Genomic DNA, 72,089 nt, shown 5'->3' with positions numbered 1-72,089 from the left:
ACACTTTTTTTCCTGTATGGGTCACTCCACAAACTATAATCATAAAATTCAGTGCTTTAACCCCATAAAGTGAGATGCAGAACCAGACGAAAAATTGTGACACTGTCCAGTTACTTGCCCAGTTTGACTGGACATGCATGGAAAAGTAACAAAAAAGACCCAAATCTCAATCAGTCTGCCCATTCATCTGCCCTTCTGTTCTGTTTTTTTTTTTTTTTTTACATTTAATCATTAAGTCACATCAGTCAATAGCTTTATTATCTGGTAGCCTGGGAGCCTCTATCTTGCTATCGTCCTGTAGAGTAATTGCATTGTGACAGCGGATGACGGGGCCTGAAGAGCCTTTCATTTGCAGGTTAGCGTTTATCAGTGTGAGCCATCACGCAGGGCTGTCACTCCGCCATCGGCTTGCTTGGCCTGTCTACCTCATGTCCTTCATGTAACTTTGCACTGCAGCAATTTTCCATCTTGGCCACCTTATCCTAGTGTATACATCAGTGATCAGGGGTTCTGAATGAGAAGATCCTTGCAAGAGCACAAAAATGGAAAAGGATGAACACCAATTGCTTTATCACAATTAGGTTTTATATATATGCACATTTTCCCCATTTTTTATTTCAGTGTATTTAAGATCAATTTGTCAGTGTAGCAGATTCCCACACGTCAGTAGCACTACTCTAAAAAGATGGGAACAGCACGGCCTCCGAGGAGCAGGAAGTGGCCTGCGTTCCACCAAGTGGGAATTTCCTAGTCTTTGACCCTCGTGGACACAGAAGGTATCTGGGATCCTTGATGGTGGAGTATGTGTCTGATCTGAGATGCATCACACAAAGGTGCTTCAATATATTGTTAGACTTTCACATTTTAAATAAATTGACAAAATGTATAATTGTTAAAAATCCAATAATGTCCTGATCTAAACTGACCTTAAAAACAGCCTGATTAATATTTCTGTTTATGATAAATCTTAACTCTTAAATGAGCTGACATCCTATCTTTTTCCATGTCTGTGTACAGGGGATTGATTGGAGCCTAATGTACAGTCACAAGCAAAATATAACTCAATAGCTTTGATTTTGTGCTTTTTACCCCCCCCCCCATTGTGCTGTACTTTACTAACAGTTTTGCCTGGTGCCTTTGAATATAAATGACTGATTTACAGACCTCCACCTTTGTGTCTCTGTATCCTCTGTGAATCCCTTCAACATTGTACACTTTCCTTTGTATTTGTGCCCTTTAACTGTGCCAGGGTTCAAAAGAATTAACCTTGATTGGGATAATTGAGCCTAGGCCAGAGTGGATTGATTATGTTTTATAAACCTATTCTCTTCCTCTCAGCACCCTCCACCCTTGCCCATCCTCAGCTTTTCTCTTCATCCCACCCCCACTGCCAATTTGCCACCCCCCCCCCCCCCACCCCAAACGTTCTTGCCCTTCCATTTTTTCCTCTGAATACAGTTACAGCAGATCAGTGCAAACACCAGCCCTTGTGGAACAAAACATTTTGGAGAAGACATTTAGAACAAATGCTAGGTGACAGATGTGTGTTTGATTTAACTGTTAAGGATAAACATATCAAACAGAGAACAAGTCATTCTCTCTCTTTTTAACAGGCCAAATTACCTCAGTACTCTGCTGTCTGTCAGCTGATAGCATTAACCAATAGCCAGTGTGGTCCACTTAAACAACATAGGAGAAGGGAGCAAGCGTTGACAGCCCTCTTCACTTCGTGCTCCACTCTGCTCATGGGGAGGTGGGTGGGGGGCAACAGAGATTGCCTCATGAGGGAGGTTTTAGGGTAGAGTGTGTGTGTGTGGTTTGTGTACCTCTGGGCAGCTGAGCTGTGCTGAAAAGGAGAGGAGGCAAGCAGTCAATATCATAAGCGGCTTACAAGCGGACGTCCACTGCCTCTCATAACAGATAGAGACTGTCTTGTATAGCAGCCCTCTCTGTCAGCTCAAGATTAGCTGCAGCGAGAGGGATTTCATCACCTTTATTCAGAGCGGAAAAAGGAAGGGAAGATTGCCACTCTGGAAATGTGCATGCACAAGCTACTGTAACTCTCGAGAAAAACTCCCAGCTTTTCAATGCTCTGCCCCTATCCTTCCTCTACAGAAGCCTATGATTGCTCCACACTCCACTGGACTCGGGGGTAAAGCCGCAGGCACAATAACCTCCGGCAGATACATTAAAGGCCCTCTAACACTGCACAGGTGACTGGCGGATGAGTCTCTGATAGCAGAGAGAGGAAACAGGTGAAGGCCACTTTACTGCACATATGTGATTACAGCACTCCCCGCCTACTGCAGGGATACTCACAAAGGTCTGAGAGGCCTGTAGTGATTCTGATTATAGATGACCTTGTGGCAGAGCAATACACACTGTCTTGCACACAACACATTCAAATCAAGGACAACAAAAAAGAGTGGGTGGTCAGCTGTAAAAAAAAAAAATATATATATATATAAGTAATGCTAAAATGTAAATTTTGTGTTTGGGAGGAAAAAAAATGTAGAGGTGTTGGAGGTGGGGAGGGTAAGCCTTTTAAAACTTCATCCAGTCTGCTTGCCAAAGCACATCCTCAAACAGTGGTGGGGTAAAATCATTTCAGCTTCGATAAGCTAACCCCCCCCCCACTCGCACGCGTGTCCCCTCAAGGGACCCAGGAGGATCATTCACATCAGCTCAGGTCAAAGTTTTCAAAGCAGTGTTTTTGAGTATGTAGGGGCCTTGAGCTCTGGGACCTAACCACAGGCATGTACCCCTCCACGGCTCCACTCTAGGGCTAACTGCCATCATATGCCCTCCTCTGCCTGTCAGCTGCTGGGCAGCCAGGGCTGTCTCACACGCCTCATGATTCAAAATGGACTCTAATCTGAAATGAGCTCTTCAGCCCTGCAGGTTAGAGTCACGCACAGCACTCTTTGACCACTCATTTTATAACAGTGCTAATCTTCTTAAAAGGTCAAATGGGGGAATCATTTTAGAGTGCGTTATTGAATCACACAGTACACATTCTCTGGCTGCCAGAAGGAAGGAAAAGAACTGAACAAATCATACACTGTTATAGCTGTTCCAACCTCTTCAAACGGCACAGAAAATACTTTCTTGATCTTCTCTGATCTGACCTTGTCCTGGCATTCTGAGCACCATTGACTTCTTTTGTGATCTAAAGCTCTCCATTTGTTTGACAAAGTCTGGACCTTTGTTGACAGGGGAGCAAAGTTCAGCATATTAAAATGGGATATGTTAGAGTAGTAAAACTCATCATGTCCTGTCTCTTCTTCCATTCTATTTGTCTCTTCCATTCTCTTTCTTTCCTTTCAGGTTAATTGCCTGTTAACCCTCCACTTACCATAATTACTGGCCCCAATTACCATCTGACAACAGTGCAGGACAATTGGGAAAGAACATCTTTTCTTTTTATTCTCTACCTTTGACAACTTCTATCTGCTATACATGTCCACAAAACTTATACACTCAGTGAACCAATCATTTAGTTTCTTGTTAAAATTGTTCATGAAAATGTCATACTTAAAAGCCAATTCACAGCTGAACATTTTTTTTTCTAACAAGAAGTAAAGTTGTTCTCCCCTTACATTAATTCCTATTTTATTACTTATTTATTTTTTGAAAAACCACCTTACACCCAAGTCAAGAATGCTTGTTTCCTTGTCAGTCTGATGATGATAATCTACTTCATGTCTTCAAAGGATGTGTCCAACAACTTGCTGGCTTGGTGTATTGTGCAATAATCACTACCTTTTGTTAAAGACAATAAAAAACTATAGACTACAAGATAAATAAAAAATTTATCAACAACTTACAGTCACATTGGTCTGTATGACAAAGAGCTGATAGGCTATAAAGTCCACTTAAACCTCTTAGATCTACTCTATCGGTGTGTCCTGCATGCATTACTTGGCTCTTTTATTCATATCTGTGGCAATTATACACAACCTGTTCCATGATGTTTTGCCCTTCATGTTTATCCATGTAAGCAAAGAACAGACTAGAATGTAGAACAGAATAGGGATTGACAGACTGAGAAACTGCAGTCAGAAACAAGGTGTGTGAACAAATGGGAAATTTAAAAAAATATATATTTTGTTGGTCAATTGTGGAAAAGCAGCAACAATGCTGAAGATAATAGTGAACTAAAGCTGAATAGTGGTATGCACACATAAAACAAATAAATAAATAAATCCAAGATAAACCCCATTTCCGTAATGTGACATTAAAAAGAACTTACAGAGAACATTAGGGTGTAACTGAAAACAGCTTTAAAAAAAACTTTTATCTGCAGAAATGATTTTGAGAGTGCTCAAATGGCTCCCAGGAAGCCCCGAGCACTTCACTCTCGACTGCTTTATCTCCACTGCCATTCCCCGTAGACCCACTCCACTAGCACCTGACAGGCCCAACATTGTGAATCTTCTACTGCCCTTATTCCTAATTACTGAAGACAAATGGCACACAAACTATAGCTAAAGACTGACTGAGGCTTTTAAAAGCATCACCAAACATTTTCCTCATCCAGATCTGTCTGCTGTGCCTAATGTCCGAATCTGAACGAGATGCTGTTTTACTAATCAGTGTTCAATGAACTCCTTCTGAAGGTAGATTTGAGTGTAGTTAATAATTCTGTATGCTCAAATGTCTTAAAACCCATAGGCAATTGAAGTTGTTTATTTTTCTGTTTTACTGAGTCAGTTATTTTTGTTAATCCATATTTAATTGGATTTGTATTTTCTAAAGGTATTCCCCATCATCATGGATTGTAGGCTTGTTCTGCTTATAGCAAGACATTATGTGTGTTGGGTAAACTGTGAAGAAAAGAAAGGCTACACTACATTACATTAAAAAAAAAAAAAAAAAAAAAAAAAAAAGGTTTTCTGAAACTCCAAGAAAAAAACAACAACTCTACTGAGGTCACACTGTACCATAATGGGCTCACCTGATGTCAGGTTTAATGCTTAGCTGTCTTCAAGATCACAGGAGAATACACCAGCAACGCATGTTCCATCTCCAGCTGACATTCTCACCCATTCTCTCCCAGAATCACTTGGCTCTGGATCCATAGCCAAAACAGCTTTTCCATTTACCACGTTTAATGGCGTTGCAACAGTCTGCCCCTTTAACCACAGGGCATAAACATGACCCTTCCATTACAATCAAAATACCTACTTCCATTGTGCAGGGTTTACCTATTCGGGTCTCTGTGAAGCAGCTGGCATTCACCCTTTGCCCTCCTATGACATACAACTGCTTTGAATTGATTGCATCTTTATCCATATGCATTTTTGTATTGCTGGCAATGAAATGCTGTAGTTCTGCATCAAACAGTGGCCTCCTTTTGCCCCCAGGGCAGAATGTTTTTGATTTTCAAAACCTTTTGTAAAAAAGAAAAAAAAAAATTCTTTCATTCGTGTAGCTGTTATGTACAGGTTAGTTTTCCAGACAGAGTTCTCAGTCCCCAAATACCTTCTCTTTTTCTGCAATGGTTTAGAGAGAGAAGTAACATTTGTTAAAGATGATACGAAGGTCTTTTAGTACAAAGGCCTGTGACAGAGAGGAAAAAAAAAAAGCTTCAGGCTGGTGCATGAACATATACACATGTAATAATGTGTCCATGCATGCAATGAGACACACATGCCAGAGACACACCACGTTATAGTACATGCGTGCACAAACATTTCTTGCAATCAGCATCCAGCAGTGCGGTGCTCCTCTCCAAGGCAATTGCTCATGCAGCAGTGAATATGAAAAACAAACAAAACGGTCAAATCACTTCCAGCAGTAGATTACCTGTGCCCTGATTGCATCTGACCCTTCACCTCACCTGTCAGCACCCAATTACCAATCCTCTCAATGCTATGGGCCTTCCCCTGAGATTGGCTAGTCAAAGACAGTTCCCTGAATTCATGAAGTGTAAGAGCTTTGCTTGTGCAATTTAGTCACTGCTAACCTCGTCTTTCATCTTGTGATCAACGGAAATTTTCAGATTGAGGCCGTTTCAGTATTTGTATATATGCTGACAACCGCTGAATTTTCATAAAGGCTTTATGTTGCCACATTCAGTCACATTGCAATGTTACTATCTCACATCTCTCACTTTATACAGCTGTTATCAGTAAAACAAAACAATTAACCTCCTCAACATCTTTATTCCCCCTCCCTTCTCTCTCTCCGGTGCTAAAGTGCTGCATTAATCATCTTAAGTCTCTGGTCAATATGCAGGAGGAAAGGAAAGCAGCTCAGCACTCTGCTTATTTAACGGCTCACTGCTTTCGCACCTCTGTGGATTAGAAGAACGGCCTGCATTTACGCATTTATTCACTCCACAGAGACCTGCTCATCCTCTACTCTCCACTATCAGAGAGAGAGAGAGAGAGAGAGAGAGACTAACAGATTGAAGGAGAGAGAGATATGAGGGAGTGACCTCACAGGTCTTCTGTCTCCAATAGAAAACAGTGTTCTCCTGCTTCAATGCACATGTGCATGTTTGTATATACTTCACTGATACTGTTCAAGAAGTTAGTGGCTTGAAACCACACAGAATATTAAAGTACTCCGTTATGAAATTGCTATAAAACTGATAAGATTAACAGACACAGGGCACTACCTAGAGACATAATAGGAGCTTGATGGACAGCACAGCTCTTAAAACTTAAGAGGCACTTAAGAAAAATAAGTGAGTAATGTCTTCACCGAGTCTTTTTGATGAGCTGCAATTGGCACATTACTAACAATGTAAGGAACTTTTTGTATGACAGCTTCATTGTTTTATCAGATGTCACTTTAGCACATTATTGTCCATGTTGAAGCAATTTGCAATGATTACTCCAATTTAGAAGATGCCTTGATTTGATTGCCGCACCCCAAATGAAATTACAGGATGGACATGTTACATTTTCTCACTACGCATGCTATATTTGAAACATTAAGGTCTAGCTCTCAAGAAAGTGACAGAATGGTGCCTTGAACTAAGATGGACTTCACATTAACAACCTTTTTCTGTTCAGGACTAGGTTTAATCTGCCTGAAAAACAAGCCATATGCCACTGGAAAGACAAATGGTCACAACTGCTGACTGCCACATTGAGGTCAGCACTGTGGCAGCAGGCCATTACAGTATGTGAAAGTAACAGTAAGCCCAATGCAACAAGCAAGAACTGGGGTCACCTGCAAGGCCGGTGCGCTACCTCCAGGGCCCAGTGCAATTCCAGTTTGGAGAATGGGCCATCTCAAGCAGTGAAGGCTGCAGGAGATAAAAGATGGTGGGGACAGACTGGGCAGAGCAAAGGGCTCTAGCCTGAATGGAGGGGTGAACAGTGAGGGGGCAAAACACAGCATGCAAAGCAGACAAGGTACAATCTACATCAAGCAATGACCGTATGGCTCTGTCAAAGGGTATTTCAGCTGACGCCCTCTCAGTGTTTACAATTTTCCAAGCTTTCACATGCTGTGTAGAAATAGGAATGGACTAGCTTTATTCCGTTCACAAGAGGTCAAGACTTCAGCACAGTCTCATCTGTTTCCCACTATTCCATAGAGTGCCTTGACAAAACAGAGCCTCAATCTGTAACGCTAAACAGGCTGATGAATAAATGAACAGAACTGAATATCTCCAAATTAAAACACCATTACACACATGTAAAATTCAAAGGCTTTAGACCAGGCTTTTAGCACCTGGCTGGAAGGCTGTCTGTGTTTGCAGAGCACCTCAGAGCAAGAGTAGTCTGTCCAGAGAAGATAGAGAGTACCCGTTTAAACTGTCCAAGGTCTACAAATGCATGTCTGGTATGGTGTGTATGTGGTACTACACTATATGCAGTGATGAGTGGTGACTTCACTTTCTATTCTCACTCATCAGGCTTTTTATTGAATCTGAGTCATTCAGGTGGCAGGCATCTCCAAGGACACTGGCGTACTGCAATCTAACATATGCTCATTTACCAGGATGACCTGTATTAACTGCACACATATAACAGTAAGGCCTGAAGACTGAATTCTTCCTGTAATGAGAAGCTTTGCACTGCTGGTGAGGAGTTGAGAAAGCTTTGTTAAATCCTGCCGCATTACAATATGAAATTAATCACAAAAATGGAAGCAATTATATCAATATGCTCTTTTTGTTATTAGAGAGGTCACACCTGCCAGAAGCCTATTCAGGGTGACCTGGGTAATAGTCCATGGAAATGGACCAGTCCCCCATCACCAAATTACACTGGGCTGCCTATCATAATGGGCAGCAAGAACATGAGCATAATCTCTTAATCCACAATACTGATTGAGAACACCTTTCAGTTATGATTGCATTATGATGGACAGGCTTGCAGTAATCTTACAGAGAAAGAAAGGGCTCAGAAGTCAAAATAGCAGAATAGGGGCATCGTTTGCATGATCCACATATCCCAATGGGCTTCCACCACCTACCGCAAATGATTAGAGAATTATTGACATCCTGCCTCCTGTCCATGCTGTATCAGTGTTCAGAGCCTGACTCCACTTTGATCGGTTAGCCAACATCTCCATCTTGAATTAGACATTTCCCACTGCAATTTTGAGCTGCCTCTGATCATCAGTGCTTAGTTATAATCCAATAAACCCATACCTGTCCAGCCCTACCTTAGGGAACACTGTGAAGGTGCTCTCTGGGGAGGTGGATGACAAAAGAGCCAGAGATGTTTATGGGTGACAACGTAGTGGGATTACACTGAGAGAAAGGTAAAAGCATGAAAACGTGTGTGTGTGTAAATAAGTGAACAGGTGCATAAGTCAGAAAGAGAGACTAGCTCATGCCCTCTTTTTAATATCTGAAAGGCAGTGTAAGTAAATCTGCCCAGGTTCCTGAGAGTCTGTCTCAGAAGAGGGAAGCAGAACCCGGTCCTATGTTAGCATGCTATCTGTACTAGAGTCTTTAGCAGGTATACATGAACAGTGAAACCAGTGATAGAAGATTCGCATAAATGGTAATATACATGAATTAATCACATTTCATGGTTGCAGTGTACCCACTTTCTATCACTTCCCCCTTTGTGTTTTGTCACTTGAATAACTCCAATGCAAGCGATGCCTCTCCTTTTCATTACACAGACTGTTTCTGCAGTGAGAAATACCCTCCCAGTCTATTGCAACAAGGTTGAGAAAGCCACTCAGTATTGAATATTTATATAAGACTACAATATTTAGATCAGGGGTCACCACACCATTCTTGGAGAGCTTGGAGAGGTGTGTTATGACAGGGACAAATACTTCTGGACTACAGTGCTCTTATGGACCAGAGTTGAGCACCCCTGCTGAGTTTCTTATATGAGTCAAAAGACACACAGGAATACCTCAGGCAAAATGTGGAGACTGCTGCCACCCACTGGTAGACAGCTCTCTGGTAAGCTCGGTATCTGTCTGTATGTCTCTCTCTCTCTGTCTCTCTCACATTAGGACAGAAGGCAAAGCCCTTCACATTCAGCTGCACAGGACATCTCAGATTGTGATTTCTTTCTAAAATATAACATTATATTTCCCTTTTCATTCTAGTCAATATTATAAAGCCTAATTGACAATTTTAAAATGGGCCTAAATATGAAGGCAAATGCAGTGCAGTAACATTTAAATGTGCACCCTTATTTTAGAAGAAAGGTGGACCTCCTCCCTAACCTGCTGTATAAGAATTGGTTGAAGATACCCCTATCAGAAACTGAGCTTTTGTTTAAAAGAATTACACCTTAATGTCACTACTGGCATGCAATGGAATCAAAATCGTTAATATTACAGACACTCCCAATGATACCAAGTCCTACTGATTCCTGTCTACCATCCCTCCACTGCTTTATATAAGATAAATGGCCTTCTCTTAATACTCAACTGTCGTTGTCTAAATTCATACAGCTCAGAGAAGATAGGACACACTGAGTTTCACAATGACTACCCAAAGGGGCACACACTGAGTCCAGATAATGAACATACACAATTGGGCAATGTGCATTATAGCAGTGGATTAAGAACATTCACAGAAGATGCCTGAGGGCAGCTCTAGAATTAAATGCTTCGCTTGGTCTGAATCAAAACTACTCTTCTACCTCTGACCTTGTGTGTCTTCTCTCTCTGGCAGGGTGCAGGACACAGGGTTAAATGACTTCAATGTTTCTGAAGTTAACGGGTGAATCGCTGTTCAGTCATAGCAGCAGCAGTTTGGATAAATCTTAATGCACTTTTGAACATGAATCAGACACACTGACGATTCAGAAAGATGGATCTTAAAAACCTAAATGTTACCTAATGTGTTCCAAAAGATGAACAATCTTTTCCAAAATTTCTGTAACAGATGTAATTTGGGCCAAAATGCCAGAGTATATCTAAATACCTTTTTCCTATGAAAATGTGTACGTGTATGTGAATATGTCCACACCAGTACCTACACACCCGATGAAAAACACTGCATGGAAGACGTGTGTGTTGACCCGGCCCCCACATTGATCCGCTGGTAATCTGCTCCACTCACAAGAGGGAGAGAGACAGGGAGAGAGACAAGGGGAGAGGGAAAGGTGGCCCCAAGCTGTGATTACTCCATTTAATTCAACATGGTTTCTGAGGCATGAAACATGCTCAGTCCACAAATGACTTCCTCTCCTATCGTCTCCTCCACTGTGCTACTCAGTCTGCAGACCCAGGTCCTGCTCCTGATCGTATCTGGCCCTCTCTTCATCACTTACAAAAGAGGAGCCATAATCTGGAGAGAGGTATTAAGAGTTTACTGGTCAGCCTCCTCAGGACTGCACACTTTGTTAATGTGAATTAGAATCCATTAATGCACAAACTCAGATTCCTCCTGATTCTGCATTTAACACAATGACATTCAGTCTCAGGCTGCAGGCTCGAAAATATTAAAAACAATAACAACAACAACATTATATCCTTTGCAAAATGTAGACCTTTTTTTAAAAAAAAAAAAAAAAACCAAGGCTGAAATTAGTTGCAGTATTTGAAATTAATGTATACCAGTGCATCGTTTGTTCCATACAGCACCACTAAACAAAGAGTTACAAAACAAATTGCTGAGAAACCAGAAGAACCATGCTGAGGTGCAAAGCTGCATGTTAATGGGCAGGGCTGTAATTGGAGGCTGCTATACATGAAGAGCTTATCCTGCTGTCCAAACCCATAGCCCAGCCATGGCCTCTCAGGGGCTCAGAGGTGTCATGTTCTGGGCTGCTCGCACCAGCATTCCTGCTCTTTTCACTTGACTTGACAGTGTTTTGTAGTGAATCGCATAATTAACACAAGGATCTCCAGAATTCAGTGACTAAACATAATTACTTCTCCCCTCCTCTCCTCTCTTAATTCCTTCCTGCGGCCAGGGCTTTCGGCCTGGCTACACAAACACAAAGAGCAGTCATGTCAGAACAGAGCCGGTTGGTGGGCCAGTGGCTAAGAGGGAGGGACATTCAACTCCACTGGACACTGCCTGCTGAGACTCAGATATCTACTAACACGAATATGATGTCTCGCTCACACACACACACACACACACACAGTGTAAGCGACAGAATTTTACACTTGCAATTTTATTAAAATAATTTTAATAAGTGTTCATTCACAGCTCCTTAAGACTGCAGATATATCATTACTGTGGACAACTGATAAAACAAACACTGCATTCAAAGATACCTTAAGTTCACACAAAAACTAGTAATAAGGGGCTGATATGTTGGGAGACAACAGGAAGAATAGAGAGACAGCAGGAACAAGTCAACCTACAGACCTGGCCACCAAATCTGTTACAAACAAATAGGAACAATGGGATTTCAGAATGCATAAAATAGCAGCATCTCAACAGGCAGAAGCAAATCCAGAGTGAAAGAGAGAAAGCATGCAGGTTGGTCACTGTGTTTAATTAGAGCTGAATTACCTGACTCTGGGTCCCCTGCTCAGTCCTCTCATTTCCTCTGTAATCCTGCCACTCCAGCTCTGCTTAAGCTCTGGCCCCAGGACGCATGGTTGTGCCACCCCTGGGTGCATTCTTTCAGCAGCTCATTTAATTCTGTAGTGTAACCAAGGTTTTGGAAAGAGGGGTAATCCCTACCCCGCCTGCTCAGTCTACCTGCCATTCAAACCATCACTGCCCACTCCACACACTGCACAAGACAGATATTTTCTTAGTGCATTAAAGTTATTGAGGGCTTAAAATAGCAAATGTCACAATGCAACACACTATTTACAAATAGAAGGGCTTACTGGCTTGTCAAGTTTTATAAAACAGGAAGGCTTTACTCTCATTCATGCCATCAAAGTTTCTATGTCCCAAAAAAACAAATCAGCCCTCAACCACACAATAAGAATATACTTTGTCTAGTTGTGGCATGTCAAAATGGCTGGATGTGTTATATAATCTTGAAGATGTCTTCAAATATTTCCATGGTCTTCATTTCTGATGAAGATGAACTGATAAAGCCCCTGAGAGTGGAAAAACAGCTTCAAACAATCTCCAAATTAGTCAACATGATTTGCTACTAGTATACAACTCAATTACTTGTATGACTTAAAACCTTCATAGACAAAATTGTCTTATTTGTAAACAATTAGTATCGCAAAACATCTGCAGCACAGCAGTAAACTGCTTATCTATTAAGAACCTGTTAAAAAAAATAATAATATGAAAACAAGAAGTACAGACAATAGTGAGCTGATGGTATGATCAAGTCCAACACCTGCTCTACAGAAAACCAAGACAACTTGCCTAACGAAAGTACTTAAAATCCGAAGTTTAAAAAAGATTAACTGTGGCATGCACATTATGTGGAATCTGGAAGACACTATGAAACATTTTCATCCCTTTACTATCCCTACCCATTCATTTATCTTTCTACTTTTCAAACCATTTTCCAATGTACACTCAGTCTGCTTTGCTTAACCTCTGAATCCACAAACCTCAGGATGTCTACAATTTAGTCAAGTGCTGACCCCACCCCCTCGCCGATCCCACCCCCCTTCTGATTCAACCCGACGAGAGTGGATTACTCTAATCCACACGTTTGGCATCCTGATCTAAGGAAAACAACTGCCAGGAGAAGAGAGTTTTAGGGGATACAGCAAGGTGGGGGCTAGGCTTGACCATTACTGGGACCTGGCCACTACTGGGACAAAGGCTCTGTAATTAGGAGCAGAAGACCCAGCTCTAAGAAAGGATGGGTCAGCTCACTGAGGTAGCTGATTAGAAGAAAGGGTGAGGTGATGACCTAGACAGTATGCTGTCAGGTGAGTGTGACAATTTAGCAGACACCCCATGGCGTTACCCCAATTTTTCACATCAGTAACCTTTTACCAGATTATACTAGCATAACTCCAACAATGCCTATAAAATGAGAGCATTGGAACAAATATTCTGAGTAAGGGTGAGATCCTTTCAGAAACACTGGACACAACTAAGTATTTTCTCTCATTACCATCTCCACATGATATTCTAAACCTCTTGTAGATCTACAAAGTCTATAGAATGTCTGGTGCCATTCAATTATTTTAGAGTGAAGGTGGGGGGGGGGGTTCTATTAATTTTTGTCAATATTCCTCCAAGCCTTGCTCCCAGTATTTACTACATTTCATCAAAACATAGCCATAATCTGGAGGACAACAAAAGTGCAGTGAGCCACCAAACAGATATGTTCCTAGTGGTTTTAAACCTTCTGTGTGAAATTAAGGTTCTGAAGCATTCTGTGCAGTTACCATGCCCTCTTGTGTCTCAGTGTTGACACCACAGTCTTAAACATGCAGCATCATCAAATCCTATTGTAGCACAATAGTAAAGCTTTAGTATTTTCCTGGAAGATTTTGTATACAAGATTTTGATGGGTAAAAAGTGAAGGAAAAAAAAAGGTTAAAAATAAACCCCCCCCCCCCCCAAAAAAAAGCAAAATGCTGAAGAAAACAAATGCAGCTAGAACAATTTTGAACAAAACATATATAAACAAGGCAGTAGTATTAACATCAACCTTTATCAGTCCTTTATTGATGATAACAGATCATGTTCACTGTATGCTAATGAAATACCACAACATCATACTAGGGACTTTCATTACATGGATGTTACAAAGTGGATAGAGAGGATCAGACAGTTAGTGAGGGAGAAAAAATGGGATAGAGCAAAATCTTGAGATTCATAGTGAAACAGTGTGAGCAAAAAAGCCCTCCATCATGATCTCAAAACTGTATCGGGCCAGCATTCTCCGCCTCCCAACTCTCAACAGATGCCCCTCCACATCTTACAGCACTTCTCAAAGCCAAATATTTTGAATAAATAACACCCACCCCAATGGTGATTCTATTAATAATTGTAGATATACAAAATGGGGGGGGGGGGGGGGGGGGGTGCATTTCTTTGGCCAACATTTTAATTAGAAATCATTTAGTAAGTTTACTTTCTACTTCTGTCCATCATAAAATTAAGCTTTCCAGCATATGCCTACAATTTAAGTGAACCAGTGGGAAAAGAAACTGCAAAAATATATATACATACATAAACAAATAATCTCATTTAATTCAATTAACACACATTTTAAAGCTACACACCTGATCAGGTAAGGTCAATGAATGCTCAAAAGCAATATCGAGGGGTGCGGGGTGGTGGTGTGTTAGAGGATGAATTCCAGAAAGCCTTCCACAGCATAGCACATTTGACTATATAAATGTTTCTGTAGAGAGAGATGAAACGGAAGTGAGAGAAAGGAGAAGAAGGTGGAGCGAAGATGCACCTCAAACAAAAATGAAAATAAGTACATGTGAATATGTAAAAGCATGTGCGTCAGTATATACTGAGAATATGAAAAACATACATATGAGACACATTCATGCTATTTAATGTTTGTGTATGTACATATGTACATACAAGTATGTAAACGAGGTTTATTCACCCAAATCTAACAGTGCTGAAAGCATACTCTTACTACTATTGATCTCCCATCAGGACTCAAAACCTACAACAAATATTACTGTTTTTTAAAGAGGGGGGTGGAAAAAGAAAACCTAGATTACACAAAAGGAAGAATTAATTTAAGAACCTACTGCACAGAAAACAGTGCACAATCTTTCATTTGCTGGATGATAGCAAGATCAGGGTGCATATATTTCTTTAGAAATACTCTAAACAGCCTTAACCTTCTTAAATATTTTATTTAAATTCATGTTTTTTCTTGTAATCAAATATGACTGCAAACAATCAATTACATCATAAAACTGCAAAAACTGTTTTAATAATAAGCTTTAAAATGAGAGAAGTTAAAAAAAATTAAAATTGTAGCTATATTTCTGTTAGAGGAATTGCGCAAATAACAAAAAACAACAAAAACAAACAAAAACAAAACAAAACAAAAAAACAACCCACACAAGAACCCAGAAAGCAAGTTGATGAAAAAAAATTAAAATATATGAGAAGTGCTAGGGAAAAGACAATAATAGTGAGAGAAAAAAGATCGGATAAACAATGAAGAGGGGTAAAGGACCTGGAAGTTTTAACTGGGTGGGGGGTTAAATCCAGTTCTTTAGAATCCCCAACTGGTTTACATCTTTGTTCTACTGCTTTAATAGCAGATCCCTCCTGAGCAGAACACATCCCTCCATTAAGAGCAGGACCCTCCTGAGGTTCCCATGTTCCCAGCAGGAATTGAATAAAAATGTGACCTTAGTTTTGGGTCCTCAAGGACTGGCTGAGAAATCTCTACATTGTATTGACTGCTTCAGAAACGGATGGTCATTGCACAAGTCCAGCAGCCCTACAAAATGTAAAAGTTAAGCATAATGACATTCCCTCCAGTAGTTTGTTTTCTTGAGCTGCGGGGTGAACACAAGAATGTCTTTTTTTTTTCCTTCTTGTTCTAATGAATGCTCTATAATTGTTTTTAATCAAACAAGCACCAGGAGTAGTATCTGACACAGTAAGCATACCCCCAAACAAAACAAAAAAGGATACTTAAAACTCACAAGCAGCAGGACCAGGAACAAGAGACAATCTGAGATCCAGGGTTTAAGCAGAGTTGGGATGCTTGGTGGAAGGAGGAACTAAAAGTGGTGAATGAGGTTCTGCCCATCACCCAAGTCTCTGAAAAGCTGCACATGCGTGGGGTGGGGATGAAAACCACGTCCAAGATTCTGGTGAGGACAGTGCAGAGTAAGCTCCTTAGGCTCGAGCATCCTGCAATATCAAAAGAGGTCCAAACACCTCCGTTCTGTCTCAAAGCTCCCTGGCCTGCCATGTCCATCTGCAATGCCCAAAGTTCTCGCCTACACTTCAGGAACAAGCCACAAATCCTCACAACAGTTTCATCACTCAGTTAAATTATAGCAGGAAGGGAAAAAAATAATGGAGAAAAAGGAGAAAATTAATTACTCTCTCATCAACAATGCTGCAGCTCTAAAAATCTTGCCATTTCTGTTGATTTCTGTATATAACTTTCCAGACTTAACATTTCCTATGAATCTCTTGGAATCAAAACCAAAAAGTGTGAGTAAAGGATTTCTTCTGTGTACATTGACGACATTCTCATGTGGAGACTGTAGTCATGGTGTCTCTGGCTACCACGGGTCATCCAGGTCACCTCCACTCTGCGACAGGGAGAAAACAAAGAGAGGGAAAGAAATGAGCAATCAAAGGAAAAAATAAACATGGAGGAGAAAGAGCTGACGAGCAAGAACTGAGGAGACAGGAGAAAAGGCAAAGCATGTAAAGAGAAAAAAACACAACAACAACAAAAAAAACCACTGATACTCAGTGTGTAACATTCAAAATGGGGGTTATGCAGCTTAACCAATGGTTATATAGTTGTCTGAATATTCTGGTGCCAGAACACTTGTGAAGGCAGGTCTGTTTTTAAAGAACATCCCAGGCCACTCTGAATATGACAGTCACCAAAGCCACGGTGAATATCAGATTATACTGATATTATATCAGATCATATGAACAAGAACAAATGTTTACAGTGAAAGCAAACCCATAACAGTAAAATTCAACTATACTGCAGTAACCACATGTAAGGTTCCCGAAAAAGACCTTAACCACACTTACCTGAGATCATACAGTGAAAATGTATTATATGTTCATGGATCACTAAGACAATGAAAATTGGATTTTGAAACTGTTGTTTACAAGGCCAGATGTCCAGATGTTTCTCATGCTTGTATTTTCAGCCAACATACCTACCTGCCAAACCAAACATTTGGGTGGAAAACCTATGACAACAAAGGAGGTAGCATTCAAATTTCTGACATGTTAACTGTTGACTGTTAAGAATGTACAGCCTGTGGGCTTTAGCCAGCTGATCAACAGAATTCTTCAGGTTCTATGAATGTCAAACAACAGCAATGACAACAGTTCACTGTTCAATGAGATTTATTTGGTCCAAAAAAATTATAAGAATAATAATGAAAACAATTTTTTAAAAAAAACCTGCAGAATCAACACACTGAACTCACACACTAGTCAGGATGGACATCTAACGTCTTCCAAGAGTTTTGCTAAAGCTCTAACCCAAACCATGAAAATAACTACGGGTTAGTGCTGATATGATGACATCAACAGGAAAACATTGTCCCCCAGTCCTTCTTAGAATCAGGAGAGTGCTAGAAATATTTCTGATTCAATATTTGAGATCTTTAAACATGCAGTTATGCTCACTGTTAGTAGTATTACAGTATGCAATATTCAATCAGCCCAAACTCAATTAACCAAAAATGTCAAAACACTAACTTAACAATTATAATCCCCACATCGCTTTAACCTGCGAGGAAAACAAAACCCCCATAAAAAAAAAAAATGAATAAATGCTTTTCTATCTTTGGAGTATGACACTCATCCCATGTGGACAGGATCACATATCCATTTCACATACTGATGGTGTTTCTGTGCAAACTGTGCATGAGTACAGACATTTGAGCAATCGTGTGGCAGTGGCCTGTGAACTAACTTGAGGATTAAGAAGAGAGACACAAAGATTAAATTCTCCTAAATATCTTGTCATCTTCCAAAGCAAGCAAAGAGGAATAGCTCACCAGCATGGGAATTCATGTTGGTTAGCAGTAACATGTGGCCGTGTATCTTGGTTATGAGGAAAATGATAATATAAATACTATTCCATTGCCAGGTCATTTATTACTTTTTTAGCTACTATTGATGTTGCATTGACATTGTTGTGCTTTTTAGAAGCAACTGTTGGTCAAGTACCACCTCCCCTGTCCTCCTAACAGTCAAAGTGGTGAGAGCAAACATGTGACTTCAATCATATAGCCATGTAGGGTAATAAAGGGACAGAAATACTGCCTATAACCACAGCCTCGGATAGTATGCACAAATGTCTTATTTGTTTCTTCCACATATATTTGGTTATTCACATATATGAATCAAATTTCAGCCTCACAACAGTGACATACATATGTCTACCACACTGATTCTCTCTCTCACACACACACACACACACACACACACACACACACACACACACACACACACACACACACACACACACACACACACACACACACACACACACACGCCCATGCGTAAACACTCGCACCGAGAAAGTGATCAAAAAATTAATCCAAAATGTAAAGTACACATGCATTGCATAGCAACGAGCATGTGCCGGTATATACAAGAGCAAGAAGTTAGTGATGCCCTTGGCAAGCCCCAGATTGTCTGATCTATGTAAGTGATTTTGCTTTTAAATGTTTAGTTAGTAAAAATACCACACCTAAAAGGGGACTGATATTTTTGTTTACTTATCGGAAACTACTGTTACCAAGTCTCCTCTTGAATTCCACATTCAAATGTACCCTCATGGATGAATAAAGCTTCCACAGGGACTAGATTAGATCAATGCTAAGTGCTGCACATCAGGAAAGTGCTGACTATAGACAGTGCTGGAATATGCCAAGGATAACATCATTTACAGTCACAGGGCAGGCTTTAAGTTACGAGAATAGTGCTTTAAACTTGTCCTTTGTTGACTTTGCTATAAGGAAGTTTAACCAGACCAGAATCAAGATACACTGTTCACCATTTTCAGTAACATCTACACATGACCGAATGGTTAACCAAAAACCTGCACCAAAACTGTTCACTGGTATGAGAGGGAGCCGTGCCTCAAGTTGTTCAGGGATCTGACTAGTGCTCAGAGCCAGGGAGGAAAGAGGAAAAGCTGTGGGGAGCAGGGCAAGAGAGAGAGGAGGATTTTGAGGTTATTGTATTGGACATCAAGGGTCATGCAACAGAAGAATCAGAGAGCTCGTCGAGAGGTGGCGGCTTGGTGGCTTCCTCTGTTTCCTCTCCAGAGCTCAGGGGCTCTGTTGCAGCAGCCGGTGGGGGTGAGGAAACTTCTTCCTGAGGATTAGGTCGCGAGGCTCCGCCTGTCTCGTAGGACAGCCGATAGGTGGAGAGTGCCTGCTCCAACACGTGGCGATACTCGCCTCGGTGACTGAGGCGGAACTGGCGCAGTGCCTCCAGCAGGTGGGCAGCGGCGCTACTCTCTTCCTCCTCACCCGCCGTGGCCTGGTGCAAGACGCCAGTGTCAGTGGGCAGAGCAGGTTAAGAGACTGGACCTGAATAGGACAGGCCATCTGCCCAAGATCTCACACATCCTGGCTCACATTAAGAACAACTGAGAATAGATTGGTGGGACAAGGATGGCAGCCCCAACTCAGAGAAGCTGATGAATGTGCAAGTGTAAGAGTCAAGGTAAGCACTGAAGTGAAGACAAAATGTACAAGCACCTTTTTAGCAATGAAAACCACACTCCCAAACCCTCCTCAGGCAATACAAATTCACTGGCACTCAGAGATTAAATCAAGTATCTGACTGAAACCCCACAGACATGAAATGAACACAAAATGTTTTCAAGCAACGCAAACACAAAACTGAAACAAAGCCAAAAGATATGAAAATCACTATAAAGAAGCTGTCAATATGACTTCATTACTAAAGATCACATCACCAAAACACTGAATGATTGTGATGGATTTAAAATCCTGCTAATCCCATCTGGCTACCATATCAGCATTAGGACATGATTACACCAATTCTGAAGAGCCTATACACTATAATGACCTCCTAGTTTGCTTTGAGCATGTTTTCCATTAAAACTAGAAAGACCAACTCACCCCATCATCATCTCTGTGTGGATTAAGTCTGTTGTACACAGCCTCTATTACACTGCGTCTAAAGAAGAAAGATAAGATCTAAGATGTTGGAGGAGCACTGTGACGATAGATAAAAGGTGTCACACAGGGAAAAAAAATACATTACAAAAGCCTTACTAACGGAAATAAGGAGTAGTGGGTAGCCTAGCTGGCTGATAAGAACATTTAGGATGCCAAAGATAATATTCTTAATCTGTGGATATGGATGGTGGTTAGTATTTAGCATATGAAGGTGGACATTAGTAAATTATAGGCTGAGTTTCTCTCACTTGCTAGCAATTCCACCTCCCGGTGGCAAGTTCTGGATGTTTTCAGCAGAGAGGCTGCGCATGACATAGGCCATATCTGGTATGCCTTCTTCCCCTGATTTCTCCATGATCTCTGCAAGGTAAGAGAAACAACAACAACATTACACAAATGCAATACACTAAGCACTGCCAAAGGGCCAATTAAGTAGAACATCTGATACATCACGAAAGGAAGCACACCCGGATGCAAATGTGGATCAATCTCACCATTCCTGCAGATACACCACTTAAAACATATCCAAAGAGCTAAGGATATCAATATTAGCACTAAAAGGAGAGGTTGATTAGGATTATTCATCACTGATCCCTTGCGAATATCTCTAGCATATAGACAACACCTCAGAATTAGCAAAAACACTGAGGGCTCTGCCAACCATTCACATTGAGGAAAATGAGTCACAGCATAAGTCAAAACTTGCCTGGCCGTGCCAGAAATTAAAGAGGATAAAGGCAGAGGGAAAGAAGGGATCTACAGATTAGTGGCATTTAAATATACTATACACAGAGCAGAACAGCAGAGGAATATAAATCAAAAATATTTATAATTGTAATAATACAAATCCAGTTGTAATGGGAGGCTATAGGACTCATTTTTCACCATACCAGTTTCTTATATTTAGATTAGATCTAGTGCTAGACTGAAGACATTTGAATGCAGACTCCCTGCTATGGCCAGGGATGTTTATCGTGGTTTCCCAAAAATCAACCAAACTTTCATCCAAAATACCATAAACAACAATCATATTATCTAGTGACACATATGGTGGCATCAACAAACAGTATTGGCAGATAAAACAAAATGCCAAAACAAATTTGATTTTTTATATTTTATATATATATATATATATATATATATATATATATATATATATATATATATATATATATATATATATATATATATATATATAAAAATGAACCATAATCAGCACTGTTTACTCCCTTAAAGACAAACAAAAAGCAAACAACCAAAGGCAGGCTAAACCTGTGCAATGAGGGGGAAAAAACCTAACTACAGAAGGATTAGCACTGATTAATTGATGAAAAACAAAAAGAAGCTGGTTTATGAGGCTAAACATTCACAGAAAAGTATCACACACACACTCTGAAACTAATTTAATGTGTGAGAAAATTATAGCAATTATAGCATATTTGCTAGATGTAGGCTGTGTTCTGTTAAATTCACATGGTGGCTATGCTATTAAAAAGAAAATACAAAAACAACTTTGTGAGTCATTTGAAAATAAATGTGTCAAAGAACATGAGGACATAAGACATAACCAATATCACCGTAAACCTAAAGGGTCAAGTTTCATTGTCTAAAGTTAAAGCTACTCCAACTGAGGCACTTAAGTTCATGAATTCTAAAGATATAATTCAGAACAAGATGAATTATAAGAATTTATTTGTGGCCAAGTATATACTGATTTATACTGAACATATTACAAAATGTGAACATCAGTACTGTACTTTACTGTCCATATTTTAAATATATAGTTTTTAGTAAGAGAAGTGCACTTGTTAAATTGAACTGATGGAAAAAAAAAAAATCAAATAAATAAAAATCTTTAATCTTGTGTAAACCTTCATATATTTTTTAACATTTGAGTCTCAACCAGCTCCATTCATTCATTTAGGTTACATATGTTTTATATATTAACAGCAGCAGGTCTAAAGGCCTACATTTTATGCAATACCAAAAACTAAATTGAGATTTAAATACCAATGCAATAAATTATTAAACAAACAAACAAACAAACAAATAAATGAATCGTTAAGACTTGCCCCACAAATTTCCTTTTAGAGTTAGGCTTTCTGGAGTATATGAAACAAGTAGTTTGCAATTTTCACATTTATAGTGTCGATCATAAAAGTGTGGCAGCTCTCACTTACCTTCAACACGAGATTCTAGAAATTTCTCCAGCTCTGACTCCTTCTTCACTGCCTCCTCCAACACCTTGGGTGCATTGGGAAAACACACCAATACAACACTCATGTTGTCACGGCTGCCCTGGATGGAAAAAAGAGGGTACAGTGAAGAAAAAAAAACTTTATTTAAATTCAGTCAGTTCAGCGTGTGTTTACAGTACCAGTGCTATTGTAAACGATCACAAATCTGTGCTGCTTCTTTTCTTGGCAATATTTACTTTGCATAGAAATGTATAACTTCTAGTCATACTGAGACTGGAACCAGAACACTACTGAAAGCATCCAAGGTGGGCAACGAGAATGGAAATGGTACTACACAGTAACAAAATTCAGGGATGGAAAAACCTCAATTTAAGATCGACATTCCATGGTCATACTCTATGAATAGAGCAACAGACACTTAAAATATGAAAGATAAACAAAAATACATTTAAATGCACAGATAAAACTCTTTCAATGAGTGTTGGACATAGCTCATTAAATTATTTGTTTGCTGTAAAACACCTTTTAGCTAAAAGGACAAAAACACACATATTCTTACATCACAGAGAAGTTCTAATAACATAGTTCTAATAACACCGTGGTGGGGGTGGGGCACACACCAAAACACTCTCCACCCAACACACACACACACACACACACACACACACACACAGCCCCACTTTTACCTTGTGTAGACATGTGTCCACTACAGAGTTGCAGACTTTCTCTAGGTCATCCCACACCTCCAGCCGCGAGCGCACAAACTCACAAAGCTCCTCATTGCTCATCACATCCCAGATGCCATCACAGGCCAACACCACAAACTCATCTTCCTCTGTAACCCTGGGGATCTCAAAAACCTCTGGTTCGGGAGACACCAGTTGCTCTGTGGGTCCCTTCCCATCCACGCATTTGTAGTCATAGTCCCCCAAGGCACGCGACACAGCAAGAGATCCATTAACACGCTGGATCATTACAGAACCTCCGGCATTTTGGATACGCTCTTTCTCACGTGGGTTACAGGGCTTGTGGTCCTGCGTGGAGAAGTGCACCTGTCCGGAGCGACACAACACGGCCCGTGAGTCTCCGCAGTTGATGAAGTACAGGTGCTCTGGCGAAAGAAGCACGCCCACGGCCGTTGAGCCACTGCGGTCCATGCCGTTACGGAGGTCAGAGAAGTTGCGCATGTACTCATCGATTTTCAGGAAGCCTGAGCGGATGCCACTTTTCACCCCCTCCACAGAGTCGGCACCAGGCCGGAAGTCCTCGCTGTTGGTGATGATGTGCTCCAGCAGGTGTTTTGAGCAGTAGTTGGCTACCCTTGAGCCAGCATGGCCATCGTACACAGCAAAAAAGGACCAGTCATCAAGGCCATGGGGCAGGCCCACCACCGCTGTGTGTGCATCCTCCATCTCCACCCGCCAGCCTTGCATGCTGCTCAGACCAAAGCGCAGGCCATTACCTGCACCGTGGGCGTTATGTTTCTCAGTCTTCGGTTTGTCCAGAAATGCCCCCATAGCTCAGGACACTGAGAGACAGATTGACAAACAGGAAGAGACAAGAGATCAATTTTACAAATCTAACTATTTATTAATTCAACTTCTGTGCAAATCATTGTGAACACCTTACCAGTAATTTAATCCCCATTATTACTGAATACTTGGAAATATATTACATTTATAGTGGACATTAAAACTGTACAAACCCTATTTTAATTGATTGTAAAGTCCTGAAGTTTGGAAATTTTGTTTTCTAGAAATGAAAAAATATTTCATGTGGAACAGTTTCTCATTAAAAAGATTCATGACTGGGGTATTTTACAATAGAAAAAACAAAGAAAGGCAGCAATGATGTGTATAGGTTAATTCCTGTTGCTACTATAGTGCAAACGTGTAAATTCCAATATTTTATTTGACAATGTGGTCCTCAGACATGTGAACTTGAAAATGGTCCACAAATAGCACTTGCACTCTCTTAATTCTCTGATTACTTAAGGTAGTAATCAAATGTTAGAATGTTAGAAAAACAAATGTTAGAAAAATTTGTAATTAAATGTGAAAATCATAGTAAACCTGAAAGTGTGTATTATTGCATCATGGTATTTTTCCTAAAGCTTCTTGAAATGCTGCTATGCTGTAGAAAATCTTTTTCAGTGCTAATAAAGCATGCAGCATGTTGCCAAGACAGTAAAAATGAAAACTTTTTATTTAAAACAAAGCATGTTATTTGGCATCATCTGCTTTTGTTTCTCAAACAATTAAGTGTATTTCAAAAGACGCTCTCTGATGGGTGTGGGACTGGGTGTTGCATAGCTGACGTCATAAAACATATAGGCCTAGACAGGTATAACAATGTTCATTAAAAAGTCATACCAGTTTATCTCCAAGCAAATACAATTGACCCAGGACTTGTACCAACGGTTACTTGAAGCAACACTGAGAATCAAAATTGGAAGAATGCAGATAAATTTAATCATTATACCAATTAAAGCATTTGCAAAAAAAAAAAAAAAAAAAAAGAAAAAGATAAGGATTAACCTACATTAACAATCAATCAAGACTTGAACTGTGGAGAGAAAAAAGATCATATTTCACAGATTAAATATTAAACTGTGGTAATATGCAACTAACCCAGCAGTAGCATTAGCCTACATGCTTGGTAAAACCATGTTTTTCTAATTCTGTATGCACAGACTTTAAAAAAAAAAATAATTATGGTCCATGCATGCAAGCATAATCTTGAATTCCACTGTCTAGTCTAACTAATTCAGGGCAGTGTGCTGTTGTACATTTTAATTGCTTTTGATATGATTTTTAATGCATTATTCTAAGGTGTAACGGAATAAAATGTTTTCCCACTTAGACAGAGGCCTTAAACTGAGCAACTCCAAATGTGCTAATTTCAGAAATTATTGCTAACAAACAGTTACATGTTGGTTTATTGGTTTTGAAAACCTCTATGCCTTCATTAAGTGGACAGATTACTATATTCCTAAATTAAAAAGTGCCATGTAGCCAATAACAGAAATGTTGAGCACTAACTTTTATTATGCACATTTATCATGACACTATTTTTATAAAATGCATTAAAGCCTTTCCAATTTAACATATTGATATCTAAATGTTAATTAGGGCAATGACTATGCATCATTCATCATCAGTGACCAAACTAAGGGGAAAAAACAAATGAGATGATTATGTAAAAATATTTTTCTGTTAACTGCGCAGTGTTAAACATTATTACTGGTGGTTTAGTCTGGGGTCTTCACAATCCTTATTTGAGCACAGCAAAAACAAGAATCCTACATTACCCAAAAATTCCAGAAATTATTCTAAATCTACAATTAATTCACTAGGTAGCATGTTGTTTTTATCCCTGAGTTCAGTTCCCCACATGAACTAAAGCATTAAAGCTTTAAGCTGCTTTGAGCAATCCTCAAACCTATGATCATTACATGCAGAAATAGTCTGTGAAATATATTACAACCTCTAAATAAGTTATTAGATAAATATGACTGAGCCAAGAGTATAAATGAGCATGTATGATCACTACTCTGGGCCTTCATGCCAACACCAAAACACAGCATCCACGCCAAGTTTTAAAACTGATCTTACTAGAGATTTCACCAGATGGCTCAATCTTCCAATAACCCTTCACACCCGACTTTCTAGATGTTTCATCATGTGCACAAGCCAGTCCGGTCAGTTGTACCAGCAAGGGAAAAACCAGCAGTCAGCAAGACATAGCTCCAATAGATGTTGCAGGATGTGGGAGATTTGAGTTCACAGAAAACATCTACAGCTAGGGCCTGTAGCCCCTGAAGGCAGTGGCAGAATTACACAGAGGGGTGGTGTCTCTGACTAGCCCACACTGCTGCTTTTGCTGTTGGTCCACAAACGACAGGAATGGCAGGCATGTGCCAAGAAAAGTCTGTCGAGTGCTGAAGCATATAGCCAAGTCGAGGCAGGTTCTCTGCGTGTGGGGGTAGAGGTTGTGGCTGTCATGCACAGTCATGGCTGGGACTTCCAGGCTGTCTGTTTGGCCACTCCACCCACTCAGAGCACTACACTATTTTTAACCCTCTCAAACCAAGCTTTGGTTGCCAACTGCTGAAACCAAACAGGGGAAAGATGACAACCCTTTAGACCCAACCCCTTCCACAACCATTTATGACAAATTTTTTGGCTTGTTGTAGCTCATATCAATTTACAACAAGGAAGAATTTAAAGCAGGGCCTTTTCAGTTGACCACGCCCAGTTAGGTATAGAATAACTAACATAGTACATGAATTAGACAGGACACTTTACAATTCTGTTCTCCTAACAAACACCAGTTGCAGTACATATTGTGTACATCAGATCAGGGTGTTCAACTAGCTGGCTGTCAACTACTTAGCTCATTACTAAGGCTACAAATAGGGCTGGCACTGTTTTTATGGTCAAATCAATTGATTGTTGGGACAAATAATCAAATACTCAGATTATGGGCTGCATAATTATTTAATGGATGTTATTTAACCATCATCTTTTAAACATAGCTTGAGGTTGTTTTAGGCATGTACTAACAGAAAGATGAATACTTCATCCAAATATAAATCTTTAAATTCACTTTTGTTCTTTTACAAAAGATATCAATTTCAATTTTTTGTTAAAATTGTAACCAAGGATAAGCAAAGTTGCTACTATAAAACTACAGCAGTTTTCCCTTAATTAGATAAATTTTGAAAACTCTAAAATTAAAACAAATGAACAAGAATGCATAGATAGTAATGCGCATTCTGTGCAATAAACACTAGGTTTTTTTACCAGTCATGCAAAGGGAAAAAAAAAACTAAATCACAATACAGAAACGTAAGGTACTTGGATTAAACTATGTGGAAGAACACACTCACACTACTACCACATTGTTCACATAAATTTTATTTCTGTTCCCATTTGAACACTGTAAAGTCCAACCCCCCCACCCCCCCGAATATTTTGTTGTCTGCATGGCCATGGATTAAGATACTGAAGAAATCCATCTCAATTCCCGTGCAGCTCTCTAGTATGTTCAGTGCCATTAACAATTTATTGATCAAGATAAAAAGTATTTCAAATAGAAAAGGTTACAGTTCATAATGTGAAGTAACGCTGAAAGCATGTTGGCTTTTCTCAGTAAATTATATAGCTAGCAAACTGATTTTAATGTTAGAGATAATTAGCTAATTTATCTAGGCAACCCATCATCCAGAGAACCAATGTGCCTCCTCTTAAGATCCTCCAGTATAACTGATGAGGTCTCATATGAGGTCAGGTCAGCTTTGCAAATGTTACAGTTCACAACCTTAAGAGTGAAAATGTTCCCACTTTTGGAGGTTTTGAGTTATGGCGTTATTGCGTACTTGCAACATTATGCCTAAACCTGTAACAGAAGACAGGTTTTCTTGTTGAGTCTGCTTTTAGAAGTAATTTTTAATTAGACTTTTGAATTTGTCATGAAAATTATCCCTATGCTTTTGAAACAACCTACTGCATTTTCTGTTAGATTTTGCTTCCGTTTCACATTCAACAAGCAATGCTCTGAAAGCTAAGCTTGAAACTGTAAAATCAAAGGAAGAGTCTACTGTTCACCACTTCACACTAATGCTTAAGTTAGCATTCACAATGTTTACATAAGTAGCAATTAAGCAAGACCAGTAGACTTTATTAAGTTTAGGAACTAAATGCGTATGCAGCTCCATCGTTACACTTCCAGTATAATGCAACCTCTGCCTTGTTTTCAAATACATCATGACTCCTCCATAAAACGAAATTTAAAAAGCATGCAACATTGGTCTAATGCATATGAAATATTTATTAGCTCCTTGCAGAGTTTATTAATGACCGACCCCCATCCCTACTAATGTCACTAGAGCAGAACTTTTTTTTTTTTTAAAGCAGCAGCAGTGTGCCAGTCTTTAGGGAATAATTCTCTGCATAAAAAAGGTTAAAACTCTCTGCTAGTTTAATCCAACAATAATTCTTTCAAAAACTAGAGTAGCTACTTGTACAGTTTGTCCAATCAGCATGATTAATCTAATATTTAGATTTGGGGGGGGGGGGGGGCACCACCACCAACATGGTAAGAGTATTACTTAAACTGAATACAAAAGATACATAGCCTGTGATCAGCACTTTAGCTAGGTCACCAGATATCCAACCATATCTTATTAACCTCAGTAAGGAGATGATGTGCCAGTGAAGCTGTCCTATTTATGATCTCATGAGCTCATGCACAAACTACTCATGATCTCATCACTCTCATGATCTCATGCACAACAAGATACAGTGGTAGCCCAGTGGTTAAGGTACTTAACTTGTAATCGGAAGGTTGCTGGTTCAAGCCCCAACAGTGCAAAGTTGCTGGCCCGCTGAGCAAGGCTCAGTTGTAAGTCGCTTTTGATAAAAGTGTTAGCTAAATGCCATAAATGTAAATACTAAAGATCTTACAGTCCTCAAGTACTAACAGCTATAAAATCCTCCACAAAACTTGGAATGCACCGTCATGATCCCCTTTGTCAAAGATAATTTAAACTCTGGATTCTGGTCTATACAGCAGGAGAGCTCAATGCCTTGGGGCCAACAAAGGTTAGACAAAACACTGGAAATGGCAGGGCAGGGAACTGGAGGATAAAGATGCATTAGTCAATTCCCCTGCCATCCCTTAATAATTCAAATTAATTGTGAAATACATAGAAAACAACAAAGATTATTTTAGCAATTGACAAGCCCTGTTTGAAAAACTGCCCTTTGGGCTGGAGGCTGGTCTGTAGTTACTGATTCCCCATCAGTCATTTTAATGAGACAACTCAATGCTCTACATTTACAGCATTTAGCTGACACTTTTATCTAAAGCAACGTACAATTATGACTGAGTGCAACTTGAGCAATTGAGGGTTAAGGGTTAAAGAAACAACACACTGTGCCACCAGAAAACATCATGACAAGAAACGTGCTAAAACATAGCAAGTGCTTTTCCAAAATGGAGAGAATTATTACATGCAAAGCATCTTTAGTGACGCTCCTCCTGGACAGGCAACTATGTAACTATGTAACTAGTAAAGGGTGGGAGAGGAGACTAATGTATCAATAAGTAAAAATTTCCAAAAAGAGATCCTGAGCAAACAAAGTAGAACTGGACAGCGAGATCATTTTTTTTAAGAACATACTTGGATTAGACCAAATTGGTTTAATCTCCATCTTCTCTTGGGTTTAGGTGGACATTATTAAAGAACCAAAAGTAAGCCACAACAGCTGTCATGAAGAATCACATTTGTGACTTCTACCCCCATTTTCCTTAATCTGGCTGGCTAGTGAGCCAGTACTCAATTCTAAAAATAAAGTAAACACTGTGAGGTTGCTAAGCAACTCTGAGTGCAGCACCCTAACAAGAGACTTAGCTTCAATCAATGACCCAACTACAAACAGAGTTTTACATGGATAAGGGATGACCTCCATACAACAAGCAGGTCTACAGCAAAACACAAATAAATCCTTTAACCTTTAATCCTTTCACCTGCTGTCAGATTCAGGTGATAACAGATTTCAGTCAATGATTTCATAGGTGCAACTACAAGTCTAAAGATTTGCATTCATTATTACCTGACTTGTCTGAAATTGTATGCATTATGTGAAACACCCATTAAAAGTATGCTTTGTAGTGTTAAAATGTGCAAGCTGAGATTTGTTTCAGCATCAAGGCATCACCTATAGTAATTAGGCAGGGCCACATATAAACAATAAGTATGTATATTAAGTTAAAAGTATGCTGAGAAAGTAAAAATCAGCAGAAAAGTGACCAATCAATTAATTTTCTTTCCAAATTGAAGTCGGAAAGGCTACATGTTATAAAAACAGCACTCTGAAACCACACCAAGCTATTACAACAATAAGAGTATGTAACCTGTGTTAAAGAGGACATTGCTCTTTGAAGAATCATTCTAAAAGGTCCAAGATGACTAGTATACAGGCTGGGGAAGGGAAAAAACAAGAGGCACACAAAACTATGCATTTGAATATTTCATTTAAATCAATCATTGGTCATTTTATTATATTTATATACTACAGGATCACAAATTTAAATCGTACTTTCAGAGAGGCCATATCTACATCCAATTCCACTCTGCTAAATAACCAGTGCCCCTAGTTAAAGCCCACCTTTATGACAGACACAATGAAATCTTTTCTGTAGCGCTTGAACATAACCATTAGGATTGTACATCCTCACACAGCGCATGAAAAGTTCTCACCAACTCCCCTCCCTCCAAAACACATACAGAGACAAAACACGCCCTTATCTATAATGGTTGAACCACAAACTCTCAACCTCTAGCCCCCAGAAACTTGCCACTAAGCAGTTATTCCCATCCAAACCACAGGGTGAAACCCAAAAGCACAAGCCTCCCCTGCAAAAATGCTGCCAAGAATTGTAACATAAATGAAAAGAGGAACTGGAGGCTGCCAGGACTGAAACACTGGCCATGACTCGTTGACAGACTGTGAGCTTGAAGCAATAAGACCTGCTAAGAAAATGCTGAGTGATTTTAAAGCAAAAGCTGTAGCATGGGAGGGTGGAGGATGGGGTACAAACCCAAGAGTAGAAGTAATAGAACCAAAGATCGGAACACAATTATTAACCACATTACTGAACGACTGAAACCAAAAATGTTTCAGTCATTTCTGTTGCTGTCATTTCTGTCAATAATGTTAGGTTCTGGGCTTGAGATCATGCCAAAACACCATAGTTTTCCTGCATGTACTGCAATTATTTCAAATACATGGGGCAAGAGAAATCAAGGGAAGTTTGTTCACACAGAGCCAAGCACATGTCAGCCACCACCTTATTCCGCCAACCAAGCCTGACACCTCCCCACTCCACCCCACTTCTTCCGCACCAACTTTGATTAAATTGGATTCCATATTGTAATAAGCAGCAAGGGAAGACGCTCTCAATGCACAGCTGAACATGATTGGTGACGTCCCTCGCCCACCATTCCCCCCACACAGCTGATAAGGCATACAAATATACATACAAATTCTCTTAAAGCAGTACAAAGGGCCTCACCATCACTGTCACTCCAATCCATCTACAACAGCTGTAATACTGTTCTTCTTAACCAAACACGAAGTAACAATGCAAGAGAAGCAAACATATCTACCCTCCATACACAGGCAGTTCTGTACCAGGCATCACAGAAAAAAAGAAGTCATCAATTCAGACCATCACAGCAAGGAAACATATGGGTGAAACTGCATGAATGAGCATTGACAGAAAGGCTGCTTGATCAGCGCAACAAGTTACAGGCAAATTTCATTATCATCTAACAGTTGTGTGCAATCTGTCATGAAAGTGATTCTAAATAGGGCCACTGATGAAAATTACCAGTTTGAAAATGAACATTGATGACCTGAATGTGAATCCTTTTAGTAGTTTTTACTTTTTTTTTTTTTTTTTTAAAAGAAGCCATTATAATAATTTTATTTAGTTAAATGCATATTCTAGACTGAGCCTGTGGGTTAAGGATGCTACTTCTCAGACTACATTATAAAAGGTAGGTGAAGGGAAGCAGGGCATCTTAAAATTGTTTTGGAGTGAATAAAGCAGTCAGAAATTATGAAATTACTTCTATTAAATATGATCAGTGTGTAGCACACTTAAGTACATTAATTTGTTTTGTTTTAAACCCATGTTGAATAAATAATGATTTGTAATAACGTTTAGCTGCCGAGCATCCATTAGTGAATATCAGCTACTAAGGAAAAAACCTGGCACCATTTAGGCTCAGAAGTAGAGACATACTTTAACAGGCAACTGTTAAATGGCCAGCATACATTTGGGGGAGGGGCAGCAACATAGCACCACAAAAACATACTAACTTTACTAGCAACACCTACATTTACAAAAAAAATGGCTGGAGGTTACTGTTATGTTTGTTTTGTATGGTAAGGTAGACAAGTGCAGTACATAAAGTAGCAAATGAAAAGCAATGTGGACAGTAACCAGCAGCCGGTTCTTTTTTCCCCCCTCTTTTTTTAGAGCGATGAAAAGTAACAGTATTTCTCTAGTGTGCTCAAGTACCACATTTGTACTTGATCTTACCATGTATTTTTCAGAATTGGTAGCTACATATTTAAAATTTGTGGACCCCGTGAGTAAAATCTGATTCTTATTTTGTATTAAAAGAGATGATTATCTAAAGACAAAGACAGGTGAGACTAGAACATTAAAAAAGCAAGGATCCTTCTGTAAACAAAAAATGTAACCTTAATTTAATTATTTAATAAAGAAATGTTTCCCTAGAAACCTTGCCAAACCCTAAAAGCTGTCAATTAGCTGATTAGTACCTCTTGTACAACAAATCTTTGAAATGTAGTTTTTCATTTTGCTCATCAAGCTAGCAAGATGATCCAGTAAGCATTTTTTAAGAGTATACATTTTTAAGAGCATTTAAGGTTGTTCCACATCATTCTGATCTACATGTAAAAATTTCAACAGCAATATTTGGCAAAATTCCAACACACTTACAAAACTGAGAAAACACGCCTGACCTGTTTTTGACTATTCCTCATGCTAGTGACAAGCGAAATACTCGTGAACGCTTGCAGTTCTTTTCTTGGTTCACCCCCAACCCCCATCCACCTGTTACCACATTGTTCGAATTTGTTTATTTCCAAAGCAAAGGGCTGGAAGTGTTCTCTCTTTTGTATTTCTGCATTACTAACAATTTGGAAAAAATACAATTAAAAAGAAAAGGTCTGCAGCAGTCACAACAGCAAAAATTATTTGAATCATTTTAGCATCATTTTTTAATCCATCATTCATATTTACAGCTCTTTCCCTTAAATAAATGCTTAAATGTCTAGTTAGATCAAGACTGACAAAAGGTATGTGGGGACGTAGAAGAATAAGAACTAAAATCACTGACCAAGACCCAATCAAACCCATAAAGCATTCAACCACACAGACAACCATACATTTTTTAATAAATTATATACACATTTCATTTTCACTTACCATGTACACTCACTGGTCATTTTGTTAGGCTGTACATCTTGCTAGTACCAGGTTGGACCCCTTTTTGCCTTCCAAACTGCCTTAATTTCTTCATGGCAGATTTAATAATGCACTACAAAACATTCCTCGGAGATTTTGGTCCATATTAACACAACAGCATCAGGCGGTTGCTGCACATCAATGATGCGAATCTCTCATTCCATCACATCCCAAATGTTCTCCACTGGATTGAGATCTAGTGACTGTGGAGGCCATTTGAGTACAGTGAACTCATTGTCATGTTTAAGAAACCAATTTGAGATGATCCGAGCTGTGACATGGCACATTATCGTATTAGAAGTAGCCATCAGAAGATCATGCTCATAAAGGAGTAGACATGGTCAATAACAACACAGAGGTAGGCTCTGGTGTTTAAACAATATTCAGTTGATATCAATGAGCCCAAAGTATGATAATAAAATCTCCCCCAGACTATTACATCATCACCACCAACCTGACCTTGATAGAAGGCAGGATGGATTCATGCTTTCATGTTGTTTATGCCTTATTCTTACCCTACAATCCCAATATCAGAAATGAAGACTCATCAGACCAAGCAACATTTTTCCAATCTTCCATTTTCTAATTTTGGAGAATATGAGAGAATTGTAGCCCCAGTTGCCTGTTCTTAGCTGACAGGAGTGACACTCTGTAGTGGTCTGCTGCTGTAGCCCTTCTGCTTTACGTTTCAATGTGTTAAGTTCTTCTGCATACCTCGGTTGTAATGAATGGTTATTTGAGTTAGTGTGGCTTTTCTAATCAGCTTGAACCAGTCTGGCCATTTTTCTCTAACGTCTGGCATCAACAAGGAATCGTCACCCATAGAAATGCTACTGGATATTTTCTCTCTCTGACCATTCTCTGTAAACCATAGAGATGACTGTGTGCGAACATCCCAGTATATCAGCAGTTTCCGAAACTTATGCCATCCTGTCTGAACATGGCATGGTGGTTAGTGCTAAAGTCATTTAAATTACCTTGCCCATTCTGATGCTTTGGTTGAACCTCTTGACCATGTCTACATGCCTAAATGCTTTTTAAAAACACATTGTTTTTGTAGCCCTTTTATAAAAGAAATAAGCCACAACAGAACATGTTACATCAATTTTTTCATAGGTAAGAAAGTAATCACTTTCCCCCCCCAAATTAAATCACTGTAATGAATGACCTCTCATGGCTTATTGCTTACACCAATTTAAAATTATGCTTCTGTAGTGATCTACACCAGAACTGTAATGTCACAAGAACAGAATGAACAATTTTTGCTATAATTCCTTTGTGAATTCTTACAGTACAACAGTGTTATTAGGGTTGGCTAATTTTAAAGTCCTTGTGGATGTCTGTATGATATGACAAACAGGTCCAGATTGCATAATCAGTTTATTGCGTAACAATAAACAGCTTAAATGGGATGTTATTTTTTATATCTGACAAGAAAAAGTTAATGTTAAGATATATGAATGTACATGTTACTGTTTCCTTCAACCCAAGATGTTTGCAAGCTTACTTGCATGTTGCATGGGAAAAGAATACTGTTTTGATATGGTTTGTGCAAAATAAATTCTTTAACAGGCATTTGTTCATAACATTGTGGCTTGTTGACAGTTGCTTAGTTGGCCAGCAAAGGCTAAATTAGAAATATTGGAAATAATTTGACATCCTGCCTTTTAAACAAGTTCCACAGACAGATACTGTTCTATCAGTAGGTACACTTTTCATAATTTTAAATGTAAAATGAAATAAAATTTCAAAGACCGTCAATATTTCATTCTGTGTGACCATTACCACTAACTGCATGTTTAATCAAAAGGGGAAACAAAGAATGAACACCGTTAATGCCAGTTTTACCATGAATATGCATGCTTCTGGGCAGCACAGCAACTGAGCATTGTTCTGAAACCAATCCAAACCAACAGGTTCTGTAATTTTCTGAATCTGGAGAGTGACTGGCTGAGACTTGTAAACACTATGGTGTGTCTACCTCCACCTGATACCTCTGACCTTAATGCCTGGGGAAGAAGACCATCATTTGGCCTTGGCAAGTCACACAAGGGCAAGATTTAAAACCAAGTATTTAGCACTGCAGCCCAAAGCCCTCCCACTTGGCATCTTTAGTCTACATGACATCATTGAAGGAATACAGCTCTTCTGATGGAATTCCACAGATGCTTTCCTCACTCAAGTGCTATTTTCCTAAATAAAAATGCCCTTGTGTGGGAAAAGCAAGAAGAGAACTCCTTGGTGACCCAAAACCACTCACAAACTGAGCATATTCCTAAACACCTCTATACCTTTAGTGTTTACACTCACTCACTCACACACCCAAAGGAATTTGTAACTATAAACCTACAGTAGTGTTTCTCCAGGAATTAAATTGAGAGAACTCTCTCATACTAGTACTCCATATACTAGTGTTTGGTGTTATTGTGTAGGATGAGACAGGACTTTAACAATGCCAAAAAAGTTCAAATGAACTTCCTCTTCTGCATTGTGTCAGACTTACAGAGCTACGCAAAACTTGAACCTAAGAAAATGTGTTCAAAACAATTCAAATGGATAGCAAGTAGCTCTCCATTTGTTTTAAGGAAAAACTTTACCCATCGTTCAGACTAATTTAAAAAAAAATCCTGTGAATGTATTATTGCTTAGACTTGGAGAAAAAATGTTATTTTGATTTCCAAGGACTATAGTTTCCAAATTTAAAAAAAATGGTAAGCTAAATTACAGCTGCAAGAATAAAAACAGTTTAGAAATAATGTTTTGTGAATTTCTAATTGCATTTTAATGTACTTGCCTAATAAATGTTACTATAAATCAAACTTTACAGCTAGCTTGACAGCTAGTAGTCTAGCTCGAGTTACAATGGTGGTTGTTCAACACCTTTGTTATGACAGACACCCCCTGAGTTACAGAATCAGCTTCTGTAAGTGTGACATTTTACTCTCACATAAGAGAAGCAGAAATGTTTCCATATTAAGCAAATCCATATATACAGTTTTTAAGGTTTACTGCAAGATATTTATGTGGTCAATTCTTAGATCAGATCTAAAAGTGGAATTAATAGGTCAGTCGTTATGTCACTATGTTAGAATTTCTAGAAGTGATCTTGAAATTATGTCCCATGTAAGGTCACATTTATATTTGTACTTTCTTTCCACTGGTCCTGACCAAGACAATGACATTGTTCCTTTTTAGTCTTTTTTTAAAATAGATATTTACCAAAATATCTTTCGAAATGAAAGATGCAAACAAAAGGGGGCAATATCTACCATTTGAAAATATTTTTTGTTCATGGTTTTTTTCCCCCCCAGTACAGATGCGCTCATTGAAAAAAAATATTAATGAATGAATGAATTAATTTTACCTCCTCATTGCTCCAAGTTTGCCATGAGTTCAATTATGCTACCATCACTTTGGTCCTTCATACATTGTTTAGGGTCACATTTTGTGATATGTCCTGTGTTTGGTCTGTTTGGCACCTTTGACTATAAAATCACATTTGCATAAATGTTTTACTATATTAGTGTTCATGCAGTGTTACACAGTGTCATATGCAAATAAAAAGGGTAAATTAATTATCGTTGTTTGGGTGCCTCAGACTTTTGCATGTACTATACAAGCCATTTAAACCTTTGTTTCTTGCCAATATAGAATACTGACACCTCAAATACATATAATTTGTGCTTTCAACACTCTACGGAACAGTGATGCTGTGTTGCTATACATTTTACTGATTAACTGACAATGAAAGTAGGTCTTACAACAGGTATTTAAACTCATCCATCTGCTATTTCCTTTAATCTACTAAAATGGGGAAAACTATACAAGCCCATAAGTCACTTCCAAACCAATCATTCATACAACAAGGTCAAAAACAAAGTATTAAGAAATTCCTGTCAGATGGAACAGTACAGGCTTGGACAAGCTTTAGAGCTTGCCATAGTTTAAAAATGAAAAGCAATTTGCAATAACTAGAACACCTAACTTACTCATCAGATCACAACAAACAGTGAAATCCATCCAGCTCATACATCATCCAATTAACCATTTTGTGATAAAAATAACTTTCATCACAAGAACTACCAAAGAATGCAAGGTTACAATGTCAATGTATAAGAAACTTGGTCGTCTATGCCCTACAGCTTTGGGCAGGATCTTATGGTGTTGAGCCATATTTCTTGCTCAACACCATAAGATCCTGCCCAAAGCTGTAGGGCATAGACGACCAAGTTTCTTATACATTGACATTGTAACCTTGCATTCTTTGGTAGTTCTTGTGATATTTGTTGCTTTCTGAAAAAAAGAGGACAGGTACCAATGGGCCAATCTGCATGAACCATTAGGTCTCCATGTTTACAACAAAACAGCTCCCATATAAATTCAGGTGTGCTTCACTGTCCATGTGAACTTTATGCTGAAGATAGTTTTACCACATTTGTGCAGCCCTCTATATGTGTTAACCGTTATCACAAAATGGGTAGCCAGATGGGACCAATAAATATACCCTGTAGGAAATCACAATTTGAGTGTGCTAGGAAAATTGACAAAGATTAGATAAATTAACCTACAGCATCCAGATGATCCAACAAAAGCAAATAACACAAGCAAATATTTAGCCATAAAACATCAAGGTTTCAAAATGTTGCATAATACAATATACCACAGTATAACTGAAAAATAGTTTGCTCATGATTATGAAACTTTTTTTCACCCCATTCAGCCATTTAATGATACTTATTATTATTTGCAAAGGTTTTTAACATACTACATCTCATTACTATACCAAGAGAAAAATGTACACCATTTTAAAAATTGCTCATGTTTACAACCATATTCTAGGCCTGCCTGTGCCTAAATAGCTTTCACATAAATCTAAATGACATACAAGCCCTTATAATTTAAAATTTAATTCACTGGGTATTCTCCAAACATCCATAATTCATTGTAAATCAACATACAGTAGTTGTTGAAGGAATTGTCTACTATTTGCAGCTTTTAAAATTTTCATAGCACACAACACAATGAGAAATAAAGGGTCAAACTGCTCACAAAGATTATTAGTTTGTTGATAGGCACCACCTTGATTGGGTGGATTTAAAACAAGAAGTCTTAATCAGATAATTTAAGACAGACAATCTCTGCCAACAGAAACACAGTCAAAGCACATAAGCATATTAAAACCGGATAACCTCGTTTCATATTTTAGACAACTGACAAATTCTCTGCTGTAAAGTGCCATCTTAAGTTGACAGGTTTTTGTAACTTGCGTTTGTGTGTGTTACCAACAGGTGAGAATAAGGAAGTTCCCATTTTCAAGATGTTAGAATGAAGATCAGGTATCCAAATTGTGGCTTACATTCTTCCACAAGTCACTGACATTATAGGATAAATAAGCAGGTTGAAAATCTTGACCTTGAGGAACATTGAGGCAAATTTCCCCAATGAGCTCTGTCCACAAAATCACATGTACTTGTGATAGGCGCCTGCTAGTTAAGTTTACTGGCCAACAGTGTCAACATTTAAAACAGCGAGCAAAGTTAGGATCAATACACAGTACAGTGTGACAAAGTCTGAGACCTCCCTGAATGTGGTCGATATCAAAGAAAACCATTTTGGTTAGGGGTTACTTGAAAATAAGCTCCAACTACCCAACTGCTTATGAAAGGGTGCGTCGAGTGAAGGCCTCGAAGGCCTGCTCTTGTACTGGATTTTGATTCCACACAGTCGTACTTGTACTCGATATGGCGTTTTCAAGGCTCGGATCAAACCGCAAACATCCAGCGCAAAGCAATGTACAGTAACCAAACAAGGAGCTAAAGTTAACCAGCCTCCAAGGGCAAATATTAGCCCTGATAATATTAACAAACTACCAGGCCATTGTAAGCGTTTAAAGTGAAATAGAACAAAAACTAAAAAGGTTGAGACAGAAACTGCCGTAGCATGGTTCAAATCAACGCATGAAGAATTTACAAAATAAATATCGAGCCAGACCCGATTTGATTATTTCTGAGGCGCGCGTTTGTTGATCACGTTTACGCAACTAAAAAAAAACCAAAAAACAAAAAAACAAACAAACAGTAAACCCAGTTGTAAAATTAAAAACGGTAATTGCTACTTACTTACAATATTATGTAAATATTTAGTCACAAGAGAAAGTGATACGTTAAGAAATTTCACTCAATAAAACAATGATTAGCTAACCTAGCTAGCAAGCATACCAAACTGTTCTGTCCTGACTAGTCCCTTGTTACACAATCCCACGAAATGCTCCTCTCCTCTGGCGAGCCAGTTAGGCAACGTTAGAACATACACAACTAACTCATCATTTTGTTAGAATGTAATAACCTAACTAGCTCACTGACGGCTAACTAGCTAACTATTTTAGCCAGGTAGCTAAATAGCTAGTTCGCACACATAAAAATTGAGGCCATGTTAGCAAAACAGCTAAGCTAACACTAGTTAGCTAGTCAGTTAACCGAGTTGACAAGAGCTGGCTAACGCTAAGCCTTCTAGATAACAGCCCAACGAATGACTCGCACATACAGCCATCCAGCAAGCTAGCTGGATAGCTACCTACTTACCTTAAGATGTACCACGAATATCGGTATAATATTCCAACTTTTTCAGTTCCAACTTCCGTTTCTAATATCTGGATATTTTCCCCAATTTATTTTTCTTTTATCCGCTTTAATTAATAATAAAATATTTCATATGAGACGATAATTCCGTTGTCGGCGTTTCACTGCTTTGATAGCGTGAATTCTTAGACATTTTTAAGGCCAACTTTGTCCCCCTAAACCATCTGAAGGCCCAATAATACAATTATTGGCAACCTCGTATTAAATTAGTATCATGGTTTGAAACAAACGGCTTAACAAACATGAAAAATGGTCTTTCTCCCCCAGAAAGGCCAGGATCTTCAGGTCAGTCTTGACGAAGGGGCGGGACACTGAGCTGAAGTTTGATGATTGGCCAATCCTCTACGAAGCGTGTGTGCTAATTGGATCACATCGATGTCATCGATTTTCAGTCATATGGTTTTATTGGTTAAGATTTTGTCACTTATCTCAGTCACAAGAGTTAAAACTATTAGGTACGTTGCAATATAGCGTAATTTCTGAAAATGTAGCTACTCAATTGCATTCAGCGGCAGGCCAAATCTCTGTAAAAAGTATAATTTTTCAGGGCATTGTGTTTTTCTCTAAATGAAACATAAACGATGCAAATCAAACTTTTTTCGAGCAATTCACTAATGAATAACAAGAATGATACCATATGTTTAATGACTTGCTATGTAAACCTCTGAAATTAAAATGTAAGCCCCACAGGTTAATTGAGATACCTTTATTTTGCTAAAAACTGAATAAATATATAAATGAAATAAAATCAGTAACTGGATGCCTGTAAGTAGCGTTAGGACTGAAGATCATTTCTGCCTTCCCAATTTTTGTTTTTTATAGTCATATCTGAGATATTTTTTTTTTTGCTGTTGGAAAGGCAAGTATAGACCAATGAAGTAATCTTATACCTAGATATGTAGCTACTAAAATACCAGGAACAAATTGATCAAACCACCACTGGAAGGTCCTGATATGCCTTTATCTCATTTTAATACCTGAGATCTAATTGTAGCTTGGATGCATTTTTGTTTTGTGAATTACAGGACAAGAAACAGTTTAAGGTTCTCTTTCTTTTCCTAAAAAAAAAAAAAATCAGTTTGAGTGGACAACCATGAATTGCTTGACAGCACCATCAAGTGGCCACATTTGGTTTACAGCCATTTTGTCTCAGACCAAGTCATCTGAAAATCTTTGGAGACTATACATTGAATGACATTCCCTATAATTAGCCTTCTAGGAGAGCTAAACTATATGCATTGCTGTAAACAATGAGGACTTGTCATTCAGTGATCAAAACGCATAACTGTCAATGGTTCCATAAATACTCTTTTGACTATCCTTGACATTTTTGTGGTGATGTAGTCTTGTTATTTTATTGTTTGTCAAGTTTAGAGAAATACAATATCATATTCTTTATACTAGGAGCCAAATGCAATACTGCTATTATTACTAATGAGTCAATGACCAATATCTTTGCTGAAGAAGTACTGGATCATAAATTATAGACATGTTTTTATACTGACAGAATATCAGTAACAATCTTATAACATGAGTATACCAAAATTGAAAAGCCCTGAACACACATGATAAGCAAATCATACATAGACATATGCATAATTCTTATCGTTAAGAATGCCAGGAAAAGTAATAAACTTTGTTGGTATTCATTACATTTTTATATTTTATCTTGAACTGGCATCTGAAAATTTCATCTTAAAAAACACCAAAAAAATAGATATCCATGTTTTTTGTGAGATTTTGTCCACATAATTATTAACAACAGTTTTATGTTAATGTCAGAATGCCACTGTAAAAAAAAAAGGTTTCATGCAAGATTTTAGATGAAATGGTGATACCTATGTTGATCATATCATATGATGATGCATCGGTTTAATTCCCTCCCTCCTTGGTCTTCCATGTTTCCCCCAAACATTGTAGAGGCAGCCAAAAGTATTAAAGCAAATTCATCTTTTATTCTGTACAGAGTAAACCTTCAGACAATCATACTGAGGGCTGTGAGGTGAAATGCTGTACAAGCTTCACTCTCCATTTAATGCTGTAATGAAATATCATAAACTACCATTCACTGATGCTGTTAAAGTGAAGTCCAGGGTCCATGATCCATATACATAAGACTCTTGCACCAAAGGAGCCAGTGACCTGTGTGCCAGCATTTGGCTGATGGGGGCTGAGCTAGGGGTGGTCCCTGTGGGGTCCTCTGGAGCCAGTGGTCAGAGGGGCCTAATGGAGTGAAGCAGTAAACCCGCTGGCTTCACAGTGATTACTGAACAGTTGAAGGAGATAAGGGCCTTAAAAAAGATTAATAGCTCTTGTTTGAAACAGAGGCCTGTACAAATGGATGGGCTGTCATATGCTTACTGTCATTTAGCTGATCTTAAAGTTAATTAAATTCAGCCCACATTAAAATTCTAAATTTAATACATTCTGTTGTTTTAAAATGATATTTTGGGTCGCAGTGTGGGTATCTGCCAGAGGATATTTCTTGCTACAGGATAGCATAGAACAGTTTTTGTTAAATCCCTGATATAAATATATTGTTCATTGTAGCCCCAAAGTAATTATTATAATGGAATAATTTTGCATCTGGCAAGATGCGCTCATCTGGGGGGAGAATCAGTTATCAGTTTTAGCCAATTTAAACATGTTCAGAAAATGAGTTCAGAAGATTGGTTTGTATCTGGTGCTGAGATCAGTAAAAAAGTCTATGCTTGGAAACAAATAAGCAAATCTTTTGTAGTTCTCATGAGTCACATTTGACCCAGATTTAGTCAGTGTTAAACCAGTTTTGGCACATCTCGCATGATCATCATCACAACATTCTACTTTGGTAACTTATGTTTGGAGAATGTCCCTTTGATTGCTGAAAGCAAACTGAAACTTGTTACTACTGTGCAATAGCAGTGGTTTTAGTAATGTCTCTGCACATGGCATGAAAAGGTTCATTTTACACGTGTCATGTGTATGTGTGTGCAGGTTGGTGTGCTCAGGCTCTGAGATGCACACTTCCAAGGCTTGCTGGGTGCTCAGCACTACGCCCATCAACAGATTGATGGTCACAGTAGCCATTCTCTTTCCACCCACATTTCAGCCACCTAAAATGACAGCCTGGCACACTATTGACTGCTGCATCTCAGCTAAGATGGCTGTCTGTGTTGATTTCCATGAAATTCTGCATACTCCATCTGCACAATCCCTTAAATCCCCAGGTCTGTGCTCCACCTGTTTGCTAGGCTCTGCTTTCCCCAGGACCTTCCTATAAGATGATTATTACGAGAGACGTAAATTCTGTCTGGCTCTGAACAAAGGGGGAGAGGGTCCTTGGAAAGCCAGAACAACCCAGATGACCCCCCCCCCCCACCCTCTCTCATTGGTCTGAGTGGCTACACTTCATTTGCATAATAGCCATGAGTAAGAGGATGAGACGCTCACAAATGTAAACAGTTCCTATCATAGCAGTATGCAAATTAACTTTGGTCATTCTATGATCATTCATTGATTGTCTTGGCTTCATAGGAATTCCCTCAAATACAAACACACCTAAGCAAAAACAGAATTTATACTGTATATTCACACATTTGAAAACACTTGCCTAGTTAGCATAGGATCCTTCCTTTTTAGAAACATCCCTGTGTCTCTCGTTAGTCTCTCAAGTCTGAACAGGTCAAGGTTTCAAAATTAAACATGTATTTTTAAATTTTGTCAGTCTGCCTGATAACTTTAATATCCTAACTGAATAAAAGGCAGCTTTTATCACTTCCTGGGCTATGTTCCATTTCCCTGAAAAGTCAGCAAAGTCAAACATTTCAAACTTTCTCTAGAGTAGACAGGAGCAATGGAAACCCTTCTTCCTTTACGTTAAATATATTCTGGATAACAGATATAATTAATGCATAAACTAGGCTATTTACTTTTATATTCTGGTTTATACATGGTTAGTAGATGGTTCAGTAGTTTCATAAAAACAGATTTTGTATCACTTGACTACTATAGAAATGCATATATGAGGCTTTGTTTATCCTTGTTACTTATCTTTGTTATTAGTAACTTAAAACATGGCTTTTACATCATGTGTGTGTTACTCTTACAGATAATATGCTACTTCTGGGATTACATCCTCATTGTGTCAAAGATTACTGTGGCCATCTTATTCTTACTGAAATATGATCATCATTGTCATTTTTGTACTCCTCTTTAATGTCTGATTAAGTTTAGAATTATTAACAAAAAGCTTATCGGATGTCACTTCCTGCTCATTTAGATTTAAAAAATCTTTCTGAGATATTGGGAAAGATGGATAAATATCTCTCTCAAATCTGTCTTATTTTTATGCACATGCCATACCAGAATAGTTCTGTCTTCATCGATCAGACACTATAATTACAAGACAAGATAGCATAGCTGTTTCAGGACATGGTGAAGCACACTTAAAAGCCACTCTTACCATTCAAAGAGATTTAACAGTGTCCCGCCCACACACCATCGTTTAGTTCTTTCAAATTAAGCAGTGTGTCCTTCAGGGTGCTGTATATCTCATAGCAGTCTGTGTGTATATGAGTAGGTCCTTGTGAGCTACTTATTTGTCTTGTAAAAAGATGGACTGAAGTAACTAAAACTGGATGATTCCTTACTGTCCTGAGAAATTCTTTGAAAGAGCAGGCAATAACAGGGCTCTTTAAGCTTGCTTAATTCTCTCCACTTTAATTTGTAAAGTGCCACGAATTCCCATGATCCTCATTTCTCATCATTCTCATCCTTCTGACTTCTCAAACCTTTACTGAATTGTTCCTCATGAGAACATCTCAGTCTCTGATATAAAAATACATTGGCGGTATTATCCTCTTATAAAATGGCTTTTGATACAAATGACAAATTGTCATGACTAATCTTCTTTGACCAAAGTATAAAGTGCAAGTGGAACATGTTCTTAAATCTGGGACCTGATCCTACTTGTTTACTAGCGCTAAGCCGCAAAACGGATCTGGATGCTCTTTAATCCAGGGCTCTGATTGTGTCATGGCGTGGATGAGACAAAAAGCCACTCCCTTATTTCCACTTCCTTCAGATCAGGAAACACACACACACACACACACACACACACACACACACACACACACACACACACACACACACACATTTAGGTCAAATGATTACTGCCTGTTCTCTTCCAGCTTACATGCACCACAATGTTCCTGTGCACACACACACTCATTCCAACATGGAATTATGCTTGAGATGCACTTTTAGAAAGCAGTAGAAATACAAATATTGGGTTCCAAACTTTAACAGTAATATCACAAGAAGAGATAGCAATGCACTTTGGCAGGGCTTAGGAAGTTTTTCTCAGAAGCCTAGTGAGGCTGCTTGCAGAAATAATTGAAATGGGGTGGATGGTAACTAGCAGCATCCATTCAGTTTCATTACACCTAGAGCAAATATTGGAGGTAAATGCAGCAAAAAATAATATTTTAATTAAAGCAATTAAATGAATATGAAAAACCACATTTGCCATTTCTTTTTTCATATATGTGCACAAACATCCTACAAGAATGAAAACTAAAATGAAATGGCTACATTTGCCATTTAAGTTAACATAGAAGCACAAGTCATTTGTGACAAATATAAAGAGAAAATTAAAATATCTTTTTCTCAATTCATTTTCATTATTGTCATTATATTATTACCAGTTTATGGTTGCTTTCAAGAGTTCTGATTAGCGTTTTACGGTATCTCTTTGATTTCGTTTTTTCAGCCAACCGTTTGTGGCCAGCAGGGGGCTCTCTAAACTCTGGGGCCACTCGCATTTCCGTGTATTACGTGGTACAAGCCGCCACTGATCTTTGTAGCAAGTGGTAAGCACTGAATGCACAAAATAATATCGTGTTTTAGAAAGCGCCTGGGACATAAACATAGCTATCAATATTAAACAACATTCCAAAAGGATCAGCTCATTGCTTTATCTACTGTGTTTTTGTAGAAGGTATAGAAACTTTCTCTTATTCTAGTTTCCTCCATGACTGAGGTATCAAGGTAACTAACGTTCCTAGTTAATTAAACTTTTTAATTTTAGTTTTAACCAATTACATTTTTTTTACATTTCAATTATTTTGTTTAACAAACCTAAATGTAAAAAAAAAACTTATTAAATATTATTAAATATTTTTTAGATTGTTACAAAACATTTACACTAGATATTAAACAGGGAAAGCATACATACTCAATGAGTAGACCTGTCAAGAGAGTGAATAAGTGAACTATTGCTTCTATCTGAAATGACTGTGACATTGTGAGTTCAACATTGTGTTTATATGTTTGTGCTTGTCTGTCAAAGTGCAAGGTATTTTAGTCATTATCATTCAGTTACAGTAATTGTGTATAGTAAAATGTTTTTGTCTTTAATTTTTTTTTATGTTGGTAACTGTTGTGCTAGCAGTCATATCTCTCACTTTAGAGATTTTCTTTTCTTTTTTTAGCAAGTGTTATATAAAAAGCTTCAGTTCCTATGCTAAATATAAATATTGTTTAGGTTAAGAATGTATTACTACTGCTTCACAAGGCCTTTTTTCCTGAGACTTTTTTCTCAGACTCAAACATTTTTTGATAGGTGACTTCTACTTGAGTCACATTTTAGATATGTAACAATAAATTTACTTGGGTATGGTGTTAGGCTATTCTGTTAACATGTCATGCTATGTAATTTCAGTCCCTTTGTAAGTAGGCAGGACTGTTGTACACAGAGGGGTAATGTGTGATATCACATGGTTCTGTTCTCTGTTAATTTGTACAGATTCTCTAAGAATGCAGTAACATGCTGCAACACTGAGGCTTTTGGCCTGAATAAAGAAATTGCTGATTCCTTCCAAAGCCCAGGGGAATGCCACGGTCCAGCAATTTGCCAGCATGGTGAGATTTTCTCAGGATTGCAGGGAATTATTGTGAGTATTAATTCAGAGCTGGATTTTTTTTGTGTGTGGAGCGACGTCTGACCGTAGCCTACGGCACTGATAAGGATAAAGAGCAGCTACTGATGCTCAGTTCTGCGGGGAGCTTAATCTTTTGAGACTCTGTATTAAAAATAAAGAACAGAGCAAGTTTGACTGAGATTTAAAGCCCTAGAAAATCATGTGTGCTCTTGGAAGAGAGGATGAAACTGCATGTTGGTGTGCATTGATGAGCTCACTTCATTTTTTATGTGCATCATTAAGCGTCAAAGCATGTAGACATCTTCTGAATTCCTCTAGGCCCTACCCATCATTTCTACTATTATTGTTTTCCATTTTGTTGTTGTTTTTATTGTTTTTGTGCTAATTTTGCATTATCTATTTTTGCAAACTCGTTTTCACCTTATCTGCATGAAATTGGTGTCAATTGGTGGCATCAATTAATATGCCTGTGATACTCAAATCAACAGTCCCTGTGTAACACTGAGTGGTAAGGAGGCGGATGTGTGGAGAAGAGGCGGAGGCGGATGTGTGGAGAGACGCATGTGTGGAGAAGAGCGAGGGGCAAATCCAGAGTTACAGTTGTTAGGGTAGTCCAGGGTCGTTGAGCCAATGCGGAGAGCACGAGGATACATCATGAGAACAAGGGCTAGGTTACATGAACAACTAAAAACAAAAACAGCGGCTAGAATGAAAAGCAAAGGCATGGAGTACAAACTTACATACAGATACGGGCTTTCAAAAACATCCAAGGAACCTACTTACATGCATACAATGGACAGCAAAGACACAAGGAACAAGACAGGGTTTAAATACATTACCTTAACAAGACTAGAAATGAGGAACAGGTGTAGAAAACCAAACGAGGGGCAGAGAAAACGAATATACAGAATGGAACCAAAACAAAACAAGACAGGAAACCATGGAACATGGGTGATAGGAGAGACCAACAGTGACACCCTGAGTGGACCTTCATTTACTTAAACAGCTGTAATTTCATTGTAAACAGCTTTGTACATTTTTATGAAATTTGAAAGATCATGACTCATTTTGAGGTAGTGGACTAAATTGGCAGATCTTTTTTATTACTGGGTGCTATAATTTGCAGATAATTGCTTTTGTTTTGGCAACCGCTGGTCTGATCAAATAATTTTGCATGCTGATCCTGTGGGCCAATTAGTTTAGATTCCTAAGGATGACTTGATAAATGACATCAGCTTTCAGTGAGCATTTGACAGGCATAACACTGGCCATAACATGAAACATTCACCTGTCTGTACAAGGCTGCACTTTGCACCAGCCTATAAAATATTATAACATTTGGCCAATAGGAGGTGCTAATGCTGAGGACAATATGAAGAACATGTCTTATACTGTTTATAGACATGTACTTGGATTCAAATCATGTATTCCACTTGATTATTCAAGTTTTTACAATAAATCTTGTCGGTTTTCTGCCATTGCTATTTGTATGCAATACACTAGTTCTAGAATTTTCATGCAGTTGTCTCAAAATTGATTTTCAAATAATCTTCAGAGTCTAAATCATTATAAAAATAATATTTTTTATACAACATGCAATTTTACAACAAATATATGGTTCTAATTAGGATCAGAGTGACAAAGGGGGAAAATTATTTGTTCCTCTGATTGCGCTGATCTCCTTCCATAGGCTCCGCACTCAGACCCCCAGGGATTTGTTGAATAAATATATCCAGACTCTTTCTTTCACTCACCAAGGCCTCTAAAACATATAAAATGGCATTTCAGAAAAATTAGCCACACCCATTGTGTTCAAATTATGCCACATGTGCCACAGTCTTATACAAATACAAAAAGTTTTATAAGCCTTGATTTTTTTTTTAACTTAAATTGGTTGGTCAAATGCTCTAGAGAGCTCCTTTATCAATTTATCAGAACATTATAACTACCAAAACATGCAGATTTTTTTAAACACCTTAAAAGCAGACTTTTTCATAATCAGTTGTCTAAAACTCAGTAGTCTTGCCAGACTTTTGCCAAACCTGAATGATATGTACAAAAATACATGCTATGTATGTCATAGCATGACCTTCTTCTCCTAGGCTCCTCCCAGTGTGCATGTGTGTGTCTAGCACCATGCCCCTACCTGCTGGACACTTTTTATCTGGCTGGACTCAGTTCTAAACAGTGCTTTGCTGGCATTGTTCTTTTGTCACACCCAAACCCTGATCTACCACACAATGACAGCTGCTCGTGAGAGCAAACATTAGAGGGATAAGGAAATGGGTAATGGGTACCAAGGCAGAGAACAGTGCTGCAGCCTGTTTGCAGTGCTGCAGTGCAAAGGAATAACCTGACAACATAGTTCACACACACACACACCCACCCACCCACACACACACACACACACACACACACACACACACACCCACACACACACACACACACACACACACACACACCTCTAGTCTTCTTACCATAATCTCCCTACTCGAGGCCATGTATATTCACTAAGAGCAATAATAACTGGTGTCTCTCTTTGGCAGGTGCATCTCGCTGTCCTTTGTGCGGCCTCTCCACCAGCCAGCTCTGCCCTGCCACACCAGGTCGCTTGTGTCACTACGACTTAGGTGCATGCAAGGGTCAAAGTTCACTCTGCCAGGCTGTGTGAATTCGTGGCGTGGGGGCTATTCAAGCATAAGACAGCTTTTCATTTCTATTGTCTGTTTGGGGGCCGAGACAACATACTCACACCTTTCAGTATCCATATGAAGGTCTGAGCCAACGTACTGACACCTTCCAGTGTCTGTCAGGGGGCCCAGCCAACATACCCACTCAGCAGCCTTGAGGCTACAAATGAATGTTTTATGTTTTATGTTGTGGCTGCAGATCACTGCCGTTCTGGCATAAGTTAAGGTTAGGAAGTACTTAAAATGGCAGCCTTTTCTTTTTAAGCCTGTAACGTTGCCGCTGGCCCGAGTGCCGATGGGCGTGGAACAGGACGTACAGACTTCCTCGACAGTGAAGTACATTTATTAACATGGAACACATACTATAACAACGGCACTCTCACACAACATTAACGACGGACATGACTATACATTTAACTGAACACAGGCTACACAAACGTTTTAACAGACTTCAGCAAACAATGACCAAAAATGATGTACACACTAGCAGAGGTTTAAATAGACACAAGACGGTAACCCCGTGCAGGTGTGTGAAATCACAGAGGACGTGGCTACAAATGACGGTGAACCCCCCCCTACACGTGGCAGGCCATACCATGTGACTTGGGGGGGGGGGGGGGGGAGTCTCGTGACAACCCTAGACTGCAATACTGCTTTGTATGACAAACTAATAGCTATAGCTTTTGCTTTGCACTTTAATTCCTGGATAGATATTAGAGGCACACACTGTTTTGTACTCATAAAGGGTTTGCTAATTAGCTAATGAATAGTTTTATGTTTGCAGCAAAAATGAGTAGGGCAGGAATTGGAAGAACTGGAACTTGCTTGTCTAACAGAGTCCTGTGTGTGATTACAAATAAATTGCATGTGCACCCCATAATTCTTTTCAGCCTTATCCTAGTACTCAGCTCATTGATAACGCTGAATCTTTTTACGTTTCTTTTTACTTTTAGAGTGTTTTTCAAGGTGTCTCACTCTTTTCACTAAAATATGTTTAGTTCTGTGTCATTACAGTACATTATGTAAATTATTTCATGGTGGTAGAGATTCCCCACATGCTTAAAAGGATCTATGCCATAATGTATAAGAATTATAACTATTCAATATTTGATAAATGCACTCTCATCCACAGTATTAACATAATGGAACTACCATGATTGGTCTTTCTGCCACTTTTTCTGGCTTATTATTTCTGTTATCAATAGTTTACAGTTAGAATTACAAGTTACACTTATCAATAGTTTACAGTTAGAATTACAAATTACAATTATCAATAGTTTACAGTTATTTATTTCCATGGGAAACATTTAATGTAGAGTATTTTGACTTCGAATCTTAAAAGGAAAATTCCCCCAGAAACGGCAGTATAGCAGTAGGGGGCAGAGTGCTTCCACTTTTAGTTCCTCTGTTCACTTATCTGAAGTTAACATTCTTTTATAACATTCAAAGCACTTTTGTGTCTTTTTACATTTTATTACCTAAACAGTTTTTTATTTTATTTTTTTTAATGTTTACTATTTCAGTGTCACATTTGCTAGCTATGTTATATTTTATCAAAAGTCATATCTCAAATTCAACCTATTTACAAAATTCCTTCTGTCTATATTTACATTGGGGAAATTTTTGTTCTGTATTTCTTCACATCATGTCACCAAACACTTCTGTACAGAGAGCTAAAGAGCAGGACACACTCAGGGGTGTGGCGGTGTCCTCGGTGGGGGTGTCCAGGGCACCTCCCTCGGTTGCACTAATGAAAGGCTTCCTGGCTGCGGCTAGGCCAACAGGGCATTCTGCAGCTCAGAATACCCAGCCTTTGACCCAGCTCTGTGGCACTGAGCACAGAGAGGAACACCGTGGCCTTTACTCACAACTCTGTGTGTAAACGATAAACAAGAACAGACTGAAACATCATAAGCAGGGATTAGAAACATGGTTTTGTTTCTGCATAATAACACTGTACACACCTCCCGAAAAGCTAATGCTACATTGGTTATCTGAATGTGCGTGTCACGTTTGCTAGCTTTGCTTAAGGCAAAGCCTAACTAGCTTGCTTAACTCTAGCTAAAAACACCGCACACAACATTCACAACACAGTATCCTAGAGTTACACTGAGGCACACCTTACTTGACCCTTAAGTTACAACATATTAAAAAAAGAAAAGAAAAGCCTAACTAAAAACTAAAATCCCCACAGAGGAGACGCCTCTGACGATTATAACCCAGCGTGGCGAGTCGGGTTCTGTAGCCGGTGTGCGGCGCAAACCGACCCAAACCAGTCTCATGCGCTGGGCAGAGGCCTGGGTGCTGCAGCAGATGGTAGCTGGGGTTAAATTCAGCTCTGGGTGTAACCGTACATAAACAAGCAGAGCAGACCTCAAACGGGGCTTCTGGACGCACTGCTGCCTGCTGCCTGGGAAGACAGCTCCGCAGAAATATTGGCTCATTGCTCAGATTTACAACCAGCTCACTTACTAACTTATATAGCTTTAACCAGTATAAAGGGAGCCACTGTGCTGCAGGTGTTCAGTGGGGCAGCAGTACAATAGGTGCGCACAGGGAGCAAGGAGGAAGAAAAGAGAGAGAAGAGCCATGGCTCTGTTGCACAGATGATGTGTAGATCTAGTCTGAACATTTCTAACCCCTGTATGTAAGAGATTGTAAAGGACAAAATCTTTAGAAGACAAATAAAATTAGGCCACTGAGCTACATGTCACACAGATTCAGCTACATGGAACATATCTCACCAGAAAACACAACTTTACCTCCCGTTCCAGACGGCGCTATTTTTTGCGCTTTAATTTCTCCTTGTTGTCTGAAACTTGTGGTACCTTACAACTATGGAAACTGAGCAGTGGCTTCTAACAGTAAATAGCTGATGTGGCAAAAAAAACGAAGTGATTGTATGAGCACAGCCAGGTTATATTCGCACTGCTGTGTCCTCATAAGAGAATGCAAGGTCTCACAAGGTTAAAGGTCACAGCTGTTCAGGATTGTTGTGCTGTGGACGTGTGTGAATATGCTGCGGCTCTTCAGGGAAATGCAGAAAGAAAGTGTACTGAGCATTAGCATGCTTCACAGTGAGCGGAAAAGGCCCTTCCTTTGTGGGATGCCCTCTATACCAAACGGTCGCCTTGGAAACCTTCTGTGGACATCACAAAGCAGCCAGTGTGCAGTGCTGTACAGACGTCTTGGCAGCCTCGCTGGCTATACTAGCGATGTTCCCTCTCTGAGCAATGATGTAATGTTTTGGAATGATCAGAGCATCTCAGCGAAAAGCGCAGTCTGTGTAATGGATGAGTGGTTGCTGTGGATAAAGTTTTGTTTGAGAGATTTCTTGTTTTGAAGGGGGTGGTTTAATATGGCTGTCTATGAACCATGCCAGGTCTTTGGCCTGCAAATCTTTTTTTTAACTATATATACAAAAAAGTAACCCGTCTTACAGTGTAATTTAAAACACCAAATTGAGGGTTTGCAGCCAACCCATGCATCCTGTGTGATTTGTGTTCTGTCACTTTCTGCTTTGTTATGAAACTGTTTATTTGCCTAGCCACTCATTTGCCTCTGTTTGTCCCTCTGTTGAGGAGCTAATCCTTGGCTTATATCAGGAGATGAATCATGCAATGTGAGACAGCCCCTTGCATCTGATGCAACACATTACATAACCTGAGATGCCAAACGTCCTACAGATGGGATGGCAGTGCGGTCTATCCTACAAATAGAGCCTGAACCGAGCAATTCTCACTTCACTTATGCTGTGACCCCCATGAGGAGTCATGCTGTGGACAGAAAGAGCTTCTCACTCTTTCTCACTCCTGCACCACCAGTGGTGCTCAGAACAAGGATGGGGAGGAATAGAGGCAGTGATAGAGTTAACTTGATTGTTTGCACTTTGGGGGACTTTTAAACATTAAAAGAGATGTGCCCTGCTTTTGATTCAACTATATTTATGTAACACATTGTTGCATTGGTGAATTCATAAACTGTACAATTAGTGAGTGGGTGAACAGTAAGGGAGACAACCCATAGCCTTAATTTTTGCATTTCATGCAATTATGTATTGTTTGGATTTTGGATTTAGAATTAGCTAACAGTCTAAAACAAGCAAAAACTAAATGAAATCTATTTTATAGTTCAAACTGAATGAACACTGCAATCTTTACGATTATTCCTTACACGAAGATGCGTTAGGAGGCGCTGTCAGCCTGCGTTATTTTCCGAATACGTAAACGCCACAGTTAAGTGTTGCCAAACTTTATTACTCTATATATTTTATATTATAACGGCACACACAAAAAAGACAAAAACGTATAAGAGTGAACATCATGTTATGACATAAGAATTGTGTTCATATAAGAGTGTAAGATGTAGTGGCAACGTGTATAGTACATGCTCCATATTTTTTGTTTCGTTACCAAAATAATCATTCTAATAGTTTTACGTTTACTTTTCTGAAGTTGCTTATATTAAAAGAAATCAGAAATCAAAGCACCTTAGATTTGTTTGCACGCGGTGACTGACATGGAACAGCAGCAAACTCAAGGATAGTATGCTGACGCAATGTGGGAGTTAAAAAACCCAACGGAGCTCCAAGGCAAAAAACTTCGCAAGCGCCACCCCTCGCGCAGCAGCAAGGCATTTATACACATGTGCAAACCTCGCCAGTACACGACACTCCCTAAATCCGAAGCTATCCCGCCACTAAACAGAAAGAACAGCAAGGCAGGCTTTTGGCTTGGTTATTTGAATTTACCTGAAAGGAGTAGATCAGCCGTGGACATTCTATTTCGCATAAGGATCCTACTTGGTCCATCAAATCTTTTTGAGCTGGAACTCACTGAAGAAAATGTCTGCTTCAGTACTGTCTTCCATTTACGACTTTGACCTGTTTTACAGGGTAAGTAAAAAAAAAAAAAAAAGATTCAATTTTTATATATCAAATCCGTATATATATATATTCGCTGTAACTATATAAACGCTGTAACTTGAGCGTGAGTAAAATAAATAACTTATTTCAGAATCATATATATTGTAGCAAATTACTATATACAACTGATTCAACTAAACTGCTTTCTTTTTCAGCAGGAGAAAACACAAAGCTCTAATGCAATCCACCTCAACAACATGCTGGACAAGAGAACTATAGGGATACCACTCGCAACTTCCAATACAAACAATAACAGGTCTAACGCGACCGGCTATTTCCGGAGCAACTCTGCCAGCCACATGGACTCCATCAGTGGTAGCAAGTTCCAGGTCTCTTCGCAATGTAACAACAGCAAGGAGAATCCCACACCAGCATATATGAATAAGGAAAATAAATTTCGCAGTCGAGCGTTTAGTGAGACTGGAGAACGTAGCCAGCAACTTCAGGAAATATTTCAGCCGAAGCCGGGTTCACAGATTAATTCCACTCGTTACAAAACCGAACTCTGTAGGCCATTTGAAGAAAATGGCTCATGTAAATATGGGGAAAAATGTCAGTTTGCCCATGGATATCACGAATTGAGGAATCTTTCCCGCCATCCTAAGTACAAGACCGAGCCATGCCGCACATTCCACACTATTGGTTTCTGCCCTTATGGCCCCCGCTGTCACTTCATTCATAACGTGGACGAACGTAGAGCCGTGACAAACAATGTAACCCCACAAGGACAAATGAGACTTAAACGGGAAATTGGAGTCTTGGCGGAAAAGGAGTCGAATCCATTTCTTGCTCAAAGGGAAAGACCAAAGTTGCACCACAGCCTGAGCTTCTCGGGGTTCTCCAGCTCCCACGAGACAGAGGCTGCTATGACTGAGAGCCCCGTATCACGTACACCACCACCGCCCACCTGTTCTCTAACTTTTTTCGAGGACGCGCTTACTCCTAGCTCGTGTCTGAGTGCCTTTAGCTTTCCCGAGCAAGATCTTAAGGCTTTTCTTGCCCCTTTGATCCCCCAAGCCCAAAGTGCTTTTAACTCTGGTGCCTTGTACAGCAACATTCAGCCTAGTACCGGTCCCCCATCGCCTCCGTTCAAAATGAGCCATTTACCATCCATGCGCCCTTTCTCCGAGTCGCCGGTATTTGATTCGCCTCCAAGCCCATTGGAATCTCTCTCCGATCCGGAGAGCTTCGTGAGTGGGTCCTGCTGCTCGTCTGGCACAATCAGTGGTTCGGAGTCACCAAACCTGGATTCCAACAGACGTTTGCCAATCTTCAGCAGGCTGTCGATTTCAGACGACTGAATTATTATTATTATTATTATTATTATTATTATTATTATTATTATTATTATTATTATTATTATTCTGTTGGGATTTCAAAGGGTGTGTGGTCAAGGAGGTCACATTAATATTTTGGATTTTGTTTTTGTTTTTTAATACCAACAAATTAACAAGAAGGTGCCTTTATATAGATATACTCAAGGGCTCTTGTTTGGCCAATAAAATAGCTAGGGAAAACTTATTCCAGCTTCTATAAATGTTTCACAGTGCCACGATGTGGTGTAAGTAAGAAAGAACAGCCATTGTGATGGGCCCTCAAGCTGGTGATGGAATGTCACTGCAGATGCGTTTTAAGTGGTATCATTGCATTTTGCAACATGCTATGAAATCTATTTAACTTATTTATTGTCATGTGAAAAGTATAGCCTTTGTGGATAAATCAAGTCCATATGATATTTATCAAGTCTAAAGCAATACAACTGTATTCCTTTTTTAAATTATGATCTCCATTGTTAATCTGGAAACACTTGTTTTTTTTTTTCCTCACAATAATATATTTTTTTGTTATATTTTGAGTATTTTGCTGTAAATAAGTAAATAATTTATAAATTGTATACTATTTATTTCAGTTTTGTTTACTACATGTGTTAGAGTGGGAGCATCTGGTTTTTTGTGAGGGGTGAGGGCAGAGGATCTCTGGGCATTTGGTTTGTATAGAATGTACTGTCCTTTTATTGTATAATATATGAACTAGCATTTCACAGTTGGAACCATCACTTGTGTTTTGAGAATAGCAACAACATGGACAACCAAAAAGAGAGAGGGGTAAAGAGACAAGAAAAAACCTTTTTGCACATAGTTGCACTATTTCAGTCAAGTGCCAGAGAATGTAGCAGTCCCTTATCCTGATGTTAACTTTCTAATATACGCCTATGGTGTAAACAATCTCACATATTGTAGACCAATCTAATTAAGCATTTTGGTTTAGTGCATATGTCAAGAAAATTCAGTTGAATGTAGCTTTTGTTTAGTTAGATCAAAATATGTTGATTTTAGACCATTTTAAAGCTTTTCCCTTCAGTTTTGCTCATTACTTTATTAGATCATTTTGAACACCATTCCTTGTAATAAAAATATGTAGGTCTACTGTTTGGCTTTTGACTTTGACATGTAGATCTCCAAACTTGCTGGTCGGGGAATTACTTTGAAAGTATGTTGTATAATAGAGTTAGATATCAGTTGGACTACTTAGATTGGAAGGAAGAACTTTTGAATGTAATGAAAAGTCAGCTTCAGTTATAAGGGATTGTATATGTGGCCTTTGTGTGGGAAATAAATTTGTACTTTGAATATTTTACAAGGATATTCTAATAAAGATACATTTTCGAGGAAAATGTGTAGTCGAGTATTTCTTTAAGAAGACAAAAGAGGTGTGGTTTAGTGTTGGGAGAGCTTATTTGAATCCTGCTCAGCAGAGCTTTCTGCGTTGTGACTAAATGATTGTCACTGTTCTCGGTCTTCCTGCCTTTTCTTTCAGTTTCACTGAGATTGGTAAACTTTCAAAACGGAGAGAAAGCCGTACTGGTCCACTTTGAATGGCAAGCAGTGGGGGGTAGTCATAATCACTTTATTTTATTGTTTTTAAATTAATTAACCAAGCCAATGAAATATAGTTTATTACATTTCTTGTAGTTGTGGCCTTGAATGTTATATAAAAATATCAAATGCATACTTTCTTTGACTATCTAGTGAGAATACAACAGAAAGAAAGCATTCATACCTTAAGTCTAGCTCTGGAAAGTAAGTTCCTAGAGTCAGTTCATCACAAAGGAAAGCAATTAGGAAAGCATCCAGATTATAAGAACTGGGGGTTTAGTCTGGTCAAAGATAAGAATGTTGTCAAATATTTGTAACCAAAAAATGTCTGATGGCTGTTTTACTTTGTGCAAGCCTAAGGATTTACAATGATGCCAGTGTCTATGTGTAGATGTATACTTTCACAAATGTTTGCTTTAAGGCTGTGTAAGACTATATTTGAAAGCGCAGAAGTGTGTTTGAGTGTGTTAGGGCATATGTATGTTTGCACATGTGCAGATGTGTATGTGGGGGAAAAGTGGCTGTCAGCCCTTAATGGACCAGCATTACAATAGCAGGAAACCTACTCTGTTCTCTGATTAGGGACCCCTGGGAACAGAACTGTTCTTCAGTTTTTTGGGGGGTTTTGTTGTTTTTTTAACTACTTCCACACTAGTGTTACATCTAATGTCGGTTTAAATGACAGGGCCATATTTTAGCTTTGGCTATGTAGATTTTTTTCCTATAAGACTTGTTGAAATGTTAAGGCTAAATAAACAAACTAGTAATAATACTATTTAAGTAATGTTACATACAAGATGCAAACTAAACCATCAGCAGAAGTGACTGATACTGCACACTGGTCTTTTCAAAAGTGGTCATCTTGAATGCTTTTGACTTTAAAGTGGTGACAAGCCACTTGTTAAGTGACATGACCAGTAGTGAGCCAGTACTATGAGAAATCCCAGTTCTTTCAACATTATTTAGTACATGTATATATTATTTTCAAAAATACAATTCTGTTTTTTGCCTCTCTTCTATAAATAGCATAATTCTGTGGTTTCATGAGACTTTCATTGTGCTACTTTAAAGGGCTGGATATCTACTGCAGATGGTATACATGGACTTGGTAAGCTAGGAGGAGGCAGGGGAGTGTATGGAAGAATTTATGAGAGTTTTCGTGTGGGTGCGGTTGCGCTTTTAATAAAAGGGCACTGCTAATATTTTCAGGAACAGGATTGTTGTGCTGAAGACTAGTCGGCCATGCTCCAGTTTGGCCCTAGCTTATCTCTAGCAGTTGTGCACCTGTGACGAACAAAGTAACTAACTTTGCCTTTCCTGTTTTCCTGACAGGAGTGTGTGCATGGTGTGATGGGCTGTACCTCCCAGCACAAGGCAAGGAAGTTCCACCCTCATCTTCCTCCTCTTCCTCTGCCGTCCAAGTCCAAAGAGCTCTGAGTGAACATTTCCTTCCTCAAGAAACCATAACCAAGGTAAAGTCTGCCTCTGAGGCAGCCTGATTGTCTTAATTCTTATCTGAAAGAAATCAGTGCAAAAGACAATAAAGACCAGTGACTCATGTGAGAGCTTAAGGGTACACATTTCACCCATATAGACATAAAGGCGTAAAGATAAGTGCATGGGTATTCAACTGAGACCTGTGACATACAGTGTACTTACAGGCTGGGGAGAGTGAGGAAGTATTTGTCTCACAGTTTTATTTCATAAATATGGGGAATAAAACAGAGTTGATGTTAATGTTTAAAATGAGATTAACTTTAACCTGTGGAAGCATACTAGATGAGACAGACTGGCACAGTGCAATCTGACATAAACAATTAAGCATGATAAATCTGCCATGTCACAAGATGGAACAATGAATTAAAAGGACACTCCAAGAGCTACATGCTTATTCGGGCTCTAAACAGAAGGAAATGAGAGCTCCCTTTTGGGACTTGATTGGACTACTATAGCAGCAAACAATAGCACAACCTGTTTACTCTAAAACGCCTGTGTTCTTAGTATGCAGATGTGATGAATTAATCTGCTAGAGTTGAGTGAAATATACTGAGTTGGCTGAGGTTGGAAAAACATGGCCATGGCAGGCATTCTAATTAAGCTAATTAGCGTATTTAAAATGCAGCTGTTCATTTGGCTGTAAACCCTCTTGTTTTCCTTAATTCTCCATGTGGCGTGATTTTTTTTTAACCTCACTCCAGCTTCACTTTTTGTTCAGGGCTAAAACAGGCTTAAGTTAAACTCTCTGATCCCTCAGGCCCACAAATGTTAAATTGGTCAAACATGTATTCACGCTGCAGCAGAGACAGCAGACTTCCCTGACGTCAGCGTGAAGCACATATGAAACTGACCTTGAACTAGGGGATGATGAAAGAGAATGGCTGCTCTGTTCCACCTGCGTGGAAATGAGCTGGTCACATCTAATCATTAACTTCCCTCTTCTATGGGCCACAAAAAGAACTGCTTGAGGCCAAAGTTTGCAGACCCACTTAAGAGACCTCAGCCATTCTCATATTTGGGCTACTAGTAGCTGTTTTCATTGCTTTCATTGTTTTCATTAGGCTGCTCCACTGCTTATATAGAAAATCTTGTTCTGTTGTACCTGAAGATACTTGAGGAGCACTGTTTTAGTGTTGTTGTTTTTTTAAGTGTTGAAGCTTGAATGGTGTTGAGAATGCACACTTCAAAGAGTGGTGTGTATGTCTGTGTGCGTGTGTGTGTGTGTGTGTGTGTGTGTGTGTGTGTGTGTGTGTGTGTGTGTGCGACTATAGGAATGTGTGTGTTCTCTGATAATCCTGGCAGGTTTGATTAACAACAACACTATCAACCTTGCTCCTCTATTGCAGGAGAGTGCAGGCTTGTGTGATACACATTATGTTCCATAAATGCCTAGCCACAGATGCCTGTCAGCTTGTACTCACCCACAAACACACACAGCCATATATGCATGTAGATGCCCCATCACCTGCAGGCTATAGTGCAGCTGGTGCTTTCCACTGGCACCTGCACAAACTAATAGTGGCTCCCTTGTAACTGATGGCCCCAAACTCAGCCACAGGAGAGTTGAAAACACAAACCCTGGGTTCTTCTGCAGATGTGTTTTTCAAGTGGGACCTTCAAACGTGCTCCATTTCCATGCTTCCTCAGCTTCTACCCTTTCTTGTTTACACAATGCTAAGGGTGTTGGTTGTTCCCCTATGGTTGTCATTTGACTGCCTTGTTTTCTACCTGCTCCAGGGCTGAAGTGCACCTCAGCCCTTGGCAGCAGTCAGTCTGCACCTGGGCTCTGCCACTCCAGCAGGAGAGCACAGTGACATCACCCAGAGCTGAGCTCCAAGCACAGGAACACCTCAGAGGCATAGAAAATCAGATCCTGCCTGACAATATGTGACTTTGCTACCTGTACCCCACTTCCCCCCAGTGGAAAGCAAGTTGAAGCACATCTACTGTATCTCAGACAGATTACATGATAGTAATAAATGTATTTATATTGTGGGTGATATTCCCTCATAAAAAATCTCTCATGGGCAATAAACATTTGTGATTCATTTATGCAAACAATAATTCTGTGATGAAATGTGGGACTTGGTTATATAGTATGTGGACAATGGATGTTTGTTTCAGCTGTACTTTTGTACTTGCTATCCAGCTGCTTTCTTTTCTGCATCATCTGCCCTGTCTCCAGAAGTGAGGGTGGGAGGTTAAAGGTTCAGGGTTAATTAGGTGTGGGGAGAAAGAGACATGGATAGCCTGGGTTAGGGTTAGCTACTGGGTTAGCTGCAGATGTGCATAAGGTCATGCACAGACGATGCCCAGTCAATGCTGACCCTCCGCTTTTTCAAAACAAAAACCTCCACCTGTTCTCCTTTACACAGAACTCTGTCCAACATTCTCTCAGAAACACAACAAACATTGACATGTTGATGTTTGTTAGAGAATGCTGGATCATGTGATCTGCGCTTCAAAACAAACAGTGGATGATAAATTTAGTGCAATACCTAAGTAATTGGATAGTGCCAAAGTTTTTGTTGTTTTGATTACAGCACGCTGGGTTTGGAGTGAAAGCGTGATTATTTACATCAATATTAGTAGAGGTTTCATACATAGTCCTGTTCTTTCAGGGGACCAAAACTAATTGAACAGATCTTAATCTTAAAGCAAACCAATATATATATATATATATATATATATATATATATATATATATATATATATATATATATATATATATATATATAAATTAGTTAATTTGGTTACACATACTGAAAAAAAGTTATTGAACTGAAGTTTCTCAGTTGTTTCAAGAAAACTACCCCCCCCCCAAAAAAAGCCAATAGAGTTCTACCACTCTATTGAAGGAGAGAATATGTGAACCTATACCAGAGTAGGGAAAAAAGGAAAGTGTGGAGAATATCTTCAATATCCAAAACATACCACCTCACTGTGAAACACTGCATAGGTATGGGGTGGAGCTGGTTAACTTGTGTTCATTGTGGATGTGACTGAGGAAAGCAGTTTAAGTTTAACAGAAGTTTCAGTTTAACAGTCCAACCAAATGTCTCTAAAGGTGCAGCAGAAAATGACCCTAAGCATAATATTAAGGCAATTTCCTTGTTAAAGAGTAAAATGTTTTTGACTGGACTAGTCAGATTAACCCAGCCTGAATTCCACTGAAGAGGTACAAGCTAAAAATGACTGTATTTCAGGCCTAACAGAGAAGTGCTAGGGTTGATACCCAGAATTTATTGAGGTCTATGGGGTACAGATTGCTTTTATGGTAGTCCTTGATATATCTGTGGCAAATATCCTGGATAGTGTTCTTGATTCTTAAGGGCAGGAAATCCTATACAGTTCGCCTGATATGGACAAACATGCAATAACATTTAAGCTGGTAGTCTGCACTTTAACTTAATTTTACTTATGGATTGCTATGTACGTATATATATGAGTACAGTACTTAAGTGAAGTAGAAATCCCACATGGCTATGCCCTTTAGTACCTGGGAGAAGTTGTTCTTGCTGACAGCCTGGTCAAGATAATATTCAACAACAAACAATAACAGGATGTCAGGAGCTCTGTAAATCATTAAAGAGGAGTTTAACTATTTCTATGTCCTGAAGAGGGAGGGGTGTAAAGAGTCAGCAGGATAGGGCAGAGACATCTTCAGGGCTCTCTGGGATCTATCAGTTAATCAAAAAAGCCCCACCTTCACTGCAGATAAGGCATGTACTCACAGCACCTCATTCCTAAAGGCAGACTGTTTGCACATGTGTGTGTGTGGGGGGGGGGTTGTCTGTGTGTGTGTGTGCATGTGTATGTGTGCGTGGGGGGGTTGTATGTGTGTGTGTGTGTGTGTGTGTGTGTGTGTGTGTGTGTGTGTGTGTGTGAGAGAGAGAGAGAGAGAGAGAGAGAGTTAGTTAGCAGTAGAGTGGAGCAGATTATCTCACGACAGTCTAAGGTTAAACAGAATGGCCCACAAACCACAAGCCTATTCTCAAAGAGGTTGCACCAAGATTTCTTCAGCACATCGCATATTGTTATTTTAATGTAGGCTGTCTGCAGCTGTACAATCAGGAACAAAACTGAAATAAAACCATGGCTCATGACTATTCTATCCCAGTCCTTGGTCTGGAGTGGAAAGTTTGTCTTTATTTAGCAGAGACATACCTCATAATTCAGTGATGATAAGTGTAAAACTACAAAGACATATTAAAATGTTAATGGATAAGGAGGCCTGGTGTGAATGCATTTTTATGCTTTATGAATTCTGCTGTGCAATTCTCTGCTCAACAGCAACATGCATTATATGACAAGTAGGATGTTGCGGAAAGAAGGTTGTTCATGCTTCATTCGCAATGGAAATAACATCTGCTTCCTCAGGTGAAGGAAACAAGTTAACACAGCAAAACCATTCCCCAGACAAGGGCATGTTCATATACATAGGAATACATGGCTCAGTGTGTCGTGTCGCTCCACTGCCTTACTTGTTTTGACAGTGTGTCCCACAGCTGATAACAGTGTGAGGCCAGACTGACAGACTTCTGAAGAGGCGTTATTACAAAGCTGTAAAATGCTGAACAGCTGTTAAGTGAAGCTTCACACACACACACACAAACACATATACACTCTCTCTACACTCACACTACAGCTGAGAAAGATTAGGCTTTCTCTCACATGCAGTTTGGAAACAGTTTGAACACAAATATGTTCTGACACAATGGGATTCTAAAATGAGATGTCGTTTGCCACTGTCACAACTACCATTACTATTCATTTGATTAATGATTGACTGCATGATATTACAAACATTTGAAGTTCAGCGGCTGTGAGTCTGTGAATCTGGGCAAGTCCTCAGTCCGCCCACATATTATAAGTCAGGTGTAGTTGATAGCAGAGGCTTCATAATGTCTGCTGAAGATTTACGGCAGGTGGGAAGCATGATGGGAAATCATTGCCAGCCCAATTGCACAAGATGTAAAAATGTCTTAAAAGAATTCACACACAGTTCATGATTCATGGCTATCTTGAAGTTTGCATGGAAAATTAAAAAATGTAAAAATGAATATATTTATGATTCATTGGAAGCTTCAATAGGCAAATATCATAACTGCAAAAATAGAGATATGTAATAAGGGAATGGCCCTCTATCAGATAGAATATGATTAGTCTGCAGGTGGACAATAAATTGGAATTAGTAATGAAAAAACTTACGTCTTACTGTAATGTGCTCTTAAGGTTAATATAAAAATAAAACATTACAATAAAGCAGATTTCATTTCAGAACTAAATGAACAGAGATTTTAAACAGAGAACCTTATTTGACTTGCCCTTGGTTTAAGTCATGGCAAACACAACTTGGTAGGACTGCATGTATGTTGAGTTCTAATTAAAACTATGGTTAGAATTAATAATAAGTACTAATTATATCTTGCTGGTATTCCTATTGCATTGCTTAGCAAATCAGAGAAGCATCAAACATCTGGAATTCAGATTTGAAATGAGTCTCTTGAGCAGAGTCTCTCAACATACCAGTAAAATCAAACATCTGCATAGCCATTTGTCAGAACTGAGTGTTTTGTGCTCGGCTTTGAGGAAGTGACAAATGAATTTAAAAATTCGACACAGTCCTAAGAGTCTCCCAGTAACTTACTTATCCAAGGTAGTACTGATCACTGGACTGGAAAGAGACCCAACGATTTGTTGGCCCCTGTTGTCACAGATCTGCTCCAAAATAGTGGTTTATTAATTATTAAATCTGGTGAATTATTATGGTAATAAAAAATGGAATATAGGTTATTCTTTTAGCTAATTAAATGTATGGGTTATACTGGTGCCTAAACATATGGACAGAAACAGCTTCTGCCGGTATATTGAGCAAACAGTTCTGTCAGGCTTTCTGTGATTAATATATATTTCACTGTCAGCACACATGCTATGCCATTTGTTTAAGATCATTTCCTCCTGTTTACTTATGCGTACACACAGGATTGGGCTCATTACCCAGAGTGATGGTTATTTTGCCATTGCAGTAGAAACTCAGCAGTCGAGCTTCCAGAGATCCCTAAGTGTCCTGTGTGTGGTTCATGACATTAAAATCCAGGTCCTTATGATAGTTGTGCTGGCCTGAGCCAGTGAAGCAAAGAGCTACTTGACAGATGCACTGCTGGCAGCTGACTGCCATGTGCCTCGGTGGGGTGACGAAAGGAGACCCGAGCACAGCTTCTGACCACAAGCTCCTATATGCCCCAGCAAACAGCCTCCCAGACTGCATACACCTCTTCACTCCTGCTGCATGAAGGGAAGTCCAAACCCCACGAGTATCTGTGTGGCTGCTTTACAAAAATATTTGCATTTCACACGCCTTGAGGCAGGCGGCTGGCTCCAGGCTGATGGAGTGGAACAGTAACGGTCTCCTCCCACAGGGCCTGGGCCATCTGGGCACGCTCTGTGGAGCCCTCACAGTGAGCTGCCATTACTCACCAGGCTTCAGCCAGCAGAGACGCAGCATGCTTGCACATCTCAGCCCCAGGCTGCTCAAGAGTAAGGCCATCACGTCATTTCACTCTTCCCTCTCTCCTTCCGCTCCCACTGATTATACCGACCACGGTTACAGATAAAGTCATACACAGCGAGTTAAATTACAGCGCTAGTCTCGCCGCTCTACAAAATAACGTAGTGTCTAGCAGCACACGCACAAAAGTTTGAGTCTGGAGGTATTGACTTTTCCAGAAGTTTGAAACTAGATTGTTTCAGTGCATCACAGGTCAGGAAAGAAGGTAAAAGAATTGTAGAAGTATAGATTTACTCTCTGATTTATGGTAGAAAGAGCAAGCGCCAAAGGACCCGGCAGTCCACCAAGTCATGGTGCACTGTAAGAGCTCTTGACTCCACACAGCACTACCCTGTCAGGAAGTCCATGTAGCACTACACTACACTGTAAGAGATACTGAGTTCTGATTAGCATCCTGATTCCATATATATTGTCAGTGACAAAGTGCTTGGTTTAACACCTTTAACCCCAAACCCCCCCATTAGTCAGGGAAGGTATGGCTGGGAACTCCAGCCTGGGTCATGCTGTGAACATGTCAGGGAATTAGTATGCCACATACAGGCCTATGAAACCATCCAGAATACCATGGAGTCAGACCCACCCAATGACCAATGAAACTAAGAGGTCAAATGCAAAAGTCATTAATTATTGATTAGTCACAGTAAAATGTGTTTTTCTTGCTATGATTTCTTTATTGTTGTTGTTGTTGTTTGTTTGTTTGTTTGCTTGCTTGCTTGCTTGTTTGTTTGTTCTTACCCAATGTGTGAGACATAATAAAAAAATTAATTTAATGACACTAAGGCTGCTCAGCCTTAAAAGTACTGAAAAGTTTCTCTTCAGGAAATACGTTTGTGCTGTGTTCATGTACTCATGCTGACTAAAGACAAGTCTACAGGAGCTTTTCTCAAGGGGGAGGCAACGAGCGAGGGGGGGAGGGGAACACCTCTCTCAAAGAGTCCAAAAGAGACATCTGCAATCTGTCGCCTCTAGCAAATTTGCCCCTTCGACCCTCTTTTCAAGCCAGAACCACTGCCAGCGAAGGGATAAAAAACCTAACCATGAATTCCCAGCGCCTGTCAGCCAGTACATTCACAGTCCCCCTGTGTCTTTTGTACTTGGTCTCCAAAAGATTTTTTTTCCCCTTTTCTCCCCGAGGCTTAACTGCTTTCCCTCTCCTTTCTCTCGCTCTGAGCAAGGGCCCGGAGGAGTCACGGGTGCTTTAATGAACTGCATGACAAAACTGTCATTTACATTTCCAGTGAATGTGGCTCCATTTGAATTAAGACCTCCAGTAGCTGGTCTCTAATATCCTTTCTTACAGATGAAATTCACAGGCTGCAGTTTTCTGTATAGCTATAATGCACTGTAAAAGACTGGAGGAATTTTGCCCTCCACAACACATTGTGGGCTCACTGACCTCTTCCGTTGCATGCTATCAACAAAAATTTGTTACTAAAGCAATATGTGTCCTTAAACATAATTAAATTAAATGTTATTTGTGTAGCATGTTTTCCAAAAGACACTGATACAAAGCAGCAACAGTAAATAAGACCTAAGGGAGTCAACCTTTCCAACATTAGACGCATTTTAAGCCCTACCATACAAAAATAACAGCATTTTTTGGTCAAGTTAAAGGTTATTTCTAAGCAGGTTACGAGGCACCTAGTAGACATTAGACTGAAAGGACAGCCCTATCTTAACCAGCCCTTCCGACAGAAGGTATTGCCCTCTCTTGTGCCTTTGACTGGGCCAGACACACCAGTGGTCAGACGTAACAGCAGTGTGCCAGTTGGCTACTCCAGCCTTTTGGCACTAGAACCTCATGGGATTGCCTAAGAATGCCCTACTGGCTGTCATGACAACAGACGTGTGAGTATTTACAGCCTGTTTTCTTGTGCCTTGAGTCCCCGTCCCTGCTGCTCTTCATCGCACAGGGAGCTGCAGAGGAGGGGTGCTCCATGGTTTTGTGGAGGCCTTATTGTAGTCAGTATTCTGGCTTCATTTTTCCCCTCGCCGGCTCTGTCTGCGTCGTGAATCTCATTGGTAGTTTATGGGGACCGGCCAGGCAGGAGGTGCATGTGTGGGTTTGTTTGGGTCTTTACAGGACCCATCTGGCCAGGTCTGTGGCCCAATACAGCACCAAAACAGCCCAATATAAATTCAGCATGAAGCCAGTTTGTCTGAAGCAGTTCTATGCCTGACATTGCATTGCTATGTACCAATAAACTCTAAATGCTGATATGTTTGTCTAGCCAATCTTATGACCTACACAGGTTCCCAACATCTGGGGACACATAATAATATCACAAGCCTCTAAGCCATGCTCTTGTAAACCCTAAAACCAGTTTTCCAGGTTAGCATGCTCTAACTTGCAATTCATGTGCGTGGTTTTAACACCTGCCTTGCCTCAACACCTCCTGCTGCTGTATTGAAGATCACACCTTGGAGTGTACATGCAAGAGCTCCCAAGAAAATCTGACATTTGACTTGCTGACAAGTTGTTGGATATGACAGCTTATGCTGTTTCTCAGAAAATTATGTTCAAATACATGTGGAAGTTGACATGTACTTCATAAACAATTATGGTGAAAGTATTAAAGTGTAAGTAAGACTGGCCTTTCAAACAATTACCTAACAAACTATTAAACAATATTTTATATATATATATATATGCGCTGTTGTCACACTCTGGCCCACGCCCAACCACACACACACACACACACACACACACACACACACACACACACACACAAACACACGGCCCCATTCACCCTCCTCCGCACAATCAGACACCTCCAGCCTGTCAATCATCAGTCCCTCCACCAATCACGACACACAGCTCCTTCGTTCAACTGTCACAGCTGTATATAATTTGTTAACGTGAAAGGTCTTGGGCTTTGTGCTATACCTGCCTAAAGGACTCCAGAGTTGCCCTGTAGAGTGAATTAGAACAGGCCCTGTCTGAACAGGACCAGCTAAAAACCTCACTGTGGAACTCCACTCAGTAGATATCTGTCATTCACATGGAATGGATTCTATTAGATTATACATGGAACCAACATAAAGGAACTTTCATTGATGAAAATGAAACACAAAACAAATATATCTACACTCTGCATACACCTCAGTTTCTTTTCCAACAGGAACAAGAGACTTATATACAAACGTTTTGCTTTGGATTAACTTCAATCTCAACATTGTATAACTAACTGTAAGTGAGGTTTCAGGTATCATCCTTGACCAAGCACTCAGTGGACTGTCGAGTTCAAGCCAGTGTCAAGCAAAACAACAACAAAGGGTGCAGCCTAGCAGCAGCTGAGACTGGCTGGAATTGGGCTACCACACGAGCCGCATGCAGATGGAGCTTCACAGCTGATCATGGAGTAGTGGCATGTCCATGCCTGTCTGAAACAGCCACCTTTCGTCCTAACAGCTGAGACATGCCTCCCACCTTCTCTCCAAAATAAACTCGATCACCCTACATCTCAGGGTTAACAGAGAGAGTGTGGGTTCATTGTGTGATTAGTTTACTCATAAGTAATGGGTGATCTGCTAAATCGAAGTGGCCCAGGGTCAGTGATGGCTTGAAAGAGAGAGAGAGAGAGAAAGTGCGTGTGTGTGTGGGTAGGCATGTTTGTATGTCTGTATATGTAGCTTTATTTTTTCAGATAATGTCACTTCAGTGATTAATCCGAAATATTTGTGTGCATGTGGTGACATTCACTTGAACTTGTGTCCAGAGTAACACAAAAACAGGGTGGGTTTGGTATTTAGTGGCAGGGCAGGGTGTGGGCTGAGGTGTCAGCTGTGATATGCCAAAATGGACACGCACACAACACAACACATTACACCAGCCTGGGTTCAAATGGACAAACACCCATCGTATCTTTCCACAAGTCTAGTCAAGCATATGGCAAGTGCAAGGTCAAGACCCATTACAAGCAACGAGACCACTGTTCAGCTCCTCATTGAGGCACATCTGAAAATGCTTCTATCAGTACTATAATGGCTATGATGAACATTGGAAAATTATGTAAAAGGTACACACAGACACACACACGAAGAGGCCTGTGTGAATACAGACCTTGATTAAGACCCGCTTTCCTTTGGGTCTCCCAGGTTGGAGATAAAGGTGCATTCTGGGAATAATGATCCTGAGGAATGCAGCCCTAACCCCTGCATACACTATTCACTCTTCCACTGGAGCTCCCAAAGCTCTTTTGATGTCCAGTCTAATTCAGACCAACAGCTGCACAGCTCTCATGAAAGCCCCTTGCTTTCTTTTGGGAGAGAGAGAAAGAGAGTCTGATAGAAATCCTGGCAGGAACAGGATGAATACAGGCCTAAATTGCTTGCTGAATGGTTAGCTAGGGGGGTGGATTGGCACACTTACACAATGCATATGAGAAATTGATTTACTTTCTAATAGGTTATTTGTACACACTTGCATCATTATTGTGCAGGTAGTTGTAAGTACATGAAACTATTTTTTTCACCTAAGATAACATTAGTAAAACTGAAGTAATTGGAGTGACTTCATCCTAGCCCTTTATGTGTGTGTGCCCATGTAGTAAGATGGATGTGTGTTGAGATGTCAGTTGGTGGTGTTATTTAGCTCCCTTCACCTTTTGCACTTCATACTGAATGACTAGCTCCTCCTATGACCCTGCCTACCACTCCACTCTCTACTCTGAGCCCGGTTACGTAACTAATGTCCAGTCCAGTCAAACATTGCCCCTCCCTTACCTCATGTTAACGCACACACACAGTGAGCTGTAAAATATTTATTTTGGATAATGTGGCAGGAGATTAGGCAGGCCCTGGGTCAGAACCTGCATCCCCAACCCCCCACCCCTCTTCGCTTGGGTTCTCGATGTGGGTCTTTCTAAGAGGTCTGGACTTTATCCTCCACTCCCCCTGTATCCGGCGCTGACGGCAAGCACGCTGTTCCAAGGCCATAAACCTTTTCCACTCTGCCTCCATTTTTGGCCTTGCTAGTTAGATACATAACAGAGCAAGGAACTATGTATTGGAGGGAAAAGCAAAGGTTGACGTTTAAAAGGGAAAGCTGTAAACATTTAACATTTTAACATACACAGAGGGCATCACTGTAAGTTGGAGGATAATGTAATAGCAAATCCAGATGGCTAACCTTTGACATCTTGCATCACTTTGGTCGTTTTTAGTTTTAAGTTTGCATAGGGGTGGGTCTCTGAGCACAGCTTTTAATTCATAATACAGAGACACACTGCTCTGTTTATATACCTTCTTCTTCTTTTTTTTAAGATACACGGTTTGTTAGAATTAGGGTCAGTAATTACGTCTCATTCCTGGGAAGGCTGGAGCTTCCACTAGCCGCAGTGTTTGACATTTTAAAGTGCTGATATTTTTCCTCTTCATTCCCCTGCAGCGTGTATCCAGTGGCGGCTGCTAGATCTCCAGAGTGGTGTGTGCGTCATCAGCAGGTTATTAAATCCCATTCTGAAATAATATTTATGAGAGGAGGCGTTTCTGTGGCTTGAGGCATCAGAGACAGAGAAGGGAACTGGAGGCAGTGCAGGTCAGAGGGGAGATCTTCTTCAGATGGAACACATCTGGAGTGAAGATTCTTCACCACTTAGCCTACTCCCTAAACTTTGGTGTATGCTGAACTGAATAGTTTCCAGAATGTTCATCTTAATTTTTGACTATTAGGCTAACTTTGCTGAATAGGTTTTCATACAAGCAAATCTGACTAGACTGTATACAGTAGAAAAAGGTTTTTAAAATCATTAACGTTGTAGACAGAATTCTATGTGATACAGGACCATACGTATGAACTGGAATGTCTAAAATGAAAGATCAGCAGTTATAGGCGCGCTTCACCACAACCTCCCAGATGCCCTCCCCAGAGGCTCCAAAAATAACTTAGAATTTACAAAAGCAGAAAGGGAAACAGATTGTCACAGATGGTGCAAGTTATCACAGTTTACAATATTTGATTAGCCCTCCACAACTCCTCTCCAAACAAGTCAGGAGTGATTTTTCACAGAGGGGAATATGAGTAACACGCTCAGCATGTGCTTTATTTATGAGCCCATGGGATCCATCGTATGGAAACTATTTTCCTGCTTGAGCTTGGCCAGCCCTGGGACAGGGACTGGGCACTGGAAAGCTCCAGGCTGCTGGTAGTCTTAGAATGATCCCAGATCAGCCTCTGATCATAACATTGGCCAAAATGTATGCGACGGACATGGATTAGTGTGAAATAGAAACATTTAGCCAGGGAAAGTGCCAGAGAGATGAGTAGCTCATGCCCAACCAGAGGGGGTCTGTGGTGTGAAGCTTTTGACACAGCACTCTCCTTTTCCACCATGTTTTGATGTTTAACACTAAAGTTTTTGGACCCAGGCTCTCTTTTCCAATTGGCTAGTGTGTTTGATTTTGAGCAATGGGAGCCAGTTCCATGGCCTGCTGCCCAAGACAGCGATCTCGGTGGGTGAGGAGGGTTACAGGTACAGCTCAGGGTCAGGTGTAACAAAGTG

At 39.6% G+C, this 72,089-nt stretch overlaps 2 protein-coding genes and 1 long non-coding RNA gene across 8 annotated transcripts in view; 2 read left to right on the top strand and 1 right to left on the bottom strand.

Moving 5' to 3' along the window:
* Positions 1 to 15,145: 15,145 nt before the first annotated feature.
* Positions 15,146 to 40,396, bottom strand: ppm1bb (protein phosphatase, Mg2+/Mn2+ dependent, 1Bb). Of its 5 annotated transcripts, none has more exons than XM_035533411.1 (7): positions 40,049 to 40,396; positions 24,770 to 24,832; positions 23,084 to 23,925; positions 22,380 to 22,497; positions 20,448 to 20,559; positions 20,140 to 20,197; positions 17,360 to 19,531 (listed from the first exon to the last, which is right to left on the bottom strand). In XM_035533411.1, the coding sequence occupies exons 3-7, from the start codon at positions 23,912 to 23,914 to the stop codon at positions 19,244 to 19,246; spliced, it is 1,407 nt and encodes a 468-aa protein (XP_035389304.1). In that variant the 5' UTR covers positions 23,915 to 23,925; positions 24,770 to 24,832; positions 40,049 to 40,396; the 3' UTR covers positions 17,360 to 19,243. The 5 variants fall into 5 exon arrangements, with proteins under 5 accessions (XP_026858431.1, XP_035389304.1, XP_026858430.1 ...); XM_027002629.2 differs by lacking the exon at positions 40,049 to 40,396 and adding an exon at positions 26,012 to 26,240; XM_027002630.2 differs by lacking the exons at positions 17,360 to 19,531; positions 24,770 to 24,832 and adding an exon at positions 15,146 to 16,593.
* A 13,977-nt stretch (positions 40,397 to 54,373) lies between these two features.
* On the top strand, positions 54,374 to 57,310 carry zfp36l2 (zinc finger protein 36, C3H type-like 2). Of its 2 annotated transcripts, none has more exons than XM_027002703.2 (2): positions 54,374 to 54,612; positions 54,801 to 57,310. In XM_027002703.2, the coding sequence occupies exons 1-2, from the start codon at positions 54,562 to 54,564 to the stop codon at positions 55,941 to 55,943; spliced, it is 1,194 nt and encodes a 397-aa protein (XP_026858504.1). In that variant the 5' UTR covers positions 54,374 to 54,561; the 3' UTR covers positions 55,944 to 57,310. The 2 variants fall into 2 exon arrangements, with proteins under 2 accessions (XP_026858504.1, XP_026858503.1); XM_027002702.2 differs by having other exon boundaries at positions 54,798 to 57,310.
* Positions 57,311 to 65,502: 8,192 nt separating this feature from the next.
* Positions 65,503 to 72,089, top strand: part of LOC113572780 — an 11,175-nt gene continuing 4,588 nt past the window's right edge. The window contains exons 1-2 of the long non-coding RNA XR_003410154.2: positions 65,503 to 65,555; positions 70,976 to 71,030. This is a non-coding gene — a long non-coding RNA (uncharacterized LOC113572780). The remainder of the gene's footprint in view (positions 65,556 to 70,975; positions 71,031 to 72,089) is intronic.

This window comes from Electrophorus electricus, chromosome 14 (genome assembly GCF_013358815.1).
Source record: "Electrophorus electricus isolate fEleEle1 chromosome 14, fEleEle1.pri, whole genome shotgun sequence".
Taxonomy (NCBI): Eukaryota; Metazoa; Chordata; class Actinopteri; order Gymnotiformes; family Gymnotidae; genus Electrophorus; species Electrophorus electricus.
The sequence above is the reverse complement of the archived record's forward strand: the minus strand, read 5'-3'. Positions and strand labels throughout refer to the sequence as shown.

Excerpts from the sequence above, each read along its gene's own strand:
- zfp36l2 (XM_027002702.2), top strand. The coding sequence starts at position 54,562 with ATGTCTGCTTCAGTACTGTCTTCCATTTACGACTTTGACCTGTTTTAC. Across the intron at positions 54,613-54,797 it reads ACTTTGACCTGTTTTACAGG|CAGGAGAAAACACAAAGCTC; the intron begins GTAAGTAAAAAA and ends TTTCTTTTTCAG.
- ppm1bb (XM_035533411.1), bottom strand. The coding sequence starts at position 23,914 with ATGGGGGCATTTCTGGACAAACCGAAGACTGAGAAACATAACGCCCAC. Across the intron at positions 22,498-23,083 it reads TGGACACATGTCTACACAAG|GGCAGCCGTGACAACATGAG; the intron begins GTAAAAGTGGGG and ends TTTTCCATCCAG. Across the intron at positions 19,532-20,139 it reads CACACAGAGATGATGATGGG|GCCACGGCGGGTGAGGAGGA; the intron begins GTGAGTTGGTCT and ends GTCTTGCACCAG.